Here is a 72,089-nt window from a genome sequence, read left to right on the forward strand (position 1 = left end):
TCCCTTTAACTGGGCAGCTGAATAATAATTTTATCCTCGCCTATCCTAGACAATTGTCGGTTTGGAGAAAAATTAAAATTTGATTGATGGTTCAAAACTTTTCTCGGATGTCCTTGACTGGACAATAATTCTTTTATTGGGATTCTAATGAACTGCCCCTGATTGAAGAACCACCGAATCTCAGTCAGTAATAAGCAAAACTAATTTCTCATTCAATCAAAACTCATATTCACATAGTAGATCCTTCTTAAATAGGTGAAAAATTAAGTTGCTGTCTTAAGTGATTAAGTGCAAGGGTAAACCGCAGCCACATGCACTAAACACAGTCAACCACAAGGTTCAACCAATAAGGTAGGTACAGATCGTTTAAATTAGAATGGTATGTAGGGAGGGATGTAGGAAAAGCTCTCAACACTTCAGGAACAGTCACACCACTTTACCCTAGTGGTATTAAATTGATCCCACAACTTTTATTGTTTAGATAACTGTTCAACATAACAGAAAATTAATAGTGGAGGGCAAGGTTTATTTATCCCGCTTGCCACACTATTTGACACAATCTTTACGTATACTGATATTTCATAAAAGTGTTGAGATAAAGAACGATTTGGGAGATCCTCTTATTTCTGTTTTATTGTTACCATACTTGGTGTTTTCCTTGATTGAGTAAGAGATTATATCAACTACAACTACAACTCTGAATTTCAGTAAGAAAAAAGACATAGTCCCTCAATTAGAGGATGTAACAATAGAAAACCACACAAAATTTCTCGGTGTTATCCTTGATAACAAACTAACATGGAAAGAGCACATCAACCACTTAAGCAAAAAAATCAGTACTGGAATATATGTCGTCAGAAGAATAAATATGAATCGAATTCTTGTCCTTCAAAAGAAAGCCATAAGAGCCCTCGCCAACCTTGTCCCACCACAGACTTGCAGACTAGCATTCACAAACCTAGGAATCCTCACAGTGGTGTCTCTCTACATACTTGAATCTATAAAGTATGTGAATGAAATAAACCCCCCAAGAAACCAAGACCTGCACCACTACAACACCCGTCATGGCTCCAAATTTGCACTACCAGTTCACCGAACAACTCTTTGGGAGAAAAAACCTTCATACACCGGCTGCAAGCTGAGGAACCATCTACCTGACTACCTGAGAGACCTGACTGGCAACAAGCTACACCAGGAGTTGAAGAAGTGGCTAATCGCAAGACCCTTCTACTCAATAAAGGAATTTTATGAAAATTAACATGTACAATTCACTATTGTATTGACACTGTTTTAATTCTTGACGAATTAACAATAAAGAATATTGTATTGTATTGTATTGTAAAATAGACAGAATAGGATTAATGGTTTAAATAAAGACGGTTAGAATAAATTTTCAAATTTGTATAATTGTTTGAAGTATGATTTCTCACATAGTTATATAATCTACCATTTTTACTTATACAGTACAGAATTTATGTAAGTATAAACTATTGGATGTGCACTAATTATTTATTTGTTGTAGAATAAACATTTATCATATTTCGACTAAACAACTTTTCAACAATTGAAAAGTTGTAGCTAAATGCACTTTCCCAGTTTATTCCCAGAAACGTTTAAACTTTAAACGTTTAAATTATTTTCAATGAATTTATTTATTTACATTCAATAATGCATAATTACCTAATAGAACTTAAATAATTAAATAAACCTGAGACCGTTTGACAAATTTATAAAATTTACTGAAATAGATGCACTGAATAATGTATATAAAAGTTCATATGCAACAATAATGCATTGGACTTTCCTCTGAGTATCTTTACAAAATTAGATTGCAGTAGTAGGAAACACTCTTTTTGAAACACCGTCATTACATAGAGATTTATTAACATTTTTTTCTTTTTAAATTAATTTAATTTTATGCGTTATGAAATAAACATGTTGAAAAGACAAAGTGTAATGAATCATTTGTCACAATCTACAAAAGATTTCTAAGATATAACCTCAGAGTAAGAAAACAAATTTTTTTGTTTTATTACTCTGAGATATAACCTACAAAATTAAATCCAAGAAATAAAGTTTTAGTATAAAAGATTTAAGTGTAATCTGTTTTGTAAATCTTTAAATCATGCATATGTCTAATGGCAAACATGAATAAAGGTACACAAATTAGTTCCTAAAAACTAAATGGATTCTATTTCCACTACAGTAAAAGCTAAGTTACAACTTAACTACTCGGCCGGTACAAAAACTATGTACAATGCTTAAACAATGCAACACTAATGCTAACTATATACAAATATCACATGGAACTTGGAACTTTGATGCAAATCAATTTGCTAGTTGACTCTTCAAAGTCTTGAGATCACCAATTTAGGCTGCTCTGTGTTGTTTTCTACTGCTTGGGTCGTACTGAAAATACAAAGAAACTTATTATTACTGAATAAATCAAATAGCAGATGTTGATGGTATGATAAAATGTGGAAGGAAAACCCAGTGAGGAAGAATATCCCTAAAGAACACACCACGAAGAGATAGAAATATGCATTAGCAAAAAACATGAGTATTTTTAATTTAGTTCAAATGAAGAACGACAGGATTAAAAGAAGAAGTTGGTTGCTGAGGTAAATGTTCTTCGGTTTAAATTACTGGAAGGGAAAAGAAAAGAAAGATTAGCAGATTATGTTTGGACATGCGAAGCCATTCTTGCAAAGACGTGCTTTAGCATCTTCTGAGCAGGTTTCAAGTGTTTAAAACCGTAAAAAGCTTTTAAGATTTATTTTAGCGAATTTCCCATATAGGGAATAAGCTATTACCGTAGGTCTCATGGTAAGACCTAGACCCGGGACCGATTTACTTTTTCGTTTTGAGGTCCCCAGAGGCCAAAAACACCATCCGTTCAAATTCATATATATATATATATTTATATATATATTTATATATATATATATATTTATATATGAATGAATGAATGAAAATCCTTTATTTTTTCAGGCAAAGTTAGGGCCACATGGCCCTTTCTTACACTTAACCTGACATTAAAAATATAACATAAATAATGTAACATAGGGATAACTTAATCTAATTAAACATAAAATATTTAACAATTCAAGTACCTACATATCTAAAAAAAACATAAAAATTTAACAAATAGAAAAACACATTCACACACTCTCGCATACACGCATCAGCAAACGCGCAAGGTAACAGTAGCCCTAGGACACGCCAGCCGAGACCATCTTCTCAAAATAGAGCTTTTTCAGTGCCGCCACAAACTGGGAACGTTTTTCAAGGGTCTTAATGTGTAGGGGTAGGCCGTTCCACAGACGACAAGCGGTAACAACAAAAGCCCTGCCATAAGCTGTGGTCACATGATGAGGTATACGCAATGTAATCGAAGAATAACGAGACATTCGTGAACTACCCTGAGACACAAATTTAAAATCGGATTTGAAATATTTTGGGGAGCCTGTTTTCAAAATTGAAAAAACCAATGACAAAATTTTAATGAATCTTTGATCATTTAATTTCAGGATGTGTGCCTCAAGGTAGTATGGCGTGATATGCTCCATACGTCGCAGACCATAGACAAATCTCAAACAATAATTCTGTGACTGCTGGAGCATACCCGCCTGAGTCGCAGTCAAGTCATTGATCAATGAGTTGCAGTAACTGAAGTGGGGTAGTACAAGTGATTTGATCAAATGTAGTTTAGTGTGTTGTGGTAAAAAATTCTGTAATCTTTTCAATGAATGTATGGAGGCAAAAACCTTTTTTCGTGTGTCCGTAACTGCTATGTCCCAAGTAAGTGAAGAGTTGAAAGATATACCAAGATTCTTGACATTGTCGTAGTATGGAAGTGCTTTGCCATTAACTGTGATTGGGTTTATGGAGTCTAAGTCAATTGAAGGTCGAAGTCGAGAATGGCTAATGACAATCGGTTTCGTCTTTTCGTGATTTAGTCTCAGTCCATGATTCTCAGTCCAAGTAACAATTCGGTTGACATCTTCATTGATCCTTCTGACACAGTCGTTTTCGTTGTTTGCAGTAAAATGGTCATAGATTTGTAAGTCGTCAGCGTACATGTGGTGTTTACAGTTGACCAAGGTCGAGTTTATGTCATTGACGTACAGTACGAAGATCAGAGGCCCAAGGATTGACCCTTGAGGCACACCGCATGTAACAGTCACCCAGTCTGATCTCGTGTCACCAATCTCCACACATTGCTGCCTATCTGACAGATAAGATCTCAGCCATTTAAGAGAATTCTGGGAAAACCCTATGGCCCGTAATTTCTGAACCAGCAGGTCATGATTAACACAGTCAAATGCTTTAGAAAAATCAAATAGAGTTAGAATCGTTCCTTGTCGACGCTCCATAGCAAGTTTTATGTCTTCAGTCACTCGAAGGAGTGCTGTCTCTGTACTGTGTGCTGTCCTAAAACCAGATTGATAGTCAGATAAAATGTTGTTTTCTGTGATGAATTCAGTGATTTGACAGTGAACGATTCTTTCTAGGCCTTTAGATAGAGCGGGCAAAATACTTATCGGCCTGAAATCCCCAACCAAGGTTGGGGCTGAGATCTTTTTTAGGGGACGGATAATGGCAGACTTCCAAGAAGAAGGGAAAGAATGGTGCCTTAAAGATGCATTAAAAATGAACGTGATAGTTGGAAGGATGGCATAGAGGATGTCTTTGATGAAACGAATAGGGATACCATCAGAACCGACAGCATTGCTTCGGATTCTGCGGATAGCCATCAAAACATCGGACTGAATAACTGGTTTAAAATTAAACTCAGCATATCTCAGGTGTGGGGTTGGAGAGTTAACTAGTTCATTTAAGTAACTGTCAACTTGATGCTGGTTGGTATTTTGACTGCAAGAAGAAAAGTAAACGTTTAATTCATTTAGAGGAATGTGTACCGGTTGAGAATCAAATTGTTTCCCTAGCCCAAGACTTTTAACCTTGCGCCATAAAACACTTGATGGTTGCTTTTGATTTTCAAAAAGTTTCTGAATGTATCTGAGTTTTGAATTTCGTAGAAGCTGTTTAACTCGATTACGATGATTCCGATATTGTTGTTTTAGTTCTAAATTGCTGGAGCGTCTAGCCTTTCTAAATAAGCTATCACGTTGAGCCATCAGACTTTTAATTTCAGGGGTCATCCACGGAACAGGTCTTCGTTTTGTCACACGTTTTGAAACGATGGGAGCATGCTTGTCAAAGAGATTCAATATGGATGAATTTAGCTCATGAACCATTTCATCGACAGAATTTAAATTTTCAATGAAGTGCCACGGAGTTTGTTGAACATCTAACATGAACTGAGCGACATTCATATTTTTAAAATCCCGATATTTAATAAACTTTGCTTTGGGCTTGGGAGATTTGATTGAGTACACACAGAAAATGAGGTCATGTTTAGATATTGCAGGGATTGGAAGCTGCCCATGATGAATGATATCGTGGTCATTGGACACAACTATTAAATCTAAGAGGGTGTCAGAATTGGCAACATGATGTGTGGGATCGAGTGGTAGTACAGTTAAGTTGCACGATTCAAACATGGTAGTCAGCTGTCTGTGTTCAAAGTTATGAGTCAACGATAGTAAGTCAGTGTTAAAATCACCCATGATCAAAACATGACTGTATTTGAACATCTCGTTAAGCAGAGCATTTTCAAAATCAAGCAGATGCCCCGATCTTGGTGGGCGGTAGCACACTCCTAGTAACAGCGCATCTGCTCCAGGCAAACTGATCTCAATAAATAGGAATTCTGGCCCAGCCGAGTATATATGTGTCCGTTAGCGCGATAACTCGAGCAAAATTGATCCGATTTTGATGAAATTTGGTACAAACGTGTAAACCTACATTTATTCGAACGAGTTTGCGAACCAGCATAATCGGACCATGGGATCAGGGGTTTATGGGGCGTTTTATGGGGTAAAAATGGGTTTTTCTCATTTTTGACCCTAAAAACTTTAAATTTCTAAATTTCTCTCTAGACCATTTTGAAGAGCTTAAAAAAACAAATAATTTAGTATATTGAAGTTTTTTTTAATGTTCATTGACTACGGAGAAAATTAAAGAAATTGTAAATTTTAAATTCCCATGTTATTCTTATGGAGAATAAATCAACTGTTCTAGTTTGCTTGTTTATGGATATATTTCAATCAAATTTGGCAATTTGGCTTATTTCATACTAAGCTATCAATATTTCAATTGAAAAAACACACCTCAACATCTTTCCCGTAGCAGCAAACCTAACTACTCACTAAAATTAATTTTATTTAAATAGGAAATAAATCTGAAAATTTATAGGGAATATTTTAATTCAGTAGAAATCAAGCCGGGTGAATGGAAATTCGCTTAGTATGCAGGTTTGCTGCAACGGGGGTATTTAACATAATATGACATGTGGAGTTGCCCCTGAACTGGTTAGGAACCTATTAAATGACCAAATCCACCACAGCTCCAATTTAACTTTTAACAAAATAATCTAAACAAGTGACACTGAGGCATCCCTATTGGACAAGGGTCAAGACATTACCGAGGACAAAGGTCAGGTAGACCACAAAAACTACAGAACTAGTTGTGGCTTGGATGTCACCTGTCGCAGCTGGTGAAAACTTACAAAATGTATTTGTCTTTCTTTTTTAAATACCGATCGGTAAATGTTTATTTGTTCGTATCCGTGTTTGTCACATGTTAATTGTGTTAGTTTTATTTAAATTACGTCCAATGGACTGAACACTTTGAACTGGAAAGCCTGATGATAGGGCAACTTCTTGCTGAAACCTGGGTCGCAGAAATCGACCTATTTTTGAACTGGAGACTGAAAGGTATTTAAACCATTATATTAGTTCTTAAGATAATCTAGGAGTGGATACAGCAAATGTAATTTTTGTTTATGTTGTTACTACAAACAATAAATAGTAACACTTGTAAAGCTGGGTTTTCCTATGCGAAGAGAGTAGTGCGGAGAAGCGATTTTCCATTTGTCCAGTGGCGGTCCGCTCCCCTTCAAGGAATAGTACCATTAAATTACCACTGCCCTCCATGCTCCACTTTTGCGCATGGGAAAACCCAGCTTTACTGTAAACTTTCTTTACCACCGGTACAGTGGTACAACCGTCTTTGGTTTATAAAAACTCTTAAATGGTCCTGCCAAAAGAAATGGTGATCTTAATCAGTAAAAAAAATTCCACAGGTTATCTATCATCTACACACGACCTAGGTTATCTTCATTTTACACTCACACTACATTCAAATTCTGCTTAAGATATGTTAATAATCAGCCCAGTTCAAGAGAACAGACAACTACAAGACCTGATCCACATATTTAATGATCTCACTCTTACCTTTGCTTGATCGCTGGGGATGCTTTCTTAGTCATGAACATCAACTTGAGAATTGTTCGGAAGGGAGCTTCGACCATGAGGTAGAGAGGTAATGCTAGAAGCGTTGCTGTCAGATAGTCTCCGCAAGCCATCCAGAACTGAACAACAAACCATTAAGCTGGTAACACTGGTGTTGTACATAAAACACTATCAGGGATGATTCAAATGAACCTTAATATTAGGAATTTTTAGGTTAACTGTCTCTTTTAAACTGCTTTTAGCCTGTGAACTTGGCCCCAGGCTAGTCTGTGGATGTAGGAAGCAAAGCAAGGGGTGAGTCAGTACGGTATAAGAATCAACTGTACTGATATAGGTATTTGTAGTGGGACTGAGACTTGGACCCATGATGTCACTGCCGTGAATTTGTAGTCTGCCGTGCTACCAACTTAACAAGTTGTAGATTCTCAAGGGGATGATAAAATAAGATTTTTACAAGTTAAATGAACAAAATTGATCCATCAATAATTATTTTTAATTTTTGTGCCAATAAATGATTCAACATGTTCAAAAGTATTTAAAATATTTGTTTGATGTCAAGGAAATTTAGCTATAAAGAGTTCTATGATAATGGTTAAACAATACCTCACATTGAATATAGTTCCTCTGTTTCTATTTTAATAGGTAAGGTATGTAGTATTTTTGGACACACATTAATCTTTTTTAGAAAGTAACTGATCTAAAATGTCCAGAGTCTAAAAGCCAAGCTGAGTTTTAGCTGCCAGACCTAAAATAGCTAACAAATAGATTTTTTTTTTAGTATCCCTCTTGTAGGTTCTGTAATTAGACAGTTGAAAGGGTAATCAATCAGTAAGTCTATAGCTAATTTGGTAGCGCCACTGAGTAGTGTTGTGAGTAAAATTTATCAGTATATTAAGTTCATTCATGTACTATCCCGGCTCACCCCTTGCTTTACGAGCGATACATCAACACACAGGTCTTAAGACCTGCAGATAGGCAAATGCAAGGTTAAAAGAAACCTTCAGAAATAAAAACCTCTTGAATAAAAATTCAACATTCTTAGTTAGACGGTTTTCCAAAATTATTAAGGGTATTGTATGTATTACAGACTGTAATCAGACTGTAAATTGCCCATCTTTCTTAAGAAGAAGTCAGCAAAGTAAACTATGCATAAACCAAACTTCAGAATTAAACAACGGTTTCCACTGAAACACTTCCGTGTCTTACCATCTTGGGGTAGTTCATGAACTCGGAGTGTCTCACAGAAGCTGCCTCAGCAAGTTGCAGTACAGGGTGTATCAGAACCACGCAGTATACAAGACGACACAGAGGAGTGTATATCTGCTGAGCCAACAACACCTTGAATAGTCCTGGAAGATAGAGGTTTTGGTCAGTGCAAGTTTGTGTGTTATAAATAAAATATAACAATTAACACTACACTCTTGTTCAAATTCGTTTGACTCACACACCCGAATCACCGAGTCTTGGTAAGGATTACCCAATTTAAAAAAATAATTTTATCTTGTGTTTTTTTTACGCCAATGATTATACTTTTTGAAAGGGAATGGTCTTAACACTTGTCTTGTTACTATCTAACATCAAACTTTCTGTTAGATAGCATCATAGTAGCATCTTTTTGTTAGATATGACATCTGATGGGTCTGGCATCTGGATCTCGCTTGGAATCGAACCAGCGACCTTGAGAATTGAAGGCAACCACTATAACTAATCTAGACATAATGTTAATCCTAATGCCCGGCTAATTCAAAACGTCGGTATGGTATAAAAGATTACGTTGTAAGAATTAAATCAAAGGTATATGATCTGAAATAGCTATAGGGTGTCCAGCCAACTAGGAAAACTGGGAATCGTACACAAACTTTGATGAATTTTTTATAAAACCAAGAAATTAGGAATAATCTCCAATTATGACTGAGAATCCATTCATTAACTGTGTGTCCTTTTTTTATCTTCTAGGATTCATCGTGTAGTCATGAGTAGGAGAAAAATTTATGACAGTTTACAGTCATTAAAGTACAAGTTAGGGTAATTTGTTTATGATGCAATTTCAGTGCACTTCTGGCTAATTCAAACAATTTGGTAATCAGAACAGGGTCGTCAAGGTCCAATCCCGTTCAGTTGGGATTAGTGGGACCTGTATCCTGTATCCTGTATCAACATAAATAATCAAGTCATTACGGTACTTAAAGTAATCTGTAAAAAACAATTCCAGTTCTGTGTACAACAGTAAAAGGGAGATTTTTCAGTCAAACTGTCTGGCAAGAGTGCGGTATCACACTAGAGGCTGCACAAATTTGTAAAAACATTTGATCCTTTGTACCCCAAACAAAATATATGTCAAACTATATCATGAATGTAAGAATCTACTAATTAACCATTGTGAAAAGTAAAAGAGACAAGACACATACCAAACCCTGTGGTGTAGTAAGTTAAAGCAGCCCATGCAACCCCTATACTGAACGTTATCCTATGGAACGCTGCATAGAAAGCGTTCTCATAACCGTTGTAAGGTCTATCCCTCTGGTAGAACAAGAACCCATAGAACTGGTGTGTGTAGCCTCCTCCAAACAACACGATGAATCCCAGCAAGATCGTCCTCTGGAATATAAGAATACATTAACTATAGTACAAGCTTTGACAATGAAGAGTAAACATGATATTTATACCCGTATTAAAGTTTTAGCCAGTATTAGAATTACAATGAAGTTAGTAGAATCAGGGCCTAAGTTTTAAATAGGGGTTTTAGGTTTGTTGGGGGCACAAGGAAGAGAAAGACTCCCCTGAACAGAAGGAGGGAGGGGGCGCAATTATCTCTTTGGCTCATCAGTGGCAGCCCTAGAGATATCTGAGATAGCCTACGCTGTGCGTGGTCCCTGAAAAGCATGGGGCCCCAGACTCCGCCTTGTTCACCTTCAAGTCGCTATGGGCCACATCTGGGGCTCATAGCGCTTCACATGCAAACCGCGTGCCTGAGTTGAATGGAACCACTAGTGGAATGTCCTATTGTCACTTTATGATTTCTGTCATAGACACTTACTTTAAAACCAAGCCAAACTTAACGGACAATAATCCAAAGCTGGTCTTATTTGACTTAAGTTAAAGTTAAAAGCATTGATGTGTAACCAAAACTCAAAACTGTAGTACCTTAGAGAACTTGTAGTTAGCTTTAGACAGTTTGATGCACAGGTATCCAGTGAGAGCTCCGATGATGTAAGGCCCAGCTCGATTGTGACTCTTGACGTAAATGTTGATGAAATGGTCGTTTTTGAAAGGATTAACCAGCAAACTGTAACACAAAACTTGTCTTAATAGGTTAAAATAACTAAGACTCCCCCTTTTAGCGAATTTCCCTATAGGGAAGTAGCTATTACCGTAGGTCTCATGGTAAGACCTAGGCCCGGGACCGATTTACTTTTTCATTTTGATGTCCCCAGAGGCCAAAAACACCATTCGTTAAATTTTTATATATCTATATATAGAGATATATATATATATATATATGTGTCCATCCGCACGATAACTTGAGTAATTTTTGTCCGATTTTGATAAAATTTGGTTTGAAGGTGTAAGGCGGGATAAACTCGAACGAGTTCGCGAACCAGCATGATCGGACTATGGGAACGGGGGTTTACGGGGGGTTTTATGGGGTAAAAATAGGTTTTTCCCATTTTTGACCCAAAAAAAGTTAAATTTTGCAAAATCTTTTCAAACCATTTTGTAGAGCTTAAAAAAACAAATAATTTCGTATATTGAAGTGTTACTATGCGCCTAATGGTTACGGAGAAAATTCCAAAAAAATGTAAATTTTAAATTCCCATGTTATTCTTATGGAGAATGAGTAAACTGTTGTAGTTTGCTTGTTTATGAACATATTTTGATCAAATTTGGAAAATGTTTTTATTTCTTACTAACTATTAACATTTTACAAAAAAAGTTTTACCCTCCCTGATGCAGCAAACCTAAGTACCTGTTAAAATAATTCTATTTAAATAGGAAATAAATGTTAAATTTTTAAGTAGACATTTTAGTGTAAATCCAATCAGACATATGGAAATTCGCTTAGTCTGCAGGTTTGCTGCGGCGGGGGTATTTTGTCCTTGGCTCTACCCCAGTATCGTTTTTAACATTCCTAAGCTAAGCATAGAGGACTGCAATATTATCACTTAGATAAAATCTATTGGTGATTGGCAGGATTTGAACCCAGGTCCTCAGGGCCTGAAGTCCTGCACTCTACCCCTAGACCAGCTAACTCAGTGCTTTCTTTCCCTTGAAAAGAATTTTCTCAACAAAAAGGCATAATAATTTTTTTGGGGGTAATTTAAAACCTTCCCGTACTTTTTTAAAGTATTTTCTTAAAATCTAGCTGACTATTTTTTGTTATAGTTACAATGTAGCATTAATATACTTTCTGACATACAAGAAAACTGTCTTGCATAAACAGAATTATTTCATTACACCAAGTATTGGTTGGCGTTCAGAAAATGTATATTCATTTTTACACTGCTTTCACCCCAAATATTTAATCCAAACTTCAACTAATAACAATTTCAAACCTAAAAAATGCTAACCTGCTTGCATACAGCCTGAGTATGCCATAGTATTTGCCCGCATATGTAGCATAGAAAGGAACTGCAATGGATACAGTCAATAGAACACCAAACACTACGTAACCAAGCTTTGGCCACTTCCATAGAATGTATGTTGCAAACATGCCGATGATGAAGAACTGCATATCACAGGCCAAGTACCATGAGAGAAGCAAGCACTGAAAGAAAACATTTTTCTTTAAATACTTAAACAAATAATCCAAATTCTTGCTTATGAAACCTCTTGAGTCTCATTGATATTTTATTCATTCATGCTTTCCTATTTGACCATATTTTCCCATCAATTGCCTGCCAGTTCAAATCTGCATATCCCGTCAACTACCACCTAAGCCCTCCACAATTTAATTTAGGTGGGCCTCTCCCACCAGCTCTACCACATACAGGTCATCTCCTGACCATTACTTTGCTGGCAGAGTACCATTTAATACCAAATAATCAAGGATGCCTGGGTCTATTTGCAATCAACAGACTATTGACTTTTCTCAAGATCAAAATAGCGTCTTTCTGATTACTCTGCGAGAACTATAACCACTCAACTCCCAGCTGTATACCTAATCCATAAGCTTTACGATTGTGTTGCAGCACCATTTTTGTAATGAAAGGTTAAAAAATTAAAATCTATGCTCAACTATCACTCTGAAAGATTTAGAAATACGCTCATGGTATACCCTATATCTTGTAGTTAACACTGCAATGTTTGATCCATACAGTACCTGATTGTCAGCGTGGTAGTAGTTGTTGATGAAGAGTAGATTGACCCACCAGTTGTCTTGACATCTCTGAGCCTCCAGTCCTACTCTCTTGTCCCAAAGTGGACCTTCAGACATTGTGGGTAAAATCCAGCCCATGATCCCCATCATCACGAGATAGGGCGGGACTATCCTGAAATGTCAACAATAGATTTTGTTAACCGTTGCTGTCAGTAACTATTTCTAGGTTTTCTTAATTAGTCTTTGGCACAGCAGCTTGGATAGATTTCACATCGGTCATCCATGTCGCTTGATGACCAATGGTTCTGGGCAACACAGTTTTCAGATTGAAACACTCTTCACTAAATTTTTACACAGAAAATCTTGTTAATTGTTTTTGGTTTATGCAACGGTGAAACATAAGGAACTTAAAAACGTAAATAATTCAAAGCTGTTGGGAAGAATTCGTCATGAAAAGTGCTGAGCAAAAAAAATGGGTCTTACCGCTTACCCATGATAAAGGTTGTTGACAAACTATGGGAGTAAGTATGTGTCAGAATGCTGATACCGTTTATTAAAATTATATGAGTATTGCCTTCATGCAAAAAAGGCATAATTTGTGATGAGTTTTATTTAACATCACCTTCTTTAATTTAATTCCACAAGTACTTGCTACTCTAGGATAAAGTCTGCTCCATTATATGTAGCATTCAACACAAGCCAAGCATAGCTAGAACAACACAACTAGTCAAATCACAACTATTGCTGATGGGTGGTTACACTCAGTAAATGTCATTTACCCCTATTGGCCATTTCCCCACATCTAAACAACAAACAGACTGTTTGGAAAGGGATGAAAGTGTGTCCCCCCTACACAAGTAGCTCGCCACTAGTCAAATATTCGGAAATGCTGCTTGTGCAGACCTGCCTTTGGGTGATGAACAGGAGGATTATAATAATTATAAATCTCTTTGTGGTATTAACCCTGACTTTATCTTACTACTATTTGATTTTAGCTATCTGTAAACTCAAGCATCACACGCTTCTTACCTGACCCAGCGGAGAAAGATAATCAATAGGAAGTTGATTGACTTCTTCTTATCAAGGTGATTGTAAATGCCTAAAAAGGCAAGGAATCCAGATGCCAAGAAGAAAACATCTACCAAATGAGTGGCGTTCATTAAAGCATTGGTTGAAAAATCATGTTCAAGTTTCTAAAACAAATGCAGCAAAATTATTAATAAACACTCCTTAAATATTTTGAACACAATAATTTATTTTACTGGAATGAACATTGCAGGCAGAATATATATCAAGTAAATTTCTAAAGCCCATCGAACTTATGATACTAACTTACCCATTCCCAGTCCTCGTGATATTGCAGTGCTAGACCGTGAGAATACAGAGCTCGATGTCCAAACAATATGGCAGCAATACTTATCACCTTGCCACCATTGATGATGTCTAGTCTCGGGTCTGCACCCTTCTCAGTCAACTCGTTCATGTTCTTTCTGATGGAAAAGGCTAAAAGCATCTTCTCAGACATACCTGGAAAGTTAAGTTAAATAAATTAAATGAAAATAAGCTGTGCTGTGGCTCATACCAAACTTTGGGTTTAACACTTTAATGCTATTACCTGTCAAATCAAAAACATATTAGACCCAGGATGCTGTATCAGAGTTGTTTCTAGCTAAAAAGTGCTTCCAGTGTGCCTTCATTTCTTGTTTTCAGTCACTTAAAGTCATTTAAATTACATGGTTTTGTTGTTATATAGATAATATTATTGACAATTTAATTTTAATCAGTTTTAGTTGGCTGAATAAAGAATAATGTGTTCCATTGTTAATTTAAGAGGTTATCAATTATCAATTATCAATCATTGAGATGGGGATGCCACCTAGGTGCGTATTTTAACCCAAATATAAGTGAAGGATGAGTGATGACCTGTGTAGCTTTGTTACTGACTAAGATCAGCGGTTTCATTAGTCAGGATCATTTATTTAAAGCCCAATGATCAGGAACAGCTGGGTCCAGTTTCGAACCATCAAAAAGCTACTGACTTTTCTCAGGATCGAACCGGCGGCCTTTTGATTACTAGGCGAGTACTATAACCACTCAGCTACCCAGCCAGTTTCTACATGAGGGCAACATTTTAACAAAAACGATTTGGCACATTGTTGGCTCTGGTGATAACACAATGGACTACTATAGCTTAGTTAATTCTTGCAATGTATTGACCCCTTGCTTTCCTTAACATACTTCATGCACACGCTGCAGACCTATATAAAAAGGACAAATTGCAAAGATGAACGAGGCTGCCAACTTCATTTTTCCAATGTCTTTAAAAAATATGAAACTTGTTATGTCTTTATAGGTTTCGGTTTTATTGTGGTAAGCAAACTGTATACTAACTTCAACAAAATTATCAGCAACTTGCAATAATGTATTTATATTTCAAGCTTAAAGATAGCATTTTGTTCATCACTCACCTGCTAAATGGGACTCAAACTTTTGATCTCTGACATAAGGCATTACGTAGTCATACACTGTGGCAATGATTGAGATCAACACACACATAAGTAGCACCATCCTGCAACAAGCGTATCATTCTGATGTAAATATTGAAGCTTAAATCATAAAATTATAATTTTGATCATTTGATGAATGGATCAGAATTGACGGAATTGCGAGAGAAAGATTTATGAGTAGTCGAGTGGTTGGTACCTTAAAATCTGGAGATTTCTCATTCGATACTAACATTCGGCTCATTCCTCATTCGGCTCTAACAAAATTATTAATGGTGTCTAACAAAATGTAACATGGACCAGGATATGGATTACTTGCAAAAACTAAAAAATGCCAGTGGTGCTAAAACAAAATATTGACCTTTGAAATCATACAATTCAAATTTTAATTCTTGTTCTCTACTTAATAATCCTATGGATTAGGATTCAAGAGATTATAAGTAGAGACTACAAAACCACAGCTTCTTTCACAATGGTTTATTGAGTGTGGTCAGGAAAAAATTCCATGTTGAGTGGCATATGAAGAGAACGTCTTCATTCACATACTCAATTTACTTATAATAAACCTTGACCCTCAAAGAGGAAGAGGCCTTGAAAATACCAAAGATAAGATCAATTCCACTAGCTATTAGGGCTAGAGCACATAACTGATTGACTTAAATTATAAGCCTCAGCCAATGTATGCAGAAATGAGTATTGTATCAGCTCTTTGAGCAATTCAGGGAATTAGAAGGATGTTTCCAATTTTGTGGAACTTTGTAATTGTGGGATTCTCGTTTTCTTGAATGACTGCTACCCTATTCCAGTCAATTTATGTATTTCTTGTTTTGGTGATGTATTTTTCAATTAAGGATTTTTTCACTCAATAGTTAAAGGAAGCTCCCTACTAAGGAGCTAAGGACATTTCCTACATCGAAACAGTCAAATATGTTATGATAGTTTCTTTGGCAAAGATCATTGAGAGTAACAATCAAATTTTATTCAAAGATTCTTTGAAAAAAAAATTGTACAAGCAGTTAACCTATGTAGGCCTAACTAGTAAATAAATATTGTACAATTTTGAATAATGGACCCACGTCATATTTTATGAGGAATATTTCTGTGAAATATTAGTCTAATACAGAACTGAAATTAGTTACAAATTAGATATTGATTATACTGTTTTCAATAGTTTACACTTATGACAAAAGCTAAGAATGAAACTAAAAGTTAGATAAAATACCCCCACCGCAGCAAACCTGCAGACTAAGCGAATTTCCATTTGCCTGATTGGATTTACACTAAAATGTCTCCTTAAAAATGTCACATTTATTCCCTATTTAAATAACATTAGTTTAACGAGTACTTAGGTTTGCTGCAACAGGGAGGGTAAAAAGGTGTGTGTTTGTAAAATGTTAGAATTATAGTATGAAATGAATGCATTTTTCCAAATTTGATCAAAATATGTTCATAAACATGCAAACTACAACAGTTGACTTATTCTCCGTAAGAATAACATGGGAATTTTAAAATTACATTTTTTTTTAATTTTCTCTGTAACAATTAGGCGCAAAATGACGCTTCAATACACTAAATTATTTATTCTTTTAAGCTCTACAAAATGGTTTTGGAAAGAAATTGCTAAATTTTAAGTTTTTACAGTCAACAATGGGAAACCCAATATACTAAATTGTTTGTTTTTTTAAGCTCTACAAAAAAGTTTAGAAAGAAATTTTGAAATTATGTGTTTTTAGGGTAAAAAATGGGAAAAACCTATTTTTACCCCATAAAACTCCCCATAAACCCCCGTTCCCATAGTCCGATCATGCTGGTTCGCGAACTCATTCAAGTTTATCCCGCCTTACACCTTCAAACCAAATTTTATCAAAATCGGACAAAAATTACTCAAGTTATCGTGCGGATGGACATATATATATATATATATATATATATCTATATATAGATATATAAAAATTTGAACGAATGGTGTTTTTGACCTCTGGGAACATCAAAATGAAAAAGTAAATCGGTCCCGGGCCTAGGTCTTACCATGAGACCTATGGTAATAGCTACTTCCCTATGGGGAAATTCGCTAAAAATCATTCATTTGACTTATAATTTTTCTTGGGGAATAAAATACTATTCAATAATGTTTGATTTTCAAATCATAATAATACCTATTTCAATAATATACAAATTAAACTTAACATTTTATTTTATGTTGTGACTGAAATTCAAGTTTAAGAGGATTAATGAATTAATAATACAATATTAATGATACCTCAACTAATGGTAGGAAGACGAGTAGCCACAGGTTGTAGTGATTAATGATCCATACCTCTACCACAACTCTACACTTAACAATCAATTTTACAGTTGTCATCTCAAATGCTGTGAGTACATTTAAAATTCAAGTACTTCTTACTGTTTTGCTAATTACTTTTGGGTAAATGTTCTTTATTAAATTGTTCTAACACTTACTGCATTCAAGCAATATTTTATTTGCATATTTACATAATATTTGGAATGGTAATATTTTTTCATTATTTAAATAAAAATAGTTAATTCTACCATTAATTTCTTTGTAATAGTAGTGTGTATTGTATGTAAGGGTTACTTTTGGGTACCATCTTTTTTGGTACAGAATATTTACCATCTTATATTTAACATACGTTTTAAGTGTTATTAGACAAAATTTAATTTACTTTCCCCATTTCTTCTGAAGTAATGTGTAAAAAGGTTCGGGGCTGGAACCTAGCGTCCTAGGATGTGCATGTTGGTACCTACAAAAACTTAAAAAACCTCTCTATCTGCAGGTCCTCTACCCTGACCTGTTCACAGTACCTGATGGTGAAATATCCCCCGGATGCTGGCACCTCCACCTCCCCAGCCTTGTGGCAGTAGAGGGGATCCACCGTGACACGTCCTCGCAGACCATTCCTGTGGAGAGCCATCTCTAGGGAAATGTTCAATGACTGCTCCAAGTCCTCCGGAGAACATGAGGCTGGGATACACAAGGCCCAGTGGAACAGATCTCTCCGGGTGAACCCTGGATCTCCGGTGAACTGAAACAAGGGAAAAAAGTTCAATTTCATTTCAAACTATTCAAATACAAAAAGTGTGCTGGTGTTCGATTGTGATACCAAAACAGCTGCAACAATAGTTATAATTTTTGACCTGTATTGGCAAAGGTAAAGCCTATTTTTAAGTAATGTTTTAGTAATCAATACCTCTTGTTCAGGAACATATTTAAGGTTACATCTAGATAAAATTAGAGTTTTGTCTGTACTTTGCTCAGAATTATATACTTTTAGGTTTTTTTTACGTTTTATACATTAAAGAAGCAGAAACGAGTCTTATCTCTATTTCTGTCTGTCTGTCTGTCTGTCTGTCTTTCTAGCCCAGCATCTATAGGGGGTTGAGTATGCACTGAAAGTGTAACTCTTTTTGACTTTTGATTGTTGTTGGGGGCATCTTGGAGATGACAAAAACTGATGTTGTCGCCCTCCCAGCAGGTGCACAACTTGGGGGGGAGGGGGGGAAGGTGCTCTGAGACGCGTTCTAGAAAATCGCTTATATCTCGTGAACTAGACACGATAGAAACAAGCTCTAAACGGCATTGTATTACCAACTTCATCTGCTTTAAAAAAAGTATCCAGGAAAAGTCCAGTATTAATGATATTAGTTGAGTTATTTAACAATTTATTTAAAATTTTGAATAAAAACCCCAAAAAACGTTAAATTATCCATTAAAACCCCTTTAAAACAACACAAAGTACAGTTTTTCATCGTGCATTATATGTTTTACACGCTAAAGTGACTTTATATGGTAATTATATCGAAATATTACAAGGTTATGCGAGGTTTCCAATGTTGTCGCCATTCCATCAGGTGCACAACTTGGTGGGAGGGGGGGAAGTAGCGCTGAGGCGCGTTCTAGAACATCGCTCATATCTCGTGAACTAGACACGATAGAAACATGTTTTATCAAACGGCATTGTATTATAAACCGCATCTGCTTTAAATATTATACAATGAAAAATCCCAAATCAATGACAAAAATTGAGTTATTTAACATTTTATTTGAAATTACAAATTTAAAGTCAAAATACCGTTTATCTACCTATATAACTCTCATAAAACAATGAATAGTACTGTGTTTGGATTGCATTCTATGTTCAACACACGAATTACAAAAAATTAAGTGTACTGTACTTTCTTTAAAATATTATGTACGGAGTTCTCGGGTTAGCGAGAAAATAATTATAAGCTGTTTTTAACACTAGGCTATTTTAAATATAAAATTTTAACAAAAATCTTTATTAAAAGAATATTAAAATAGACTTGGAAATGCTGTACTTCATTTTAAAACTTAACTACCATATAAACTACACATAAGAAAACAATGGATACTATTTCAGCCATCTTGTTTGAAACGGTCTTAATGATAAGGATTTCTACAATTTTTAAAACATTTGCAGTAGGATCTGCAGGATGACTTGTTTGAAAAGCAGCTACAAGTTGATCTAGAACAAGTCTTGCATTTACATGACTTTAGCAAATTTGTAGGAGCCGGGGGCAGTGTCATAGGAAGGGGGCGCAATTTTCCTGAGCTGTTTTTGAAAAATCCGTACTGGAATAGATCTAAAGGCTCTATTTCTGCTGTCAAGGACTTTTTTCAAAATTATAGTTGGGCACTACACCGTAACAGGTGTAATTTGAAGCTGTCCGGTGTGCAAGGCATTTTTTTTAATGTCCTTGACGGCAGATGGATTAGTTGTGATTGCTATATAGCGGCTGTCATTGCAGGTGCATCCTTTTCTTCTTAATCCTGCAGCTCCTACTGCAAATGATTTAATAACTGTAAAAATCCTTATCATTAAGACCGTTTCAAACAAGATGACTGAAATAGTATCCATTGTTTTCTTATGTGTAGTTTATATGGTAGTAAGTTTTAAAATGAAGTACAGCATTTCCAAGTCTATTTTAATATTATTTTAATAAAAACTGTATACATTTCAAACTTAAGCATTTTCTTTGGTAGTTGTACCTAGATTTTTGTTTAAATTTTATATTTAAAATAGCCTAGTGTTAAAAACAGCTTATAATTATTTTCTCGCTAACCCGAGAACTCCGTACATAATATTTTAAGGAAAGTACAGTACACTTAATTTTTTGTAATTCGTGTGTTTAACATAGAATGCACTCCAAACACAGTACTATTCATTGTTTTATGAGAGTTTTATAGGTAGATAAACGGTATTTTGACTTTAAATTTGTAATTTCAAATAAAATGTTAAATAACTCAATTTTTATCATTGATTTGGGATTTTTCATTGTATAATATTTAAAGCGTATATATAAAACTATTATAAGACCAGTTCTGTTATACGGCTCAGAAAATTGGGTGTTAAGTAAAAAAACAGAAAAACGTTTGATAGTATTTGAGAACAAAATATTGAGAAAAATATATGGTCCAACCTTTGAAGATGGAGAGTGGAGGATAAAACACAATGCAGAGTTGAGGCAATTATATATGGACCCAGACATAGTGGCCGAGGTGAGAGGTAGGAGAATGAGATGGGCTGGCCATCTACTAAGGAAAGAGGACGACTCCTTAGTCAAGAACGTCCTTTTGAACAATCCGGAGGGCAGAAGACCACCAGGAAGGCCCAAGTTGAGATGGCGAGACCAGGTTAGAAATCTAAGAAGACTGGGAAGAAGGGAAGATGAGGCAATGGATAGAAAAATCTGGAGGCAGTGTGTTGGCGAGGCAAAGTACCACCTTGGGTACCAAGAGCCACGGCAGTAAGTAAGTAAGTAAGTATAATATTTAAAGCAGATGCGGTTTATAATACAATGCCGTTTAATAAAACATGTTTCTATCGTGTCTAGTTCACGAGATATGAGCGATGTTCTAGAACGCGCCTCAGCGCTACTTCCACCTCCTCCCACCAAGTTGTGTACCTGATGGAATGGCGACAACATCGGTTTTTGTCATCTCCAAGGTGCCCCCAACAACAATCAAAAGTCAAAATGCGTTACACTTTCGGTACATACCCAATTTTTACAGGTCTGTACTACACGCTGATTTCTGCCGCGCAGCGGCGTCACCCGCGTCACCGTGCCGCTTCATCGGAAACCTCGCATAACCTTGTAATATTTCGATATAATTACCATATAAAGTCACTTTAGCGTGTAAAACATATAATGCACGATGAAAAACTGTACTTTGTGTTGTTTTAAAGGGGTTTTAATGGATAATTTAACGTTTTTTGGGGTTTTTATTCAAAATTTTAAATAAATTGTTAAATAACTCAACTAATATCATTAATACTGGACTTTTCCTGGATACTTTTTTTAAAGCAGATGAAGTTGGTAATACAATGCCGTTTAGAGCTTGTTTCTATCGTGTCTAGTTCACGAGATATAAGCGATTTTCTAGAACGCGTCTCAGAGCACCTTCCCAACTCCCCCCCAAGTTGTCCACCTGCTGGGAGGGCGACAACATCGGTTTTTGTCATCTCCAAGATGCCCCTAACAACAATCAAAAGTCAAAAAGAGTTACACTTTCAGTGCATACTCAACCCCCTATAGATGCTGGACTATTCCCTTTGTCTGTAACACTCAAGATGGCATTTTACGCAATCTTCTCCGTGAAAACCAGAGTACCTATCAAGATCCAAGTCATTTTAATGTATTCACTGGATTGGCGAGAGTGTCTTTAGTGATTTAAATATAGCCTCACTACTTTGTAAATAAAATTACGGACGTTCAAAAATGCAGTTTTGTGCGATTTTTGTCAAATTTTCGTTCAATTTTTATCACATAATCGTCTATGAAATAACGAACAGCTGTACGGATCAAGATTATTTTTTCTAGCTGTCAATGATATGTTTACAAATGTTGTTTACAAATACCGCAACCATTTCGAATCACGTTTTGAAAGCAAATCCCAACCAAGTGAGATTAAAAACGTTTTTCTTACATAACGGATTTAATTAATATAGTCAATAATAGTGTCATAATAGTAGTCAAGTGCAATAATATAGTCTAATAGTGTAACCGTAAATGAAATTAAATAACTAGACATCGTCCAAATCGGAACCAGAAATTCTTTGAGTATAAAATGTTTCTTGAGTTTTGACAACCAGAAAGAAGACCTTGAATCAGTGTTGTATAGGGCTGGACACTGAAATGATCGTCGCCAATAGCTTACAAAAAAAAAAAAGGTTTACACTCATTGACGGCGCTTCAATGGCGGTTGTGTAAAGTGTAAAGTAAAAAATCACAACTGCAGTGGGTGATTGTAACAGAGGTTTAACAGAGGAAGTGCTAAACTCGCTTTTCCAATGTGTCACTTTCTATTTCTACTCACCGTGTGATGCAATCGCTGGACCAGGGACCATACAGCCAATAGGCCCATAGCTCATATCTTGGGTACGTAAGCCTACATATTTATTCATAACAACCTTTTGACGACGATCCTTGATACCGGTACTTTTCCATAGAATACATGGCCTACCTACTTAAGAAATATAATTACAAATGACCAAAACCCCAACATTGTGTGATTTTCGTCACATTTCCTTCTAATGTTAATAGATATACTAATCATTGTTTAGAGATTGCGTAATCTATTAAATAACAAAAAGTTGTTTGGGTAAGGTTGTTTTTTTTTCAAACTGACACCGATAAGTTTACGCTATAACTTTTTACGAGAAAATCCAAAAGCAAGAGATCAATAACCTCGGGACTAGATATTAATGTATTTAATTGGTCGGATGTACTATAGTTCTTAGGTAGGTTCTTACGTAGGTGTACTGGTTCTTTTCCTTAGAACCGTTGGTAGCTGCTAGAATCATTTTTACGTAGGTACCAACACATCACTGTAGTTTACAAATTAGTTATCGTTGGTGTTGCACCTTATTTATTAGAGCCGTCCGTATTCAATTTAAGTGATGTCTTAACTCTGTATAAGTTTTGCTTTTTCTGTCTGGATTCCAAATCTTAGCTTACCCGGCATGCTAAGAAAATGATAACCTATTTGAGTAAAACATTTGTTGGGCAAACCATCATGAATTGTTTACGCCTTTATATTGTTTATGTATCAATAGTTCGTGGCCTTTTTTGGATTGTTGTGTGTATGTCTGTCGGTAACGCATTAATGTCCTTATTTCTCAGTGTTTCACGGAATGGACAAGAGCACCTTTGATACTGAAAATGTCAACCGGAATAAAGTGTTAAATGGTGAGGTTGAGGTAGTACAGTACTTTAAATACGTTTAAGTTAACCGATGTGGAAAGTAACTTTCAATTATAGGCCTACTTTAGGGCTACGCTTCATGGATCTATAAAACATTTTTTAGTTTAATCATTGGACATATGGACCATAACGATCCGGGTGACATTTAATTGCGAAGCATTTATTTTGGCTTGAACTGTCAGATACTGTATTTGCGAAGGTTTATATATAATAGTTTTGCCAGCATATCTGCAAATATGCAAACTAACTGCTGTTCTTAATCTTAATATAAGAAGGTTTCAACTGACTACTATAGGCCTAAGATCCCCGTGAGTAGAACGGGCACACAGCTAGTTTAACAACTAAATATTAAACAGTTTATGAAGTGATAAACAAATATTTGACAAAAAACCTATAACCCTGTAGTGAAAACTATTTTAAATAGCTGTATCTGAAATAAAGATAGTAAATACTTTATTTCCTCATAACACAGTTTACGAGTGGCTTGTAATTAATTAACAATCAACAATTAATTTATACTGCTCATATACAGGGTCCGGTGAAAAAACCTCCCCGGTTTGAGCAAGACACCATGTGAGTTGTAGTGGGGATAGAGATGTGGAGGGGGTAATGTTACGTAGCGGTGTAATGTTTCATTGTTGCCATGGCTTGGCTCGGTGTGCATCGGGCGTTTGTTGTGGAGGAGTTTAATAAAAATGGTGGTTCTGTGATTTCTACTCAACGAGCGTTTCGGATTCGATTCGAACTTGGCCGACGTGATAGTGTACCTGATGCGAAACCGATTAGACTGTGGGTGTCAAACTTTAGACAAACAGGGTCAGCACTAAAAAGAAAACCAAACTGGACGACCTGGTACTGCAATAACACCGGAGAATGTGGCGTGAGTGAGAACATCCATCCAACAGTCTCCAAAGCGATCAGCGGTTAAACATGCAGCTGCTCTGGGATTGTCAGAAAGGAGTGTAAGGTGAATTCTGCACAAAGAACTTAATTTGCATCCCTACAAAATAATGGTTGGCCAAAAGTTGTCTGAAGAAGATTATGAAACTCGCAGGGCTGCATGTGATTACATTTTGCAAAACATTCCCCCAGATGCTGTCTTCCTTTCTTCTGGTGAAGCGTACTTCCACTTGTGTGGTACTGTTAACAAACATAATTTCCGCTACTGGGCTGAAGAAAATCCTAGGGAACTCCACAACAGCCACTACACAGCCCAAAAGTCACAGTTTGGTGCGCTGTTGCAGAATTTGGTGTGTGTGGGGACCTTCCGTTTTTGAAGAAGATGGACAAACAGTAACGGTCAAAGCCGATCGCTACTGTCACATGATAGAGACATTTCTCCGACCGAAGACCAACCAGTTTGTTTTAGACCATGAGGAAGATGAAGTTTGGTTACAACAGGACGGAGCCACAGCTCACACACCTCAGCGGTCTATCGAAATATTAAGAGAAGTGTTCCCTGGACGTCTTGTTTCTTTAAGAGGAGACATTTTTTGGCCCCCAATGTCACCCGACTTACCACCTTGTGATTTCTTTCTGTGGGGCTACCTAAAGGCTGAAGTGTACAAACATCGTCCCAGAACTATACAAGGACTAAAGGACTAAAAGACGCCATTAGGCAGGAAGTGGCAGACATTCCAAGGGAAGTTACACGAAGAACTATGGACAACTTCAGGTAAAGACTTCGTGAATGTCTTAACAATGAGGGACATCATTTATCGGACATAATTTTCAAAACCAAGTAAAGTGTACTAAGTGGTGTAAGTAAAATGGCATCATATAGGCTATTTACAAAAATATAAGTAATTGTTCTGTATGTTTCTTATTCTTTTTGCAAATGCCTATTGAAATCAGGGAGGTTTTTTTTGCCGGACCCTGGATTAAATTATATTTACAATCCAAGGTGCAAACAAATAGAATTTTTTTCTATTTTTACCTTTTTATGATAACCAAATTACAAATGGCATCTTAGTTCAGAATTGAATATTTGGGATCGAACAAGCAACCTTCATTTTTAATGTCAAGCCCTAATCTTGTTTAATATGAAAGTAAATTTGAATTCATCACTAACTAAGTGAATGAGGAATATTAGAGTAGCTTCTCTGGGCTTGAATGTGGTAGTGGGGGATGAACAACTTGTCCTTCCAGTATTGGAAGTCAAGGTCAGGGACCTGCAGCATGTGTCATTGAAGTTCTGGACCTAGCATAGCTTAAACTGAACTGGTTGTCACAAGTTCATGGTCAAGGAACAACTTGTCACAACCAGTTGGAGAAGTCAAGGTCAGGGGCCTGCAGCATGTGTCATTGATGTTCTGGACCTTGCATATAGCCTAAACTGTACTGGTTGCCTCAGGATCAAGGTAAAAAAAAACGACTTGTGACAACCAGTTGGAGAAGTCAAGGTCAGGGGCCTGCAGCATGTGTCATTGATGTTCTAGACCTTGCATAGCCTAAACTGGACTGGTTGACTCAGGTTGAAGGTCAAAAAACATTTTATGACAACCAGTTGGAGAAGTCAAGGTCAGGGGCCTACAACATGTGTCATTGATGTTCTGGACCTTGCATAGCCTAAACTGAACTGGTTGTCACAAGTTCAAGGTCAAGGAACAACTTTGTCAAAACCAGTTGAGAAGTCAAGGTCAGAGGCCTGTAGCATGTGTCATTGATGTTCTGGACCTTGCATAGCCTAAACTGAACTGGTTGTCTCAGGTTCAAGGTCAAGGAACGACTTGTCACAACTCACAACCAGTTTGAGAAGTCAAGGTCAGGGGCCTGCAGCATGTGCCATTGGTGTTTTGTCTGGACCTAGCAAGTCAAGTAATTGTAGTCAATTCCAGTTGTGTAATATTTCCTATCCCTTTCACTTAGTTGCTACAATTTTGCTTCTAAAGAGGGTTAAGCATGTAACTGGTTTCAGTTTTATTTTGTCCACTCAAACCTATTCCTCAATGTTTTTGTACTTACGGGACATTCTGCATATGTGTGTCTATGTGGGAGAGTTGTAGCCTTACTCCTGATCTAAAATCTATATTGCTCTACCCCTAGAACTTTAACATTTTTTAGACGAAGGTTTGAGAAATAAAATTATTTGGCCTCTAAAGGCATGTTTATTATTTTTACTAGCTATTGATTGTCATAAAAAAAATCTAATACCAAACTCAAATTCATAATAAATTGGCTACCAATTTAGGTCAACTCTGAAAACTTAACAAAATCTAAATATTTTATTTTTTTGCTTTTCCAAGACGTTTTTTGAACCAAATATAGCGACCAATTCCAATGACTCATAGCCTCCTATAATACAAGGCCGTGGTGTTGGTGTGTGGCAACGTCACACCGGCCGGCATATTGCAATGGTAACAAACATGTAAACATAAACATTGCACAGAAGCTATAAATTATGAATCAGTGCAACAGCTGTTTCGGTAGGCCGAGGCTGCAGCGATGCCACTTATGTCTCGCCACAGCCTTGTATTCGAATTCGAGTAGAGAGGGGGCCATGCTCATAAACATTAAAAATAGGCTATATAAACAGTCTATTGGAAGGTCAAGAATTCAATGCATAGAGTAGGTACAGCTTTCTTCGATAGAGTCAGGTTTCACTGAAATATATCGGCACATGCTGTGAAACGAGTTTCCCCGTCTAGTTCAAGGTCGTTTTGACTGCAGGACTTGCGTAGTACAAAGGCAACGTGTCAATGAACCTATCACACATGTTCTGATGCTATCAAATTTAGCTACCAATCCAGTGACTGTTTTTGGATATGTAAAACACAGTGTACAGCACTTGTCTCTCACATGTTGACCAAGGACCAGTCCTGTATTTGGTTTCCAGCGGGACAGGTTGACCAGTCTTGACCTTGCAATTCACACCTCCTCTAGTATCCTTCCGTTGTAAATGTTACATTCTATTTTTGATATCTTATAAAAGTCGTATATAATAAACTTTCTGTCATTTCAGCATTTTGTGGGGATTAAGGACGGAATGCTTAGGAACCTTATTGACGAATAACTTTGAAACTACACAAATTAAAACAAATGAAACATAGATTTTTCAGAACTACTTTCTCTCCAGAAAAGCCTATAAAAAGAACAACTCTGTTATTGCCTAAGACCCTACAAATGTAAGCAGGGCCTATATAGTTATGGAAGTTGCAATTTATGTGTTTAATTGTGTACTTTTAAACTGTTTTGTCAGTAAGGTAAGCATGCTAAAATTTAGCCTAAACCTAGGAAATAACCAGCAGTGTCTGTTATTTTCTATTGTTGTTTTTACATATACTTTTTACCGTCTCAAAAAAAGATCAAATTTTATAATTTTACCCTCACTTCTTGTTTAACTTATTTAAACCTTTAATTTAAATGGGAGAATTGAACGATATTGCCGAGCATTCGTACGAATTTTTATTTTTAATAAAAAAACTTATTTTCTTAAAAAAAGGAAGCGTACAAAATGTCAAAATTAAGTTAAATCAGGTTATTATTAAAAAGATTTTTTCGTATTAGTTGTTATGTCATTTGAGAAAACCATTCTGCGTGTTGTTAACCTTTCCCACACGGAAACGCAAGTCCCATTCGGGCGAACGTAACAAATTGGTTCTAGTATGTAAAACAGACGATCCAGATTTGCTTCTAGTCCTGATTTCTTGTCCTCCTTGACTATAACACGCATGATGAATCGTTCACGCTATGTGTAGTTCTATCAATCATGACTTGGCGTTAGAAGATGAATGACTAAAACCTTGAGCGGACGTTACAGTCTTTGTAACCTGTAGGAAACAGTATCTCAAGACAGATAACGGAATATTACTACAAACTTATTTCCTTCAAATTCAAACAATGGTGATTTTTTAAAACTATATTTTCATAAAATCAGCGGGCCAAGCAATCAGTCCAACTCCATCTAATTCCCCTCCCCCTTCTGATTAAACGAAGTACTTTAACTTTAGTACCTAGCCTCAATCTAGACGTTTTTGCAAAACTGAATCATCGTCGAATCGTTAAACAAATGCAGTTAAAAAACCTACCGTTACTTCCTGTTGTTTAATTTGCACAAAACAATCATTTACATTAAGAGTGGGAAGCTTCAATAATCTGGAGGTTCCAAACTAGAAACTTGTTTCACCATCGGGTTGAGAGTTGAGGTCAGACTCTTGAATCAAAGCCAAACTCTTTTGTATGCAATGATATCTAACTAAATTTAATAAGTAACCTTCTGTATCTCGAAGTTGTTATGAATTATGTGTCAATTTAGATACAAATGTTTTCCATAAGGACGCGTCCTATTTATTTATGTCTTAGCGTCTGGTTTTTATATGCTGTGTAAAGTGTATTTTAAATGTGCGGTCGTAGGTAAAGAAGTGTAAGCAATTCGCCTAAATAGTAGTAGAAGTTTTTAAGGCACTCGCTAAGGCTCGAACCTTAAATTTCTACTCGTGTTGTTAACATTATATCTACGCGATCGTTGCGTAAATAATTTAAAATCAAAATAAATTGAGAATGGCTTATCTAAAGTGTGTTTGAGGTTATAAATTATACGGGAACCCTTCTGCACTCAATCTAATCGCAATATTTCTTTGATAAATTTACTGAATTTCTGAAAATGATTACTGAACTTGTAAAATTAAAAATGTAAGACTTAAACCTTTTTAAGTTTGATTAACTTTTAGGTGAATTTAAAAATATATAGCCTATGGGTCCTATCACACACATGCACGCTTAACACACACAGACGCGAGATTATATTACCTAATTGATCGAAGTCAAAGGAATTTCGATCAGACCATTACCAACCGCAAACAATTATAAGAATACCAAATCAGTTCCTTCTTCCTAAACAGAGTTTTCGGCACATGACATTTCAGTTTCAAGTTTCAAGGCATTGTCGCCATTTATAAATTTCGCCGAGGACAAAGGCACGTGACGTACGGCGATTCCGCATCGCGGAGAGTTATAAAAAGTAGTTCCAGCTTTCGGTCCTTTTGTGTTCCAAACAAACCCCATTCAAGGTTACAGATAAATAACAATTTCAGAGAGGGTGTTTTGGTGACTCACTAGATGACCTGTCGAGATGACTGGTCCGTTGTTTACAAACGGAATGGATGAACATTTACGATTATTTGTCAGTTAGTGATCGATGTTTTCTGATATGCGTTATACGACTGGGTTGTCTCTTAATGTCTGATTCTGATAGTGAGCGATTCCCGTCCAGTCATGCTTGAGTGTGTTGATGTTTATTGTCCATTATCTTAGGATTTTACAGTTTTTATTAACCTTTTTCTTTGGTCATAATAATAATCGTTGGTAAAAACAACAGTTAAAATGGACCAATGACTCGTTCTATTAGGTAATTTATAATTTTAAAGATAAATAAAATAACCTAAAGAGGGTACATGAACGTTCCAAACCCTTCCGGACGTATGCATACCTTCAACTTGTCTTCAGGTGTTCGATAAGAATGATAAACCTATACTGTAAATGAATAAATTGAATCTGTCGTATGAGATACGAGCACGAAATAAAACTTAACGAGTTAACTTGTTCTAAGAAAAAGCATAGATTAGATACATTTCTTGATAAAAACTATTGGTGAAGACGTCTGGCAGATTACTTAAACTATAATTTTAGGTTGGATGGAAGTATTACCAGACATAATTTAAGACTGAAGACGGACAAATGTACACAACCTATCATATATACGTACAATCAGTCTTGATAGCAAGAATTTTGAAACATAAATCTACTCTCTTTTGGATTTGTCGTCTAAACAGATGCCCTTCATGTATTTTAAGGTAGGCCTATTTATGTCCGATGTACGTACTAGGTCAAACTATTTTAACTATCTATTTGTAAATTATTCCTTGTTTGTGTTAAAACCAAAGAGTTTAGCGCAAACTGTAAAATCTACCCTGAAATAACAGGTAAACATTTATCATCACTGAAAGACAAGATAGCAAGACACAACGTACCCTTGTGTGTAATATACTAGTTGACCTCTCAATCCTAGACTTGCTGGTTTGAATTCCAACAACTTTTCGCGGAAACTAACATTTACTTACCGCAGTAACTAATACCTGCTTTCCAACATCAGCGAATAAGGCATGACATTGCTGGCGAACGTGCAAAGGCTACATGATTAAACTGGAGCAAAAAAGTTTTGCATCAGAAAGAACAATGTCCAGGAAGACATCCAACGGACGGGGCTTCATAGCAGTTTTAATAGTCTAAGTGGAGTATTTGCAGCAAATTAATTCAAATCTAAGTTTGTATGTAAATCAAACACTATTATCTGATCTCTCCCTTTAAATTATCTACTCGAAAACAACAAACAAAACTATAGACATTTAAGTCGTAGGCATTTTTTACTGATCTATATGTGCCCATTTAATCGTGATTTTACAAAGAATGTGACATTTGGAGATTTTTTTTCGCTGGAATTGCTTCGGGGATTGAGTAAAATTTTACCCACCATTAGAACCCATTTTCACTCATGTCATCAATTTGATCGGGTAGAGATAAACTTCGGCAAGGGACAGTTTAAAGGGTTAACTAATTGTTTTTCAAACCTTGACTTTGTAACTTGTCGTTCGTTGTCTTTGGTTATGTAACCCTTAAAATTTAAACACATTCTAAATGTCGTTTCACCTTGACAACGACAAACCTTGAGGTTTTACTACCTCTTTTCTTTAATTAAGAAGGCCTTAAAACTTGGATCAATTCAAACAAAAATTTGAATTTTATTAGATTCCAAATTTTTTTTCATACTTGACTTTGCTGATTTTACGGACTCTTCTCTTTTTTTAGAAATTTTTATATTCCTGAATTGACACACAACTGTATTCGTTAACATTGACTTTGGTTTTTACTGATCCCCCTCTTAATACAATGTTACCGAATTCTAAATTTGTACTGACCGGCAACGTAATTTGGACAAAGTTTGATTTTATTCCAGATAGGAAGCTTACGAAGTATCCAAATGAATATGTTGCTCACCGTTAATTCCTAATGTTGCCGGTTATTTTCTGAGTGGAGTAAATTCTAGACTCGAGTGCCATTTGTGATTGGGCTGCCAATTAATGATACTCTCTATCAAAAGACCGACATTAGATAATACCAGGATCTGCACCATTACCTTACGAAAAATTCGTAATACATGCAAATTGTGCAGAAACCCCACAAATGTACACAATAATTTTACTGTTAACAGCTTTAGTTAGGAGAGTTCCAAACTTGAATAAAATCTAAATTGTATTCACTCACCTTGACTTTGTCCCAGACATTTTCAGTGGGCGCCGTCCTATGGTGGGTGACGTTGGAAGGGGTGTAGAACCAAGGGAACGCCTCGGGGTCAGGACCGTAGTGCAGGGTGGCCAAACAGTGCTGACCTCTGATACGTAGTTCTGGCACTTCTACAGTGATACACTGGTCGTAGTGTCCCAGCGAGTAGATGTCTCCTGACAACATGCCTGCGGCCGTCTGGCTAGAGGCGTCCAGCACTGTGAAAAAACAGAGATGTGATTATAGTCATATACTAAGGGGCTAAAATACAGCATGTAATACACGGCCGAGGCGTTGGTGTGTGGCAACGTCGCACCGGCCGGTCTATAACAAACGTGTAAACGTACACATTGCAGAAGCTCCAATATGAAGTGCAACAGTTGTTTCGGTAGGCCGTGGCTGCGGTGTTGCCACATTTGTCTCGCGGCATTGTATTAGAAGAGTATAATTAAAGCGTGGTAAACTATCTGTTCATGCTACTTCCTGAGAAGAAAAGAATCAGAAGGATTTTTGTCGTATGTGTGGAATTGGAAGTTTAAAAAATAAGAAGCTGGGATAAAAGAAATACGTGAAAAGAAAAAAAGTAACGATGGAAAATTAAGATGAAATATCGAACAAAGGTAATTTGGGTTCACCCGAATTGCACACTTTGTAGAGAAGCAGCTTCATGGACTTTTTCTGTGAAATCTTTATGGCGATTTAGAAAAGTTGAAAATAATTTCAACAACTAGCAATAATTTTTTTATTGCGTTCGTACAATTATTGGTGAATTGTTTCCTACACATTTGGTGGAAGTCCTTTAAATTCAATCTTTTTAGGCTTAGGTGATCGATTTTTAATCTGGGAGATTCATTCTTTCGCTGGTTTTTTCCCGCTCCTGCACACCTGAGTAAGGTTCGCAATTTCGGTGCATCAAGTGATTCTAGTGCTTCGGTGCTAGCCAAAAGTAGAGGCATGTTGGTGGAGAAATAGAAGATTGAAAATTTACGACGAAAAGATAAAAGAGAAACAAGAAAATGTTCTAGAAAGTGGCGTTGTGAAAAAGTGTCTGACTTAAATCAAAGTTAGAGAATGACAGTATTTTCTGCAAACAACCTCTTTGTAAAAAACAAATTTTAACAGCTCCAAACCTGCTCTCTCTCAACCTATTCTCAATGAAATCTCTAAAACTATAACAGAGGAAACATAGGAAAATGTAAAAAATAATTCCTAGAAGATATTTGAGTTTTTAAAAGCCGAACAATCCTAGAAAGATACCTACCTATGAGAAAATAAGGAATATCCCGAACACATTATCGAACACTTAAGAAGACAGAGAAGTTACAGACCAATATTAATATAGGCTTTGAGACGAATGTTAACACTTGCAGTACTCGGTTTAGGAACAGTAATAAATAATTAATTCTCATTAAACACTGAAACAAATTGTTAGAGATGTCAACAGATACTGAGCTGATTTATGTTGGAAGTTTTGCGCTTTGTTCCAAGACAAATGAACAAAATACATTTATCTGGTGTTATAAAGTGTCGAGTTTAAAATACGACAGTGGAAATACGATCTTGGTTCTTATGCAAACTATTAGATTGTTTTTGAAAAGACGGGCTGAGTGTAACATTTTTCATCGGGGAATTAACTGATTGTTTAAGTTTATGTTTTGTCGTATGAATGGCAATATCTCGGTAACGTAAGGTCATGGTTTTGAGTTCCGTAAAGGTCAAGGGTCAAGTGGACGGGAGGTCACAGAAGATGTCGCTTGGTCACCACAACACGCCTACGTTCTCAAGAGAGGTTTGTTCTTAGAGTTTGATCAACAAGTCAAACTATGCTTAAACGAATAAGTCGCACATATGTGTTCCTTGCCCAAATAAATTTTCCTTTGCTAGAGATCCCTCATTTGCCTGGTAATAAAATAAAACTATATAATTACTTATATAATTTCCTTCAAAGTTTTGTATTTCATTAAAATTACTTTATGTACATTTTAATAAGAAACTCTTACAAAGGTTTATTTTTAATTTTTGTAAAATAAATTATTTAATTTATTCTTGGTTAGTTTTTATTTTCTTAATCGAAATGGAATATGCAAATTTGTACGCAATCTTGTTTCAAATTCGACCTTTTATTGGAGCCAAGGTTTATGTCCTAGTCTAGCAGTCCCGATAGTAAACCTTCGCCAAGTAAAGTACAGCATAACTTTTGCAATTCCAAGTGAAATGAACCAACGTCTATATGTATTACCATACGAATTTTTAAATTAAAAACTTATGCACTCATAAACACAACAAATTAGTTGGTTATCTTGCAAACACAACATCTAAATAACTTCATAATTTACTATTCAAACTTGTTTGTAAATGAAAGCAGAATTGTCTACATACTTATAATTTAATAAATTGAATACTCAATGAAACTAAAGTCAGGTATGGAATATTGGGGTTTTATATTCAAATACAACCAAATCTATTTCATTTGTCTTATTCATTTGTATAATTGATTTAGAATATGTACTATTCTTACTTAACACTTTAAATGTTAAGTAAATAGATAGTTTAAAAAACACACTTTTTGAATAATCATCCTTATTATTCTTGTAGATCAGCCAAATAAATTTTAAATGCGTTTCTGAACGGTGTATGTAGTTGTCGTGTTGATTTTTACTATGTAAACATTGTTGTTTATACTATGACACTATTTTAATATCATAATTTCTAATCACTTTAAAAGATTCGACTCAAAGATTATGGCAATACTCAAGATGTACATAACAGACCGATATAATCAAAATTTCTTTTAAATATGTCATCATTTTTCAAAAGCTGATCTTGCTTTTTTGTGTTTTATACAAAAAGCCTTACTTATAGCCGCATTAGGTTGTCCGTAATAAAGATTATAAAAAAAAATTCTATTTCTTCTCCTTGGTGATGTTCTATGAATTTCTTATGTTTCCATAGTTTGCAAATCGGCTCTTTCAATGATTAACACAGTGTTCATTCAGTTTTCTTTTTAGTATACAAAATTATCCAGGGTCTCCCACTTTTTTCCATTGTAATATTTACGCCAACCCAAATTAAAATTGTAAATATTTCATTTCATCCAAGTCAGTAAATGTTTGTGGTAAACTGTTAAATTAGCAAACTTATTGACTGTTTAAAATCAACATACCGTATGCTCTTCTTCTCACTTTTAATTTCTGACAACAGCTGGAGTTTCATAACAAATTTTGTTTCCCATGTTAATCTTATGGAGAAATATGAAACTTTAAAGGGCCCCAGGGCCTCACTCTCTAATTATTTCCCTAAAAAAAAGTTTCCTGCACAACTTCACGTTACGCTCTTTCCAATGACACCAAAAACATGTCAATCGGTACAGTAGTTTCGGAGGAGTAATTGTCACAAAAAACCTGCTTGCGTATAGTAAGTATATATAATATATATATAGTATAGTAAGTAAATAGTAATCTATATTATAGTAATATCTATATAGTAAGTAAATAGTAATAGTAGTAAATAGTAAGTATATATATATAAGTATATAGATATAAAACGTCTACTTGCACTATTCAAAGTCAAAGGTTATATCAAGCATGAATCTAGCAGCTGTTCGACAATATTATCTGCATAACAGCAAAATTCCAGAGAATCTCCGTTACAAAACGATACTCAACATATCTTACACAGTCTAGGTTCCTACAGAAGCAGACACCGTCGCACGTGAGTCTAAACAAGCCTTGAGGCAGTTTTAGCTCAGATCCTGTTATACAGGACTTTCGCATTGATTATAATCGTTAAACTTGAGTTTTTGATGTTTCTGGATTCCAAAGATAGGCAAATTCCCACAAAGATTGAGTCTTATGATTCAAAGTCGGGCTCAAAGAAGAATGCTGCTTGTGGGATATTATCGACAAAATAATTAATTGTAGATATTTGGTAATTTCAACATTACTGGTTGATAAACACTCAGAGTAAAGAAAAATCAAGCACTATAGTAAAACTGTTGTCAAAATGTATATTTACACTAACTTTAAAATGCATATGTAAAAGAAAGAAATCATGCTATTCTAAATTAAATGAAAATCCCCAAAAAACACTACAAGAAACCGTTGACACGGTTAAATTTATATCTCCATTAATGCTGAACATGAAACAGTTCGTACAGTAATTTTTATCCCTAAAAACACGTGTATTGAAGTGTTACTTATCTTATACCATCGGCTGTAAGCTGCAAAAAATTTATACTTGAAAATATAAACAAACTAGCTGAGTACCCGTCCTTCGTACAGGTTGGCATATAAGTATAAAATGCTTATTGCAGTTATACTCGATCTTTGCGCTTGCAATGTGAGAAGACACGGTTTGAGAAAATTCTCTTCCTCAAATTTACGGTATGCTATAGTATAACACATTTACCATAGCCATTATATTCTACCACTTCACCTACACAATAGAGAAAGAGATTATTAAAAATTCGCAAAATATAACAAATTATTCGTGAAATTAAAAAATAAACATAACTGTAAACAATCCTACTTTTACAGTTTTAATTGTGTATCACAGTTTTTTGTTGCTGCTCTGTTCAAATTAGCTGTTTCATAAATAATGAAAAAAATAATAATGCTGCACCCTGTTGGTAAATCTTATAACTTATTAATGCTTTTGCATATCATAGAACCAACTCTTAACAGCTGGCTAAATTCTTTAATTTTCTTTAAATATGAATACTCATAAGGTTAACATGGGGAACTGCAGAGCCCCTGGGGCGGAGCCCGAAAGGATGTTTGAAATAAGAATATGCCTATATGTTAATCGGGAATGTGAGCTATCATCATGCCAAATTTCAGCCCAATCTGACCAGTATTTTTCACGTTTACTTGTCACAAACATACATACATCCATCCAAACTTTCTCATTTATAATATTAGTAGGAAGTAGGATAAAACATACACATTGTGGGTTGTCTTTATTTCTTGCAATGGAAACGAGAGTATATTCAATTCTCTAAATCCAATCGCGGTGTATTTAAAAAAAAATGGAAATACAGTCTGGCAACTCAATTTAATAATAGTACAAATAATGTTGAACATTCACTTCTTAGGTACGAAAATATTAGGAATCGAAATTGTCCTTTAAACAAATAAATCCCCTTAGTAAATTTGCTTTTTATAAATACTAGTAAACACGAAACTTAACGTTGGGAATTGCTGTTGGGGGTCTTTATGCTAATTATTATTGATGTTGAAACTGATATCAGCGAAACACTTAGTAGTCCAGAGTTCAAGGTTGTGTTTATCTAAACAACGTGAGATCAATAGTAGAGGTCCGGATAATGGATGGTGTCAGTTTAAATAACAGGTTAGTTTTTATGAGGTTCTAATGTAAGGTCAGCTAATGTTATAGCGTCATAATTATCTCACGTATCTTTGTAGCAGACACGAAATGATTGTATCTATATATTTAATTACATAAGGCTATTCTTTGCGACAAAATTGTGGGCGTCTGGAATGGAAGAGGGTTTAAAATAAAGGTCTATTTCTATGATGGCGGAAAAAATAGTGGAATTTCCAAAATGTTAACAATTAGATACAACCATTGACTATTGGGTAAAATATTCCCCATAAGAATGGCATTGGAAGCCATACACAGCTGATTTTTGTTTACCTTAAAATGTGATTGCGCTATATCCCCAAGCCAGTATTCAATACACGCAGTTGGTTTACTTTTTAGCCAGTTAACTCTGCAATATACTGTATACTATATTAAAACCAGGGATAACGTGATCTATAATTGAGACTTTTTGAAAACAAAAAACCAAACAAAAAATGATCGTGTCAACGGTGGAAAAGAATTTCGTGATTTACTTCGACAACAGGGAAATGGTAACCATAAAATATTACTCAATGTGGCTAATAAAACTGTTTTGTATGGTTCTTTTTTACTTCTAAAGTTTCATCACGATCGCATGGTCGTTTAGTAACGTATAAAGGTCTGACGGAAGACAGACAAACATTGGATTTCATGTATATGCATAGATAACAACAACCAAAGCAAACAGAGAGACCTTTACACAAATATATGCAGTACATGGATATCCATCTTGACAATTAATAATTTGAGTCTTAGTTTGTTTAAATATCACGATAAGTTGTTTTTCATTTAGAGCTTTTTAGAAACTGAAGTCCCTACATGCCACTAATAAATATTTATACATATATCATTAAAAGTATAGGTTAACTATGCGGATTGATTTACAGAAACTTTTAAATATGTATGACCTGAATTTGTAATGCATTGGCGTACCGTAAGTCTAACCCTTGACTTTGGATACACTTCTCTGATAATGCAAAATCTGAATGTCTACTAAATGTCCCTCTCTTGTTTCATGGTAGCCTAAATGTCACAGTGTGTGCTAAATTCTTAGATCACAGTAACAGATAGGAAATGGTCTACAAATTGTTGTAATCAGATAAAATATTTAAAATATCGATTGGAGAATTTGATAAAGGTAGGACACATTAAAATGCACTTAACATAATCTTGTAATCAAGCTTATAATTGAATTGTTTTCAGCTAATCCACAAAGATGATCTATATATTTAATACGATACAGGTTGTCACTGTAACATACCCTTTTTATCCGTTCTATCTAACCAATCTTTATAATTGAGGTGTCATTTTGACGCTTATTATCTAGCGGAGATAGGAATGGAAACTAAACAATAATTCCCTTTGGGAGTTCCCGACTTGTGCACAACTACCTGTCACGACATATTTAAACATCCAACTTGCGCTAGGCACTTACAAGTATCTCATCCGACTTGCACCAGCCATTCATCGACAAAATCTAAAAAGCGCCGGATGTAATGACATAATAATCTCCCTAGTGAAAATACCGTGAAAATTGATAGGTAAACACTGTTGTTTTAAAGTGATCTAACATAGCTTGGCGTTATAGTGGGAAAAGTTGTTGTGACAAAAGATTATGTCAAGCTATGATGAATAGGTTAGGTTAGATTAGGATATGTTATGTTAGGTAGATTCTTATATTATCAAAACCTCCCCTGAGGCAGCAGACCTCCAGCCTTAGGCAACAATATCGTTTTAGAACACTTGATTACCCAATTAGTCAGCCTGACTGGACGGTGCGCAAGTCGGACTTGGTGAAATTTGTCAAGCCCACGTTGGTGACCCAGGATGTCACGCAAGTCGCATAAGCCCTTCCCTTTAGGACTTCGCCCGATTCATTTCTAGAGTTTACGTTCACAGATCCAGTGAACTAACTGTTTTTAAAATTTCTAAATGTGAATTGTAATTTATCAGCTACTTTTAATGCATTTTTAGCAGATTTTAAACTAGAGACGAAATAATGTACGAAAATGGATTTTATTTTATTTGTAATTATCATTGTAGCCTGGTTGAGGTTGGTTAATCACTCTTTGTCTTTATAGTATTGATCAACAATTAACAAATTTAATTTACTGTAAAATAGGAGTTTTATTTACATAATATCTTAAACAAATACAATCATTGAAAAATGAAAGATAATTTAATTATTTGATATCCATTGGAAGCCAGTTTTGAACCATATTAAATGCACAATTCGAGCAAAGGCCCCCTCCTAATGTGAAGGAATAAGTTCAACCTATGACCAAACTTAATTTCCACTTTATATTTTTACCTGCTTTTTGCCAGAAAAGCCAAACTTTGCTGATTTCGTAAATAGATAAATATAGGTTCAGCGTAGCTTGAATGATTCTTTCCAGTGATTTTCTTAATTGACGTCGACCATCGTCGTTGACGTTATTACTAGAGTAGAACTCCTTCACCTCAAGCCTGGGGAATTCTGTAGTTGACGTTACGGGAATTCACTTAATGGGTTAGCGTGTCTGACTTTTTGTCAAAGTGTTCACATTCAGTAAGAATTTTTGGGCGAGTTGGCCTCAATAAGAATCAATGACAAATTATCAGTGATGGAAAATTCAAAATCTAAGTAACATTTAACATAACTCTTGGTTAAGCTGAAGACAATGATTACCTTGTATTTTTAGTGTAGTTTCAAGAACTTGTTATAGTTAAGTTACATTTTTATATTGCTTTTATAGTAAATACTCTGAAGATGCCTCAAAAAGGCGAAATTCGCATCAATCAACCTAGTATCAACAACCTAGAGCCTAGTAGTATAAGCAACCTAGTAGTTTTCTCTGGTTTACTTAGAGGAGGTTCTATTGATTAGGGTACTTATTATTTCTTGTTGTTGAAAAAAATGTTACTAAATATATCAACGAATTTCCAAACTATTGTTTGTCTCTAGGTATCCCTGAGCTGCATGACTTATCATTTTTGATCAATAAAATATTAAGGGGTTTCTACCCTGTATACTGAATATTTATAGGGGCAATATATTGCATAGTGTACTCGTATATTCATATAGTAATATGTAAAGTGTAAAATTTTATGGTAGCTAGGTCAAATATTGTATAATGACCGGTGTATTGCATGAAATATTCAAATATTGTAAACCTTCTTGCATGAAGAAAACGATTTTTATTCTTTAATTGACTAATCACTTAGCTCGCTTAGCTTTTTTTAAGAGAGTGGAGGCCTAATTTTACCTTTCATACACATGGGAACTTATCCTTTTAGCTAATTATGGGGCGGTATTGGGGTAGGTGCCTTGTTTTCACTTAACACAATTTCCTTTGAACTCCTCTTGGTTGAGTTAAAACTCGGGAATAATTAGAAGGTCGTTAAATATCTATAAGTAGGTGTTTGTTTGCTGATTTTAAAGTGTTATTTTTCTGTTTTGTATTTACAACAGTGTAAAAGATTGTGCTTAGTAGTTCAACAACGAAATGTTTGTTTTACAAGGAATTATACAACGATCGTTTTAAGCTTCTTGTTTGTGAAGCCAAGAAGTGGCTAGTTAAGGTTATATCTCTCTATGTTATTTATTTAACACTCCTTGGAATCGTATGACATTGTTTTGTACTATTTATGACACTGATGATATGTTTGTAATTGTAATTTAATAATCTGTTGGTAGAGATTTATAATTCTTTCTGAAGACATTTCATAAATATATGCTTTTTGGTTTACGCTGAACTATTGCGTTGTTTACTATTTGTTTATCATCATTTGACCAAACGTAAAACTGTTATGGCTGAATACAACACTCGATTGGCAAACTATTGTATAAGATAGTAAAGCAAAAATCATAAAATTTATTCTTGATTGCAGAGAAATGCTTAGTCGACATCAGCGCAATCAAATGTAAACAAATAACACACATCATAGCTTCAGATTTGACAATATGAAAAGTAACGAAAGCTTGTGCTTTAAAAGATATCTGCTACTATATTAAACAAACAAATGTCAAGGATATTGCAAAAATGTAGCTATGTAGCTACCGTTTGGCTCACAGACAAGTTTAGAAGAGGAACGATAAGACAAATTTACTATAAGGAAAGCCAACAAGGATAAATCAGAAACTTGATGATAGGTCCGGAGTCATTTCCGTTCCTCATGTCGTCAAATGTTAGATTTTTCTATCATACTATAATTTTTTCTCAAAGCTCACTAAATATTTTTAAATAAAATGTCATGTGTAACTGGTAAAATTTAATTTTCAAGCTGTCTTTGGGTATATTTCATCGTTATATTTGATTTATTTACATTTTATAAATTCGTAAACATTGACACTGAAAAAAAGACTTTGGTTTGAAAAATAACAATCACAAATTGAAACTCATCCTGTATTGCGTCGAAGGTGTTGTTAAATTAGCCTATGCCAATCTGACAATGACTCTGTTTTATTCAGGGCTAAAGACACCGCCCTTGTCAATCGAGATGTTTTTGTTCTCAAATTTTGACAAAAAATACTCAGGGTTGCTTGAAAAAGACACGTGAAGTCTGAAAGGACAACGCCTAGTCTGGGCATCCTACAGCAAGTCCGTTGACAACTCATCGATTAGTAAAAAGTCAAGGTTGTCAATTCCAATTATACTCCAGGATAAAAAGCAGTAAGAACTTTGTTGTGAATAAAGGTTGTATACGCAGGTTACAAAGTTGTTGTTGACGTATATTATGATAAACTAGTTGATGTACCCGTGCTTTGCAACGGGAAGCGAAATATGTTTCACAATCATTGACATAGATTTAGGATAAACAATCTATGATAAAGTTTTAGATTAAATAATCCTACCACATAGTTTTGTAAAATATATTTAATTTCTTTGAATCAGCTGTCTGAAATTGTGAAATGAGCATTTGGCAGTTCCTCTTGTTTACATTGAAATGTGATATCAAAGATAAACATGATGATTTTTCTCATTCTGGAGACCAATCAATATTTTCTTCTGAAAATCTCACCTCAAAACTTTGGACATGCAAGGGGCGAAGCCCGAGGGGGCATTCAACGAAGTGAATAGGTATTTGACGTTTCTAGGTATGTGGACCATCTTTGTGTTTAATTTTGTCTATATTGGTTTAGTATTTTAGTCGTGACAGCCGCCCAAACACAGACAGACAGACAGACATTCCCTCAATTTTATTAAATAGCATAGATAGATAGAGATGTGCTTCCTAGTTCAATACATCAGTTAAATAAAAAGTCAAGACCCCCATCTAAAAACTTTTTAGTAGATATACAGAAATATCCTGTTGATGGGCGTGCAAACTTAGTAGGAAGTTTCAGAAGACATCAAGGGAAGAAGTTGGAATGTACAAAATATTTTTGTTTAAATAGCAACGGGTTCATATGCTCTGAGAGAAGCTGTTCTGTAAACTGACCTGGGGAAGAAAGTGTAATACCCAAAGTTAAAACGATTTTAATTATAGACATACAGGGTAAAAAGGAGGAATGTCCATCGTACTCGGACTGTAACATATTTATTTTGGGAGCGTTTGAAAACACTTAAACACTGTTTTCCCGAATTCGCGTTATTGCTCAGGTGTATTCTTATGATTTAAAAACTTTGAGTGTCCTCCAAAAAAGGGTATTTTGGGAGCAACTAATTTTTTTTTAGATGTAAACCCCCTTCAAGTACACCTAATGTTTAAGTATTTACAAAAACTTAAAGAATGATGTAAACTATCTCTTCTCTATCCAAAGTCTTAGCTCACTTATTAGTTACTACCCGTAACTTACTATTTGTTACGGATTTTACCAATAATAACGTAAACAAACCACAACATAACGCAAATATTGTCTATAATTCAAGGACTCACTCTGAACGGCCCACAGGGTGGAGTTAGCCAAAGCCTCAAGGTACATTCTGCTGTGAAGGTTGCACTCTGCGTTAGTCTCTGAGGTAGGGGCGAAGTCTGCCAACCCTTCTGACAAGGCTTGGGAAACCCAGCGCACCCTAGTGCCATCTGTAACACCACAGAGTATAGTTAGCCAAAGCCTCAAGGTACATTCTGCTGTGAAGGTTGCACTCTGCGTTAGTCTCTGAGGTAGGGGCGAAGTCTGCCAACCCTTCTGACAGGGCTTGGGAAACCCAGCGCACCCTCGTGCTGCCATCTGTAACACCACAGAGTATAGTTAGCCAAAGCCTCAAGGTACATTCTGCTGTGAAGGTTGCAATCTGCGTTAGTCTCTGAGGTAGGGGCGAAGTCTGCCAACCCTTCTGACAAGGCTTGGGAAACCCAGCGCACCCTCGTGCTGCCATCTGTAACACCACAGAGTATAGTTAGCCAAAGCCTCAAGGTACATTCTGCTGTGAAGGTTGCAATCTGCGTTAGTCTCTGAGGTAGGGGCGAAGTCTGCCAACCCTTCTGACAAGGCTTGGGAAACCCAGCGCACCCTAGTGCCATCTGTAACACCACAGAGTATAGTTATCCAAAGCCTCAAGGTACATTCTGCTGTGAAGGTTGCACTCTGCGTTAGTCTCTGAGGTAGGGGCGAAGTCTGCCAACCCTTCTGACAGGGCTTGGGAAACCCAGCGCACCCTCGTGCTGCCATCTGTAACACCACAGAGTATAGTTAGCCAAAGCCTCAAGGTACATTCTGCTGTGAAGGTTGCACTCTGCGTTAGTCTCTGAGGTAGGGGCGAAGTCTGCCAACCCTTCTGACAGGGCTTGGGAAACCCAGCGCACCCTCGTGCTGCCATCTGTAACACCACAGAGTATAGTTATCCAAAGCCTCAAGGTACATTCTGCTGTGAAGGTTGCACTCTGCGTTAGTCTCTGAGGTAGGGGCGAAGTCTGCCAACCCTTCTGACAGGGCTTGGGAAACCCAGCGCACCCTCGTGCTGCCATCTGTAAGTAACACCACAGAGTATAGTTAGCCAAAGCCTCAAGGTAAATTCTGCTGTGAAGGTTGCATTCTGCGTTAGTCTCTGAGGTAGGAGCGAAGTCTGCCAACCCTTCCGACAGGGCTTGGGAAACCCAGCGCACCCTCGTGCTGCCATCTGTAAGTAACACCACAGAGTATAGTTAGCCAAAGCCTCAAGGTACATTCTGCTGTGAAGGTTGCACTCTGCGTTAGTCTCTGAGGTAGGAGCGAAGTCTGCCAACCATTCTGAGTTCTTGACTCCGACTCATTATAGCTTTTCGTATCAGGCAGTTAACGATAATAGTGTAAGAGTATTTATTTATAAATGCAGGGTGAAATAGACCAACGACCTTCAAACCCTCCGGTCGGATCGGTCTGGATCGCCAACTTATCAAGGGTACAAAAGTAATTACTAAAGAGTCTGACAAGCCAGAGCTATCATTTTCCTAACTTATTCGGGGACTTTCCATCTTCAAAACGTCCAGCCATTTTCTAATTGTTCAAGGTTGCTATTGCTGTTCGTTATAGTTTTTTGCACTTCTTCTCGGCGAAGTGGCTCTCGTTCTCCTTGAACTTTCCGGGAAGATCAAGAGACATTTGCTCTCTGAACAGCATGAACCTTTTAAGTATCTTGAGCAGCCCTATAAACATTTTACGACTGTGTTCAATGTTATTTTTTCAAAGTAAATCAACGTATCCCCAACGTATTTTAAAGATATCCAGTATCTTTCGAGGTACAGCTGTAAAAATACTGTCTAGTGGATAATTAATTACCAATGTGGGGAAAGTAATTCTCGCCTTTGATATAGCATTTAGATTTTTAGATAGGATGTGATACAACTTTTCAACTTATCTTATATACCTACAACTTTTGGTTGTAAAGATGAAGGTTTTAGAAAACATACAACTTTAAGTGTACTTTGATTCACCAGGATCACACGGCTAAAAGTCTGATGATTTGTGTGATTTGAACTCGAACCCATCTATATAGCTGTCTGGGCCCAAAATTTCATGACAGTTTGAAAACTGAACATGGATTTACTTAATTACTTTCAAGTTTCTTTTAATAATTATTTTTAACCGGTACCGACGAAAACCTACTTGCCTCACCTATAGAAACTTAAACAAATATTAGGATTAAACTAAATCTTCTATCATACGTATTTCTTTAATTTTATTTTTTAGCTAAAAGGTCATATTTAAAAAGTACATACTGCATTATTGCATTGTTCGTAATGCCTCAAAGACAAATTTTGAACCCTATTAAAAATGTGCAATTGGCGCAAGAAATACCTTCAGTATCAAAAAGTCAATGATAATACAAACACAGTCAAACGAGTTCTTATAGAAAGAATGACAGAAATTTGATTTTCCCTCGTTCTACGAAAGTTTTTTCAGTATGAAACATATAGTTATCCTTTTACCTTATTTTGTCACTTTTAGGTATAGGCGTCAAAAAATTGTATATAATTAGGTCGTTTTATTTGATCTAAAATGTGTTAAACCCGTAAAAAACTAGAAAATAAGATAAAGAATAAACGCATCGTGCGTAGCTAGTCTATGATTATTCAGCTAGTCCAATAAGGTGGTAAATTTATCGGAGAGGTATATAGTTTTATCCACATCCAAAGCTTAAACACAACGAGTATGAACATTGATTTATCGGGTCAATTATATTCAAACGGCATATCAAGTAGATTAATCTATTACAAACGTTGTCGATAATCTATCAAAACGCAAAGGCAGACTCAATAACATACGCAGACACAATATAACGAGTTTTTATAATTTAAAATACTTATGTAATATGTCAATACTACGTACATGCGAAGACTTTTTGCCCCTTGGTACGATTACGTAAGATTCTCCTCCCGTCTTCCTGGTTCAGTTCAGTAAAACAACTTGTCCCCTGAGGGCGAAGCCATGGGGAGACATGCGTCGGTGGAACGACCTCCACGAGAATTATTGTCAGAAAAATATGTATATTTATAGAATGAAAATCAAAGGGGATTAATTAAACAGGGGATATTTGTGTCACATAGGTAAGCTTAATCCAAATTAATGACAAAAATATTAATGGAAGTTAAGGATCTACAATGCACATATTATGCGGTTGTGAATTAAAAATATGTTTTTTGTACAAAAAAGAGGAAAACGTTATTCTTAGGAATTATTTCCTTACACTTCACTGAATCTTTCATTTTAAGGTATGGATAAAAATAGAAAACTATGTGAGAACTCATTATGAAAAATAGTCTTGCAAACATTTTAGCCATTAAAATCGTACTAAAGTGTAAGTCGAGATTCTCAGCAATTTGTACATGAGATTGTTGTTTATTTCAACTTAATTACGAGTTGTTATGAACAACCTGGTTGAGAATGCTTATTAGCAACACCAGTCCTAACTTTAGATAATCATACACGTATTTTTGTCCTTGAAGTGTACTTCTAGAGAAATCTTAAAATCTATACCATTGGTTCACGCGGTGAATTTTCTACCCTGAACGCCTTTCTTCCTAGTGTTTTAATATAATTTTCTCGGATTCGAGTTCATAATTTTTGTAATAATTCCATATTATTCTTTCTTCATGCAACTAACAATGTATAATGCAATAGCTGTACATTTGCATCGCTGACTTTACACTCTTAGTTGTTTTAAACATTTCAACTTTTTGAAACCCTGACGATGTGGTGGTTTTTTTTTTACTATTTAGTGGCATTTTCCTCGTAATTTCTACAAAATAACACTAATTTCATTCGTGACATTACGTATTTAATCAAGCGACTGTAATTGACGAAGAAAAATGTTTTTAAATAAATGATCAAATCTAACATCCTTAAAAATAGACATCTTAGAAGAGTTTTCAAACGACAAAAATGTAATATATAGGAAATATAAAAAAATCATAATCAATGTCTTTGATATATTTAACATACAACCAATTTTAACCCAAAATTACTTAGGACAATTTCTTAGGTGCAGAATGTGATTACTGTAGACCACAACTGAAACCTGCTATACAAGACACAAGACCATTGCCACTGGACCTGCGAAATAATGATGGACTGTCTTTGCGGTCAGTACAGTGGTAATCCTTAGTAGTAACCCAGTAACCCAGTAGTAACCATCCTTATTGACTTAAAGGTTTCAAATTGATTATTCTGAAGTATAGAAATATAAGTGATAGTGACATAATTTGTGGATTTTAATCAATAATAATATTGTTCCGTAATTTAACACCAGTGGCATTACGTAAAGGTTTAAGCAGGGACCGTAAACCCTGGTATTGTTGCTATGTATAGTGAACATTTGTTTAGATAAATTTATTAATTGATAGCCCGAACAAATGGTGTTAGGTCCGGAATTGATTCTGTGACTGAACCAACAACCATCTGATTTGATGGTGAACACTACAACATTGCTAACCAAAAATTACTTTTTTGTAATTAATAAACGGTATCAGCATTCTGACACATACTTTCTCCCATAAGTTTGTTAACAACCTTTATTATGTGTAAGCGGTGAGAGTAAATATACGGAAATGGGATTTGTACAATTTTGTTCAGAATTTAAAGGACTATAACATACAAAACTTTTATCAAAATTGTTCGGGCCATTTTTGGGAAAATCTGATTTTTCTGTTATTTTATGGGGGTTTTATGGGAAAATGACATAATTTACAATAAATTTTGAACCGTAATTTTTACAGAAATGTGATTTGTACCATTTTGTTCAGAATATAAAGGACTATAACATACAAAAGTTTTATCAAAATCGTTCGAGCCATTTTTGAGAAAATCCTATTTTTCAGTTATTTTATGGGGTTTTATGGGAAAATCCCCATAAAAATACAAATTTCTAAAAAATTAAAAAAACTATCAAAATTGTAACGACCATAACATACTATGTTAAATCAAAACAGGATTTTTTCTAAAATCCTATTTTTTGTTATTTTATGGGGGTTTTATGGGAAAATAACATATTTGACCATAACTTTTGAACCGTAATTTTTACAGAAATGGGATTTGTACCATTTTATTCAGAATTTAAAGGGTTACAACATACTAAATTTTTATCAAAATCGTTCGGGCCATTTTTGAGAAAATCCAATTTTTCCGGTTTTTTATGGGTTTTTATGGGAAAATCCCCATTAAAAATCAAAATTTCAAAAAAATGAAAAAAACGCCTGGAGATACCATGGATTAGAACCTACATACCAAATTTCATCGAAATCGGACCACAGGTGTAGTCTCTAGCTCTGTACACATCCAGACACACAGACACACACACACACACACACACACACACACACACACACACACACACACACACACAGAGACATCACTTCGAAAACCACTTTTTTGGGTCCAGGGGGACCCAAAACGAATATATCCACTCAAAACTCAAACTCGAAAATTTTGACGAAAACAATACTTTCTCCATATACTATGGTATAGGGGGAGAAAGTAAAAATTAACATATGGAATGAGCAAAGCACTTTAACTTCACAAGACAATAATAGACCAAACGAACGCCTCCAGTTGAGTTTTCTCGAGTTGTAATGCATAATAAAGAGTTCAATGAACAAAGACTCAGCAATACAGATCAAGGTCCTCGTGAAAAAGCGTGACTAAAGAGTTATGTGACAACGCATGGTTACGGCACAACTAGTTGCTCCCGGTGAACTTTTTTGACTTGTATTATTTTCTAGCTCACTTTCCATTCACTCATGCTTTCATTGATAGCTGAGCGGGAATTGTGATGCTCAAAAAAATGTGAATTGTTTCAGTTCGTAGTATAATCAGATACAATGTTAAAACTAATAATATTGTCAAATGTAGGTCTTCGAGTGGTGACCACGTTATGAATGAGCCGACGTTTCGAATGCAAACAGCTGACCATCTTCGGGGCAGAGCTGGATTTGAAAAACTGTTGTGACCGTGGAAGCCGAGAATAACAGCCTTGTTTATATGAGTTCTTATTTTTGTGTGTGTATTCACGCCAGTGGATTTTTTAAAGATTTTTTTGCGGAGAGCCCCTCACGTCGATTTAAGAAAAATGTTATATCTTATATCTAAACTATATTTTATAGTTTTTTAGCTATAAAACTAACTTTTTAATTATAAGGTAAACTTTTTAATCATAAAATTATTTTACAATGTTTAATTATAAAACTAAACTGTCATAACCTAACCCAACCAACCAAACTTAATGATAATATAAAAAAGATATTTAGATAAAAATTGAATGAAGGTTTATTAATTAAAAAAAAAAAAAATAGTTCTGTTCATCAATAAAATTATAAATGCCTCAAATTCTAACAAAAGATGTAGGCTACAGCTAAGCAGTATACACATTCAAGCAAAATGTTTTAAAAAAAAGCCTCTAGGACACCAGTCCGAGACGCTATCAACTACGCCACGAACGCCGATCCTAATACATCGTCTCGTTATGGTAATGGTGTTCCCTCAAGAGAAAAGTGACTCCATCGCTAAAGAGGTTCTCATCCGTTGCTGGCTAGGAAAACGACAAAATAACTATAATGTAATTTGACAATGCCTATTCCTATGTACAACTTGGTCAATGGCAATAAACATTCTTATTCTAACTCACTCACCCCTACCTTCAGCACTGCCAATAACCAGTAGCTGTATGTTTTAGTTTGGCTAGTAGAGACCCGCCCACGCGCACAGAAGTTTTGGCCAAACTGTACCATCTGTCAACTTAGCCGTGACAAAATTTCTCAGTCCTGGCAACTGACATGGCTCAATCTAGGCCTAGGCCTACTTAAATTCATTATTTAACACTGTTAAGCTCTATTCATTGTAATAACTGTTCAATTTCCAAATGAAGTTATGAAAGTCTTCTATTTTGAATTGTGTGATTTACTTACTCAAAACGCAAATGACACACAGAACATTTCAGAAATAAAAAGTACAATATATTTTGAAATTAATTAAAAGTGTAAAAAAAAAACATTGTCTTTACCAGTAATAATAATAATAATGGTGCAGAATGTAATACCAAACACCAAGAAGCATAATGCTGTTTTTTCTACAATCGAACACATGAATAATTTAGTTATTTTTTAAAAGAGCCAATTCCGTTGCCTGTTTTTCGATTTTCAAATTTAAAAGTGTCATTTTTTTTGGTGCTCCTCTTCCAAATGCCTTAATTTAGCCTCATGCTCGTCTTCCAAAAATTGAATTTGTTTTGAGTACAAAGTCTTTTGAAGCTCAAAAACTTCTTTTTTGACGTTACTGATAGCTTCAACCTTCTTCCCAGCTACCGAGGCATCCAATACGGATTTCTTCTTTCTAAAAAAAAAAAAATAGAAAAATTAACCTTATTACATTGAATATTATTGGTACGGTAATTTAATTCCACAATAATTGGGCGATTGACAAAAATTGTAATATTGTGGAAAGTTTGCCATTGTTTAACTTACAATCCAGAGTTGGTACTTTCAAATTAGTTAAGTTCCTGATAATGACAAACAAAATAGGCTACTATTTACAAAATATTTGACCTTTTTATCAACTCATAAAAAAAGTATGTTATATCGGACGAATAACTTATTCTTTATGATAATGGTAGGCTAATATTGTTTATGGTAATGCAGTTTTTCTGCGGAACTATACCTCAAAATGAAATAAAATTTATGTTACAGTCGAGTTAAGTGGCTTAAATTTTGTACTAAAATACAAGTGAAATAAGCAATTGATTTTAATAATGCCACTGCAGATCGCTTGCGGAGCTAAATAAGTTAAGTTAGGTTGCTGTACATTGTTATATTTTAGTAGGTATATTTAGTTACTGTAATCAGATAAGCTTATCATATATAATAACCTACATTAACCTAACCTATCCTAACCCCGCAGAGCGCTGTATTGTGGTATTCCTAATATCGTGGCCTCCGCATAATCAATAACTACCAACTTAGGCCAACCTTTGAACTGCCAATGGCGTAGAGGATGTCTTGCGAAGATCTCGCATGTTGAAGGGTTTAATATTAGCCCTAAACTGCTCCATCGGCTTGTCAGTTTCTTCCTCTTCTTCAACATATTCTTCAGTAGGCCTATCTTTCACAATTGGTAATGCAGGTTTTGGCAGCCCTATCCCTACTAGCCCGCCAAAAACCTTTTTGGTGGTAACATCAGCATTAGAACACTGATGCTGCTCCATCGAACTTTCATTTTCATCTTCATTCAGCATTTCTAACTCCAGCATGACTGGCAAGTGTTCAATGTCCATTTCGGTCTGTTCGGATGCTTTGTCCAAGGGGTTAGCATCAGAGTCGAACTGGGAACTTCCCCCAAACACGACTAGATCCCCTAATAATTCCTTAACTTTTAAGTCGGTGTCAGTTATCTCAACCTTTATTGGGGGTCCACCTCCAGTACCCATCGTGTATGATTTCTCATCGGCAAATTTTCTTTTAGTGGTTTTTTTAAGGTTTTCATACTTGTTTTTTAATGCTTTTGAGTCTCTGAAATAAACACCACTGGCTTCATTAAATTCAGCTTGTATGCGGTCCCATACAATGTCTTTGTCCCTATTGGACACATGGTCAGTCTTCTTGCACTCCAAAATGTCCCGATGACTTTTTACTAAATCCAAAAGTAATCTGATTTCACATTCTTTAAAATTTTTGCTTCTATCCCTATTCTTTTCCATCCTAGTTCAAAATCCACAAACTTTTAACTAGCCTAGAATAAGTTAAACACTGATCAATTTCCTAAACTAAATTTAGAAATAAATACTGGATTTTTAAAAAGAAACTAAGATAATAGTAAGTAAAATAAAGAACTAGCAATTAACAAATTAAAAGAACTTAACGCCTGATGATAAAAAATAAACAGAACCTATTGTAACACTAGGCTTGTAGATTAGAATACGTACCAAGAACTCGAATGACGCCACGATATCGATAGCACAGGATGTCCATGGTCTATTGTTGGCTGCCATTTGCTTTGCCTTCTGAATTTGATAATTACAAAATAATAATTCTTCTTGTTATAAAAGAAAACCAACTTGATAACATAACCTTAAACAATGATGTTATTCTAGCTGCATTCACACTTTGATCGTCTGCTCTACTGAGTTGTAGCGTAGCATAGCGAGCGTTTTAAGAAACACTAGCCCAAAGCCCACCGAAGATTGCTTACAAATACACATTCAGGATTGCCAACCGCTTGAATTGCCGTTTATCTTAAACGAAGCCAGTAAAATGTTGGAGAAACCGAACACACATTTTAAACGGAGTTTAAAAATAAACTAGTTTATTATAAACGAAGTTTAAGCCATTTTGGGGAAACCGGGCCTAAGTTGTTCCAATTAATTGATGATAATGTCCCAATAAATTTAACCCGATCATTACTTTGGTTGTAATCGATTTTAAAGTGGTTTTACGCCGGTTACCAAACACGTAGTAGTGTTAAAGTATTGGTAATACTAATATTTGTTTAACAAAAATCGATAATAAGTTTGTGGAATCAATTTAAAACATAGCCTTACAGAAGTGAAATGGACTGTCCTAAAAAAGGTGAGAAATAACAACTTTCTTAGACAATTTTTATATTAAAAAATGTAATACAGAGGAACGCTGACAAGTAAAAAGTAATTTTTTGGTTCTAAAACGCTGCTTTTTATCATCAACGATTTCAAGTGTTATATACTGTATTTATCTTGCTCTTCTCATCACGTACAAAAATTAGGAGTAGATTTGCGAATTCATTGAAATTACGTTATTAATTATACGATATTTTAGTAAAACATATTCTTAGATTCCTAATTATTTCAGGAAACAACAGAACAAATTGACAATCATGATCTTTAAAATGTCGATTTTAACGATTTTCACATTCGGTTTTCACATAACATTGGTCTTTTGATAGTCAATTGTTCATATTATAATTTTTTAGACTCTTAAATAACTACACAGCGACTAAATCAGCGGGTTTGAAATAATAAATTTAAAACTTATCACAATGATAAACGTTTTGAATTCAGGTATTCATGAAAGAATTCAAATAAAAATGTAAAACTTGGCTAAGTGTTTTGTTGCTTTGAATCAAAGAAATAAAACCAAAGCCTAGAATCATTAAACTACATTACTGTTCACAAGGACAAATTAGGATTATAAAAGTCTACGCTTAAAATCGAATAAATTTTAGAATCAGGTAATCTCCGCAGTCGTAAGGACTTCCTTCATAAAAATGTCTGTGCATCCATTTAGGTTCCCGGGCAAAAACTAGTAGTCCTCGACGAGGGGACGATCTTTGCAAAATAACGTACGTCACAAACAGTTACATAACCTGAGAGATCGAATGTATAAAGTCGTTGACTTTGATAGTGCGGGTAGTCTTACCTGTTGAACAATGTAAGCCTTTTAGTGAGTTCCATGTCAGTAGCTATTTATTTCAGTAGATTTGATTTATAGAATTTTTTTTATATAGGAGAGTATTAGAGATCGACAAAATGAGATAAGTTGAGTGGGAATACCAGGGAAGGCTAATACTTTTTCCCGGGGAAAGTAATGTAAATAGAAATATAATAGTTTTTTAAGGCATCGGTATTTAGTAAGGAAATTGACTTATATCATAGTATAACTCTCATTCTATTGTAAAATTGAGACCTGTTTTAATGAAAGTTACACATTAGTGAGTTGTAGAGCAATTAAGTTGAATGAATGTTTTTCTCTTATATTATTGAAATAAATTAGTATTTCCCTTAGAAGTAAGGTATTATTGTACATACAATCAATCCTTTACTATTAACTTTAGTTCTAAATGGTAAATAATTTCTTAATCAGCATTGTACTCGTTATTAAATTTACGGAAAGTAAATAAAAGAAACGTCTTATAACACTTTAAACATATATTTAATCTTATACTGTTACTCACAGACGGTAAATATACAAATAAGATGGTAAGTGGTGATCGATTTCGATTGGACACTCGATTGAAATGATTCGCCTATTGGGTCTGATGATGATTGGTTATCAAATCGAAATCGATCACCACTTACCATCTTTTGTATATTTACCGTCTTGTGAGTAACAGTATAAGCGTAAATGTTATAAGTGCTATAAAACGTTTCTTTTATTTACTTTACGTTCTAAATGGTAAATTACATAAGATAACATATCTTTTGGTTGGGGAACAAACAATTTTTTACTGATCGATTTTTCATGTACTTTAACACATTTACTCACATTCTAAAGGAGATTTTTTTACCTAGATAGCATCAAGTTGATAGCCCCGTGTGTAAAATAATGGCATAAGTATCCACAATCGACCCTTTTTTGGTTCGTGCCAGAAATTATCACATTTGCAAGTGAGTACCGTAAACACTATACATGATTGTTATATTTAATTTTTCTTAAATAACAATGTACGAATGGTAAAGCACAACACACCCTACAAACCAGGCAGGTACTTACAATTGTCAGTTAATTTAAATATCAGGAATCCATGCTTAGACGTAGCAATAAACACACAATATCAGTTTCTGTCACTTTTAAACGGATTTGCCAAACAATTTTGTAATTTCCACAATCTATTAAACGATCATTAACGATACACTGTTTTTAAAATGGAAAAACGTGTGATAATATACGATGTAGCACCCTATAACGACCAAAACGCCGCTTTTCGGACAAATTGATCGTTAAATAAGACATAAACGTTATAAACCTATAATTACGTGAACGTGCGGCTGTTCAAACGGACTTGCTAATCGTTGGTCACTTCCCTGTAGTCGACGGTGGGCCGAGACACGTAGTCTGGACCTGTTGACCTTGCGGGTTTTTATTGCTCACCTATCAACTTTCAGAGTTCCCTTTATGTTTCTGTGATTATATATTATCAGATTGAACATACAATCTAATAGAATTATGACCTCTCCTGATTTGATGAAGTCATTTTTGAGAATTTTTTCATGTACGAATTATTTAGAGTGCTATTTTAATTTACTATGTGTCTGTAGTTAAAAATAAATGTGATTGTAAGCTAGGGTTCATCCTTTGTTATTATAACTAGAGTAAAACATAAATAAAATAAAAAAAGAACAATCCCCTTTAAAAAGGGGGAAATGTTTTTTACATAAACTCGATTAAATAAATAAGCATGAGGTATTTATGTAAAATTCGATTTATAATTTTAAATAGAAAGAAAAGTAAACTGTCATTACATAATCATACATAAACAAATTTTGAATATTAAAACAACTATTGGAATTGATTAAATGACTAGATAATGTTATCATACTAATATTATAAATGTGAAAGTTTGTGTTTTTGTTTGTTTGTTTGTTTGAAGTTCAATCACGCATTAACTACTGATCGGATTGTGCTGAAATTTGGTATGATGATAGCTCACCTTCCCGATTAACATATAGGCATATTCTTACCTCAAAAATCCTTTTGGGCTCCGCCCCAGCGGCTCTAGAGTTTCCCATTTTAACCTTATGAATATTCATATTTAAAAGGTATTAAATAATTTTGCCAGCTGTTTCAACTAATCAATTTGTTTCTATGATGTTCAATAGCATTAAAAGGTTATACGGTTTACCAACAGGGTGCAGCACCATTGGTTCTTTTTACATTTATGACTACAGCTAATTTGAACCAAGCAGCAACAAAACCTGAGTGTGTGAACTTTACTTCTCTCTATTGTTTAGGTGAAGTGGTAGAACATTATGGCTATGGTAGATGTTCTATACTATAGTATACCGTAGATACCAAATTTTACCAAATTTTCTCAAAACGTGTCCTCTCTCATTGCAAATGCAAAGCACGAGTATTTAACTGCAATAAGCATTGTATATCAACCCCGTACGAAGGACGGGTACTCAGCTAGTACTTTTACTAATTATTACTTACTATTATTATTCTTACTAATTTTATTACTTTACTATTGATTAGTTATCAGCACAGGCAAAGTAAAAACATTAAAAAAGACACGAAATAGAATATCTCATCACTAGGGGGCTAAAGTGACTCTTTTACGATTGAGGCGAAACTGAGGTCGGAAAATGAGCGAGGGTTAAAAATCACTTTTTGTCCGTGTGGTGAACTATATCTTTCGTCATATTGCATCATAAATTAACAAACAAAGCTAGAAAACGAAATGATATTTATGTAAAGATAACCTCTCAAAACGACTTCCAGCTTGTTTTCAATTCTACTAATGCAAATAAGCAGCTTATTAGTAAGTGATTCAATTATTTCGTCTTTAACGATTGTAGACATTATACCATCGATATGTCGAGCAATCGACAACAATTTGCTAAAACCTTACCTAACAAATTAATCGATAAATAATTTCGATCTATACGATTGCCACAATCGAAATTTACAACTGTTTACTACAGCAGATTTTTACTCCCTAGAGACTAAAAATGATTTTTACTCTCTAGAGACTAAAAATGATTTTACTCCTAGAGAGTAAAAATTCTACTTTAGACCCGCAACTCATGCATTAAAAACGGCTATTTTTGCTGCAGTATGACGAAAACATAATTATCTGTAAAATAGTTATGATTGAATAAATTTCTTTTATGTTGTATTTCCCAACTTTTTCTCATTTATCTAAACAATAAATCATATCTAAATCCACAAATGTATAAATCTCTCTTAGGTTCAGGTACCTAGTTGACTTACTTAGTCTAATTAAATATTTTGTCACGAAAACATATACTCAACCAAAATAGTTTTATAAAACATCACTTTTAATTTAAAAGCCAATTCAAATGAAACCATAATGGTGCTTTTAAGTACTACAGACTTACTATTGAGGCTAGGAACACGGTGCACTTGAAATAATTACAAACTCAATGTTATGTAACATTCTAGTGAAAAACGTAAGGTAGGTTCTAGAAAAACCAGTGGAATTGTTCAATGAAAACTACTTCATTTGCTGCAAACTAATATTGAATACATAGGTGCGAGTTATAAGGAGTAGGACGTGGTGTAAAACTAGCGAAATTCTTTAGTTTCATAGTTCAAACTTGAGTTTTCTATTCGTAAACGACATTGAAAAATTATTAAGCCATAATGTACATCTATAATATTAAAACGAAACAGTGTTTTTTTATTTCACGATTCTGAATCAACCACTCGACGGATTTTCATGATTTTTGTGTTGAAAGAAAGATAATTTTGAGAACTAGGGAATGTCGAAGCCATAATTTTAGTTTACGGTCCCAGTTTTTTAGAAATTAAGTTTTAATTTTTAAAAAGTCTAACAGTCGACGCTAAGATTCTAAACTAGCTTTTGGCATAAAATAATGTGCTTAACATAACAGCTGTAAACATTCAGCTTTTGTGTCACAAATTCAGCATTTGGATAAAAATGTAAAGACATACTTAGGATTGACTAATTTATACTATGTGTAATGCTAATCATTGATACGTTCAATTCTTCTGTAAGAGGATGACAGATTAATTAAATATACATAGTAAAATACTAGGATGTTCAAATTATTTTTTAAAGCAATCTTTGTAATCTTCGATTTGTTTTAGAGCAATATAATTTGTTTTAACTAACAGCTGGTTAAATATAAACTATGGAACTATGAGGTTATTTTATTTAGTCTTATTTTGTCAATGATTATAGGAAATAAGTAAGATTAGTAGAGATAATTAGACCACAGTTTAAAATAGTTTAGACCAAAATTAATTAAACCACAGTACAAATCGAGGCTCTGTACACGAGTCTTAATAAAAAAGGATAGATGCAAATTATTTTACTGCTCCACTTTTCAAGGAAAGATTAGAAAAATAATAATGTTTACATGTTTTAACTCTTCATGGTAGCTTTTTGTTTACAATTAATGTTTGTCTGTTTTAACTTTGTTTGGATTAGGCCCGGGAATATTGATGTCATAAAAAGAAGAGCAAGAATAATCAGGAATCACGATTTTAAATTACCACCACAACCTCAGCCGGGTTTTATACAAAAAAAAAAAAAAAAAAAAAAAAAACAGATGGATGACATAGATTGAACACAACGTCAACATTGACCTAGGATACTGCAATTAGACAAACCATCCTTTTATGAAATCGTGTTCAGTTGTGGTTACGTTGAGTGAAAATATCACTTTGATTTCAACTATGAATATATTGTAGTTTAAATTAACTAATATGGTAAATTACTATGTACATTTATTCATTGAGGGTGGGTAATTATCAAGGATAGAACTGATAACGGTATGGATAATAAACATTGACAATTACGTTATTAGCTTTACTAGCGTGTTTACTTTTTATATTCCTGCTACATGTGACAAGTTCTTTTTTTTTCAAATGAATGTTATTTGAACCAAACAGCTGTTTCAAAACAAACTGTTATTATTTTTACTTTTCTTTGTTTACATTTATTTATTTAGCAATTAATGCAGTGAAATTGATATAAAGGATAGGTGTGGACGATTCGTTTAATGATGTTAGGACACCAAAGTTAAATTATGTGTACTGTGAATTGTATTGGATATTATCGTTTTATTTTAGGTCGTTTCATTCAGATCTACTGGAAATTGTGTATAGTAGTTGTATTGTGGTGATAATAATTATGGAAGAGGCAGGTACCTATGCTATGGAAGGTGCTATCGTTGACTAGGTCTATACACTTCTCAATTGACTATTACCATTGACTATAGTCAATGCTATCTCTAGTGTAGGCCTACTTAATCAGTGTGCGTCTGTGCGAATCGGCTGCAAATCTCCCTTCAACGCTTTTCACATCGTAAAAATTGCAGAATTGCTGTTTTATTGTAAAATTATCGGATTTAAAATGCATATCGTATAGGCCTATGATGGAATGAAAAATATATTTGGTCACACAACATTTGTTTACAAGATGATTTTTCACATTAAAACTGCAAGAAACTTTGTCTTTATATGTGTAAACTAGCTGATCTGAATTGTACACGGTTTTAACTGACTACTGAATTCCCGTACGTAGGACGGGCTAACACCTCGTAATGGTTTAAAAATCTTGTTCGTATTCACACGTATACTTCCAAATAATAAAACTTAATGTATTTCGTTCAAGCAGAGTGGTGAAAACATTTATCACACAGAAATAATTGCACTAGTGATTAACCTCATAATATCCAACATTTACAAACTGTATTAACCCTAATCCCCCTTCTTTTTACCAAATAACCCGTTGAAGATTCTTGCGTTGAAACGGGACCCCCTGTATGGTAAAAATAAAAATTTTAGGATCGTTAGGTTCTAGTGAATGAAATTTTTTAATCTAGAAATTACAGTACCGTAACCTTATCCTCACGGTTAAATTTTGATTACAGTGTATCCACATTATTTCGGATGAGATTTTGTGTTTCCTGGCAAACACTTAATCCATCACTCTCCAAAACTTTGAAAGGAAACTGATCTAAATCTACTTACTAGTCGGGGAAAATAGTTTAGACACTCGAGTTTGGAGCTCTACAGAAAAGTAACCAAACTAACTTAGAAAAACACGTAGTAGGATAAATTTTTGTTGTTTTATTCTACGTATTCCTGTGAAAACAAAATTTTTTTAACTCGTTTAGGAAATATTTTTTATGACAGTCGGAAGGTAAAAACTCCTAAATTTTTAAGAGTATCAAAAACCATCTTATGACTTTGAAAATTCGCACAATGTAAACTAAACGTCAGAACTTTATCAAACTTTAATACAATACAGACACATATGTAATGAATTAATTTGTGTAGTTTCAGAATTTTAACTCTACCCAAAAAGTTTTTGTTGTAACTTTTGTAAATTAACTTTTTCTCAAAAACGGCAAACGCTAGAAAAAATTTGAAAAGCTTATTTTGAAGGTGATTGGTTTTGTATTTGAAATATTAGTAGTAGTTTCCAAAACGGTCATTCACTGGTTATACTCAAAGTTGTAATCCAGTAAATTAATAATTAGGCCTATTTAAATTGTTGGTTAGTGTCAATCTGAAATTGTAACTTAACATGTTTACCGTGCATACCATATAATATATTACTAGTTATAATATATAATATATTTCAGTTTCCGATAATAACAAAGAATTATAAGAACAAAAGAACTTTGTTCGCACGAGACGGTGAAGTGGGAGTTTTAAGATGAACTGGTTGGAATACTTAGTTTCGTTTGGGGTGAAAATTTATTGTTAACTTTTTTACCAGTGACTTTAAAAAATCAGAACATGATCCAAAGTTACTTGTTAAACAGTTTTGTAAGATAATAGGCAAATCAAAAAGCTTAAAGTGATGTGTTTTATTTGAAACGGGTATTCTCTGATGCATTCGCCCTAGTAAGATTTGTATGCTTATGTAGCACTAAACTTATACAAGCTGTTCAAACATTTCCATTAACAAAGGTTAATAGCACCCAAAGAGGGACGGTTTGTAGTTGTATAAGTTGTATACGATATTGGGATCCTGAAATGTTTGTAAATAAGCTATTAAGGTACAACACCCCATTGCCTTCGTAACAAGACATAATTTTTCACAGATTAAAATACATACCATTTTATGTATTGGCTATTTTGATTTTATTTATAGATCTGTAATTCTATTACTATATCCATTCAACGAAGTTTTGCAACATAGATAAACGAATGATCTATAAGAAATTTAATAATATTCTCTCAATTTTAAGTCATAAAACTCAGTTTTTTAATAATTTAAGCTTATTTAAGGATATTCTTAGAAAAGATACATAAGCATACTGTGATTTATCAAAATAAATTTTGAAAGCTTTTACAAGTAATTAATAAAAATTGAAAGCAAAATGTCTAAATATGGTAAAGATTCTCGTGATCACTATGACTTCTTTAATAGTCCTTCCCCAATCGTTAATGATAAAACTATCTTAATTATGCATAGGGTGTTAATCTTTCTTCTATGTTAACACAATTTCTAATGATTTGTTAAGTCAACGCGAGTCCTAATGATTGATTAAATCATGGTTTAATCGTTTTTCCATTCAAATTCCAAACGTTTGAGACTTTGGTACTTAAGTAAATTTTAATCCTAAAACACATATTTGCTTTCTAAAGTTCATATTTTTGTTTTGATCACATTATTTATTGATTATATGTTTAAATAATTGGTAAACTGATATTTACACTAAACCAAGTCAGAATATCTCATTTAAGCTTGTGAGTCTAATTTATAAACATTATTGCTGATGGCAAGATTAAAACACACCCGTTATAAACAAATAAGTTTCTGTAAGTATATTTCAGCACTTAACAAGGCAAAACGATGTTTAAGTTATAAAATCAAAAAAGTATTATTTGGGATGTTTTTGTTTTAAAGTATTCAACAAAAGAAACTTATTGGTTCATCCTGCAATGACAATTGATTGAAACCTCTAAAGACGTCTTGTACAATACAATTTTACACAGCACGTATCTATTAATAATAAGAATTCAGTTTTGGCTTGTATAAGTTATAAAACCACGTTAAATGATAGTCTGGACCTATTTCAAACCAAAAAAACACTTGAGGTCAAAAATACTCAAAGATCACCGTACTAGGTACGAATATAGTAGGCCTATAGTTCAAAAAATCAAACTGTCTTGCAGGATTCTACAGAATGTTTTTTAATTACTTTTGGGTTATCTAATGATTCTTAGCTGTTATTTAACTATTGAATTGGAAGAATTTGTCATTCGTCTTAAATTCAATCAAAGGATTGTTCAATCTTTACAATTAGGTTGGCCATTATTCAATCAACGAATTTTTGAATCTTTCACACTTTGTTGAAATAGTGAAGATTTCAATAACATATAAATAAAAACGTTTTGAGGGAAGATTGTTGGGAAATTCCGCAATGGCCTTTGATTTCACCGACTCTTATATTTAGAGCTTATCCGGTTGACATTTATTTAAAGGTGGTGTTTAATGATCTAAAATAAAACTAAAAATCCCAAATAAGCACACACATAAAATCCGAGACAATTACGTCGTTTTAATTTGTTTATCTTACAATATGACACATTTGCTTTAAATTGCTTAAACCATAAGCTCTACACTTCTAGTTTAAATAGTCCGTCCTAAAAATATCACTTATTCAAAACTGCCATAAACAGACAATTTTATATAAAACATGCCAAAAAACACAAATTTAACTGGAAATGCATAAACAATATCTTTGAATGATTATAAAATTGTAATACCCCCGCCGCAGCAAACCTGCCGACTAAGCGAATTTCCATTTGTTTGAATTGATTTTCAGTTAAATATATTTTAATAAAATTAGGTTTAACGAGTACCTAGGTTTGCTGCTACAAGGAAACTAATAAAGTGTGTTTTTGAGTAAAATATTGATAGCTTAGTACAAAATAAATAAATTTGCCAAGTTTGATCAAAATATATCCATAAACAAGCAAACTACAACATTTAACAATATTCTCCATAAGAATAACATAGGAATTTTAAATTTACAATTTTTTTAATTTTCTCCGTTACTAATAATTGAACAAAAATACTTTTATATACTAAATTATTTGTTTTTTTAAGCTCTTTAAAAAGGTCTAAAGAGAAACCGGGAAATTTTGTGTTTTGAGGGTCAAAAGTGAGAAAAACCAATTTTTACCCCATAAAATCCCCCGTAAAGCCCCGTTCCCATGGTCCGATCGTGCTGGTTCGCGAACTCATTCAAGTTTATCCCGCTTTACACCTTTAAACCCAATTTCATCAAAATCGGACAAAAATTACTCAAGTTATCGCGTTCACGGACGTATATATATATATATATATATATATATATATATATATATAAGTCTATATATATATATATATATATATACATATATAAAAATTTGAACGAATGGTGTTTTTGGCCTCTGGGGACATCAAAATGAAAAAGTAAATTTGTTCCGGGTCTAGGTCTTACCGTGCCACCTACGGTAATAGCTACTTCCCTATAGGGAAATTCGCTAAAATCAAATATAAAGGACAATATTAAAAATTAATTTAAGTGCCTGCCACAAACCGCCTTAGAAATAGTAATCATAACTTTTTGTACTTAAAAAACAAAAGAAAAAGTACTGTAAATTTTGTTTTACAATTTTTTATTCAATTGGTCCTCTTCGATAAGTTTTATAAACTTGTCGAGACCATGCATAAGTAATATCATGAATAAATATATTTGAATACATTTAATAAATTTACTACAAAACCATGTAAATTACTGATTTTTGTTACGTTAATACTAACAATTTAACAAGCCTAATTAGATCTACACATATTAAAAAGGAGTAAAAATTCCAAAAAATATTTTTATATTTGGAAAAATTCTAAACAAAAATAAAATCTGTAAAACTCAATAAATAAAACTTAGTTTAGTTCTTACCTGTTGTAGCAACAACAGCAGCCAGCACGGAGCAGAATACTGCCAGCACAACCCTCGACCTCTCGCACATGGCACAGGACTGAGCTCTGCCTCTGAACCCTGAGGAACACAACATCACTTGTTACGCGTCAGACACAACGGCCTTGGAGACAACATCATATCCGCGGTAAAAACTCCTCCCTGGGATAAATTATGGCGGGAAACTACCATGTCTTTGTTGATAATCATACTGATATTATAAATGTGAAAGTTTGTGTGTTTGTTTGGGGTTCAATCACGCATTCGGTTGGATTAGGATTAAATTTGGCACGATGATAGCTCACATTCCCGATTAAAATATAGACCTACTCTTTTATCAAAGTCCTTTTGGGCTCCTCTCCAGTGGCTCTGTAGTTACCCATGTTAACCTTATGAGTATCGATTATTTAAAAGGAATTAAAGAATTTTGTCAGCTGTTTCAACTAAACAAGTTGATTCTATGATATTCAATCTATATATAAATTGGCAAGCATGTTTATTTAAAACCTTTTTTTATAGCTCGTGTGCATCACAGGGGAAATTTACCCATACTGTTGGACATATATTTTTCTGTAGATGTGCAGAATCCCTTTAGGCTCAAAAATAGGCATAAAAATGAAATTAAGTTAAAATAATTAACATTAACCTTATGAATTGCCATGCTGGTGACGACATAACACAATATAAACAGAAAATTAAAACAAACGGTAAAAACTCCAAAAACATGTTTTTTTTACATCGTAGGGTGAAAATAGAGAAGTCTGTACATTAGATATTTTTTCCGAGTTTTCGACCACTGGACGACCTCTAGTAGCATTGAAAAGTTACAAGGTTTACCAACAGGGGCTATTAATTTTACAACACTAATTTTATGACAACAGCTAATTTGAACTAAGCAGCAACAAGAAGCTGGGATACACAATGTGAACTGTCAAAGTGTTACAGTTAAGTGTCAATTGTTTACAGTTATATTTATGTTTATAATTTAATAAAGAATTTGTGATACCGTGCTAATATTTGATAATTATACGCCATACTTATACGCCAACCCTGTACATAGGACGGGTACTCTGCTAGTAAACAATAACTGTTGGAATAGAATAGAACAGTAATTGCTGTAGACAATATTATTAAATGTTACCAATTGAGATTGGGACGCCATTTGAGTGTATTTTAATCCAATGAGTGAAGGATGAGTGTAATGAGATGTCTTTTTTAGCTTTGTTACTGTCTAAGATCAGCTGTTTAATTACCCAGGACCATTTAATAAAAGTCCAATGAACAAGGTCTGCTGGGTCAAGTTTAAAAATATCAAAAAGCTACAAACCTTTCTCAGGATCGAACCGTAGACCTTTTGTTTACCAGGCGAAGTCGTCACCACTTCATAACCACTAAGCTATCTCAGTTTTTTATAAAGCTAGCTAGACTTACGTATAGGTTTGATTGTGTTAGAGTTGATTAGTGTATTTTTAAGTGAAGATTTGGATTAGAGGTTCAATGATTAGAGATTTTGACTAAATAAGCCTATTCTGGATTATTATTATCGGACTAATACAGAATCTGAAGTCTGATTGGAAAATTTTGTATTCATATCTCCAGCCAAGCAATCAGAACATGAGGTAAGGCAAAATTAATAAATATGTCTTTTAATAAATAACACATTTGAACTCTATAATACTACACACACATTCTCTATGTTTGAGTTTAGATGTTTAACCGATATTACTAGTTCCATTTATGCATGCCAAAATAAGTAATGGCAAAGAAAGCATAGAACATAAAATATTTTTTGTAACAACAGATAACAAAATTGTACAATATTGTTTTACAATAGATTTTTGTAAATATTCATGTAGATTTAAAACAATTACATTTGATACACAAAAGAGTAATATTTCTAGCGATTGTAAGCGGACCTAATGATATTCTGTAAGTCCAGTAAAATAATGAGCCGTCAAACATACGGTACAATTCTAAAATTAGGGTAGGTAACGAAAATTAACCATTAGTATGACAGTAATGAAGTGTCAAAATGCAAATATTGATCTTGTAGACAACGAATGTTGAATTTGTAATCTCATTCAATTACACTTGCTAACTAATTATACTGTATTTAAAATAGTTGTAAGGTAGTTTAAAAAACGTTCTTATGGGTTTTTTTTTTATCCAAACGGTTATAAAAATATTTTTTTTTCTAAAAATTAAATGCACAATCTTTTTTCGTAACACTCAACTAACCTATGAATTATTTGTTTGTTGCAATTAATAACAATAAGGTTGGAAGTATTAATTTATCGATGTAGAAAGCTAAAATATTTCAATACATTATGTATTCATTATGGATTTAGCAAAAATTATATTGGCGTAGCCTATTTGTGGATTCATGGGAGCATATCTATTGGATACGTATATTATGATAAACATTTGTATTTTGTCAATAAAAGCTTTACAAGCTTTCCAAAACATTATTTCCACTCATAAATGTTTTATCTTATGGGGTTTTCTTTTAATTCAAACGGTTATCAAAATATTTTTTTTCTTTCTGAAAATTAAATGCACAATCTTTTTACGTAACACTCAACTAACCTATGAATTATTTGTTTGTTGCAATTAATAACAAAGTATTAATTTATCGATGTATAAAGCTTAAATAATTCAATACATTATGTATTCATTATGGATTTAGCAAAAGTTGTATTGGTGTAGCCTATTTGTGGATTCATGGGAGTATATCTATTGTACACGTATATTATGATAAATTTGTATATTGTCAAAAAAGCTTTCCATGCTTTCCAAAACGTTATTTTCCACTCATAAATGTTTTATCTGAGCTTGGTTCTTTCCTAATTTAACAATAAGTGTAATAATTTAAATTTATTGACATTTGAAAAGTGACAGAATATTCAATCTAGCCCTAAATAGAGATGACATATTAAATATGAAAGTTATGTATTATCAAACAAAGACTTAAAATAACCGCTAGCTATTTACAAGTATTATTTTGCCTCAGTTCTCAGGTTTACCGCTCGATTTTAGTATAAATGTAAGCTTTAGAGTTTGCTATGAAAAGTTATTACACCCCATCAGATGAAGTTGGAAATTTTGTTTATGCTCGACTCTTAATTTGATTTAGCATACACATTACGCTTCATGTAAGTTAAGAATACGTTATTCTGGTTCTGTAATTAGCATATTTAATATTCCAAATATACATCAAATTATCGCTTATTAATTTGTTTTCATACGATTTACCTGTAACTTCTAGAAAGTTGACTCTCGTCTGAATAACACAAAGATGGACAACAGATATTCCCATAATGAAAAGCACTGTAATTACTGTAACACTACCCCCTTGTACGAAAACAGTGTAGCGTTAGGCAATACAAGAAGTCATTAGAACTATTTACAAGGATATGCTCAAGACCTGCTCTTCTTAAACGGAAAATCCTCACTTGAAAACAGGCGAGAGCTTAAGGTCATCACGTGAGAAATCTGTAAACAGCTGTATTTACTAGTAACCTTTGTCGTGGTAGATCTTAAAATCAGGAGTTTTATCTCAGCTAACTTCAATTATCATTAGGGTTTCTCCAACAACTTTGAGGATTGATTTTGAAAAAGATAAATTTGTAAAAGATAAACTTTACATAGTTTTTTTTACATTAGTATCATTAATAGGCAAGCATGTTCCTTGAAAACCTTTTTTGTCAGCTCGTGTGCATTGCACGAAAAGTGTAGGCAATACTGTTGGAAAGATGTTTTTCCTACAGTCACCCGACAAAGTTGGCTTCCCTGTACTGTTTATAGTACAGAAAGCTGCTAATTGCTGCATATTTATACTTTGCCGTACGGTTTATACTTTGCCGCACGGTTTATACTTTGCCGCACATCAGGATTCCAACCAAACAACACATAACAGCGTGGTTTTATTATGCACGTAATCCGTGTACGCTTGGAAATAGGTTGGCAACACTTAAAGATAATAATACTATGAACAGCTGATTGACTATTATAACTACGATTTAACCTGTTATTTCGTGTTTATAGTTTTGGTATTTCTGAACTTTCTGGACTTTTCTTTTAAACGTTTTTAAAACATTCCTACGGTCTTAATAAACAAGAAAATACCTTTAAAGCATTTTTTTAGGCGCGGAAACCACTTCAAATTACAAAAACATACGGAACTATATTCTCAAAAGACGGAGCACATTTCTTGCCGAGGAAAAATAGCGGAGTGATACGGACCACGGGTACTACTTTCTCCAGGGCACCATTTGTGTAATTGTGTTGCTAGCTGAACCTAAAAACGTGTTGTATAGTGTTTGAAAGACTAATTATTTATGTTTTATAGTGACTGTAGGAAAAATATAATGTGTAACACGAGTGAAAAAGGCCTTTGCTGCACTCGAGATCATTCCGCACTCGCCTGCGGCTCGTGCGTAAACATTGCTCTCGTGTGCAGCAAAGTGCCACTTTCACCAGAAGAAGTTAATTTTGAAAATTTGGATTATAATACAATACTCTTATTTTATTTGTTTGATTACTAAAGAAATATTACAGTACAGCTATTTCGATTCTGGACAAAATCGTCTAAGAAATTAATTAAAAAAAATCAATCATTTCATGTAGTTTTTTGTTTGTACGGTTTGGACCAAAAACAATCATTTATATACAATAATTTGATCTGATGAGTTAAAGATGTATTAATAGCGTTAAATTTTAAAATATAGGCTTTGAGACGATTTTTGGAAGAGCTGCTGTTGCTTATATAACACTATTATGTCAATAACAAGTTCTTTTGCTGGGTTAGTTTTTTAAATCATTCTTTTATAAAATTTTTAAAATAAGTATTTATACACAACGATTTAATGTATGTATTGAAAAAATATTAACTTTATCTAAAAAGGTAAATTAGTAAAAATATCCTTCTATTTATTTAAATAATAAAAAATATATAAAAATTTTTAGATGTTTGTAAAGCATACACACACTCAAAACCCTTTCCGAAAATAGTGTATCTAAAAAAAAACTTGAGGAGCATCACGGAAAGTTTGACACTTTGTAAGTGCTGGGTCGGACGTGAGCATCACGGAAAGTTTGCCACTTTGTAAGTGCTGGGTCGGACGTGAGCATCACGGAAAGTTTGCCAGTTTGTAAGTGCTGGGTGGGACGTGAGCATCACGGAAAGTTTGCCAGTTTGTAAGTGCTGGGTGGGACGTGAGCATCACGGAAAGTTTGCCAGTTTGTAAGTGCTGGGTGGGACGTGAGCATCACGGAAAGTTTGCCAGTTTGTAAGTGCTGGGTCGGACGTGAGCATCACGGAAAGTTTGCCAGTTTGTAAGTGCTGAGTCGGACGTGAGCATCACGGAAAGTTTGCCAGTTTGTAAGTGCTGAGTCGGACGTGAGCATCACGGAAAGTTTGCCAGTTTGTAAGTGCTGAGTCGGACGTGAGCATCACGGAAAGTTTGCCAGTTTGTAAGTGCTGGGTCGGACGTGAGCATCACGGAAAGTTTGCCAGTTTGTAAGTGCTGCGTCGGACGTTGTTCTTCGAGGACGAAGACGGGTTGGGATGTTTGTTATCGAGCGTTAGTTATATTTAGGTTCAGTTAACAGAAACCTTTTAATCGGATAGTGATAACTGCAACAGTGAAAGGATAGCAAGAATATCAAAGATGAGATAGTTGATTGTTTATTCGTGCTTGTTATTATATTTATGTCATAAGTTAAATCTGGCAAATTCTGGCAGTAGCTAAACTAGATGGGAATATTTCCTTATATCGAAGGAACATGTTGGCCTTAGTCAGTAACATGACTACAAGATCGCGCTCATCCTACTACTCATCCTTCACTCATCTCCATTCATACTTGGCTTAGAATACCTACCTTCGTATGCTCAAAATTTCAGTTAAAAGTATTTAAGTATTACATGAAATTACTGTTTTGAAAACTTTTTCCACCAAATATTATTACGTAAATTTTTCCAACTCCTCTAAACCGAATGTTTATTTTTAATGTAATTTTAGTGGTAACATGATGTGTAGACGGATATTTATTTTTTATAGTAAGTGGAAAGATTTACTACTTATTGTAACATTATACCAGTTGGTACACGATGTGCAGTTATATTTTCAAGTAAACATTTTAATTTCTGCAGGAAATTAGAATTTTTTCATAAAAAAAAGAGTGAGTATTTAAGTTATTTTTTCAATACACTTTCTATCTATTCAACTTTAAATAAGTAAGATAAATAATGTTAAAATCTATAACAATTAGTAAATCTAATTTTTCTGATGTTTTATTTACCTTTTTAAATATTGGCAATTACAACAAATATAATTTTGTTTGGTTTAATGACTGTAATCGTCAATATGTAAAGTAATAATCATTCCTTATTATAAAAACATTTGTAAATATATTTGTAAAAAAGGGAAAATTTTACAAAATTAATTTAAACTTTTGATTCTCAGAACTTTTTTGGAAACATAAAAATATATGCTTTAAATATAAATTATTAACAATCAAAAAATTCGTAACTCAATTTGCTTTTCGATTAATTAAAATGATACAAATTGTCAACTTATCCAGGTAGAGTTGTTAACAATTAAAAAAATTACACAAATAGTTTACCATTTTCCGATTTTACAAACCGATTCTTTTAAATTTAAGTTTCAATACTTAAGAGTGATTTACTTAAGTTTCACTAATCAATCAGTACTCATTTTATAGATTAAAACTTTGAAATACTTACTTTTAAATATTTTACCTTTTAGAGTTCATACAATGAGTTTTACAGAAATATTACCAAACAGCTGACAAATGTTAACTAATTCTACTTTACGCACCCACCACTGACATCTTAGACTGAACACTGAACAAGCTGACTCAAAACACGCAAACCCAACCAAGCCTGGGGCTTCAAGGAATCATCGGAGTCCTTGGACACTAAATAACAGTTTCGTGAGATTTTACCTGACTCAACTAGTTTTCCCTAGATTTTGGCTAATGATCGCCGAGTTCAGTAACAGAATAGTGTCAATAGTGAAAACCTCAAACACTTTATGATGAGAATGCAGTGAAAATTACAGCCTTTAGTTCGATATGTAGACATACTAAAAAAACCTCAAGATTAGGATATAAAGCTCCTACGTAAAACTTTTTGGAATTTTTAGTATACTAAATAATTTCATTAAACTGAGCATCTGATAAATTGTGCTGCAGTACCTAAGATATAGATCTTTCTAATACGATCAATAGTTCTAGTTGTAAAAAAACCATACTAAACTTATTGAACTTATAAAGGTTCCGGGGGGGGGGGGGGGGGTAGAGAGCTTTGCCCATAACTAAACCAGTAGATCGGACACACACCCGAAACAGATCATATGGTTATGTTTAAAATATAGATAAAACATCTTAAAATACACAAAAAATTGGAGTTCAAAATGTAGATCACATCAGAGCACTCAAATAATTCCGCAAAGATTGGCTTACTAGATTCCTAGTAGTTTTAAACAGCTGATAAATGTTTTTGAAGTTTCAACTAGATTACATAAGTAAACCAGTAAAATACTACACCTATTTGATCAGTGGCAGTACCATAATACCCATTAATACCTTGTATACTCTTTAATCAATGGGCTTCTCCCGAATGTGTTTTACTTTGTAGTGTATTTAGGTCGTATATTGGCTTCTTTATAAGCATATGCCATGATTTTTTGTTAAAATTTACGTTTTGTAACCATCAAAACCCGTATGAATAATGTTAAAAATTCATAAAATAAAAAGTTAGATTTAAATTGTATTGAAGTTATCAAAATGAAATTTGTTTCTACAAAAACATTCCCACTGTTTTCAGAAGTAACTTTGGTAAGTTTGGCAAAAATATGTTCAGCTGATACTGTGTGATGAGGCTACAAAGCTTTCATAAAGCCCGATCTCAACAAGCTCTGCACAACTAAAATAATATGGCCACTACAAGAGAGTAAAATAACATCTAGACAGGGAAGCAGGAAGTACGATTCACAAAACAAAGTAATTAGGTAACGGAATTTCTACCAGCTACAGCGTCAACCACTTGATACAACTAAGGATGTTTTGCTTCGCAATCGACACTTAATTAATAGTCAATGACAAGCGATTTGAAACCGACCGTCACCTGGACCCAAATGATTGAAGGGGTGAAGATTAAAATACAGAAAACATCATTAAGTTTGAGGCAAGTCGCATTTAATTTGAATATCTTGTTTGTCGCAAGATTTATGATTTACCCTTCACGATTAAAATTTTAGGCTGCTAATAGCTATTGTTTGGAAATGCAAGTCTTGTTATTCAAAAATAGATTTAAAGTGTTACTCATTTAAAGATCATAAAATGTTTGGATTCTTTTTATTTTCACTTTGAATGATTTTATGCATTACGTTAAGTATACAATGATTGGTTATAGAAGTTCCTTTAATGAAGACATTGTCGTATATTTGAGCTATATGCGATAAAGTATACTGAAATAAATTGATACCATTAACAAACATGTGTGTGTGTAGTATAGAGTAAATTATAGTAAACCAAATTTTCTTAAAACGTAAGTGTCTTCCCCCATTCAAACGCAAAGCACGCGAATATAACTGCAATAAGCATTTTATACTTATACGCCAACCCCGTACAAAGGACGGGTACTCTGCTAGTACTAAACATATTCCTGAACATGTACCATCCTTCCATTCATTTATCATGTTTAAGCATT

At 34.3% G+C, this 72,089-nt stretch overlaps 1 protein-coding gene across 1 annotated transcript; it reads right to left on the minus strand.

The window, feature by feature from the left end:
• Nucleotides 1-1,415: 1,415 nt before the first annotated feature.
• LOC128984707 (nose resistant to fluoxetine protein 6-like) lies at nt 1,416-43,236 on the minus strand. The gene is made up of 13 exons (XM_054404048.1): nt 42,942-43,236; nt 31,704-31,939; nt 18,024-18,244; nt 15,165-15,265; nt 14,033-14,223; nt 13,726-13,889; nt 12,700-12,868; nt 11,948-12,144; nt 10,524-10,665; nt 9,788-9,977; nt 8,586-8,728; nt 7,362-7,498; nt 1,416-2,409 (listed from the first exon to the last, which is right to left on the minus strand). Exons 1-13 carry the CDS (start codon nt 43,234-43,236, stop codon nt 2,349-2,351), a joined length of 2,247 nt encoding a protein of 748 aa, XP_054260023.1. The 3' UTR covers nt 1,416-2,348.
• Nucleotides 43,237-72,089: the final 28,853 nt, after the last annotated feature.

The sequence above is a fragment of the Macrosteles quadrilineatus genome, unplaced genomic scaffold (assembly GCF_028750875.1).
Source record: "Macrosteles quadrilineatus isolate MER2022 unplaced genomic scaffold, UCM_ALF_1.0 Scaffold_2__2_contigs__length_208266976, whole genome shotgun sequence".
NCBI lineage: Eukaryota > Metazoa > Arthropoda > Insecta > Hemiptera > Cicadellidae > Macrosteles > Macrosteles quadrilineatus.

Coding starts and splice junctions, on each gene's coding strand:
- LOC128984707 (XM_054404048.1), bottom strand. CDS start 43,236: ATGGCAGCACGAGGGTGCGCTGGGTTTCCCAAGCCCTGTCAGAAGGGT. Junction 18,245..31,703: donor ATGTCTGGGACAAAGTCAAG/GTGAGTGAATAC, acceptor CCCTTGTTTCAG/TTCACCGGAGATCCAGGGTT. Junction 10,666..11,947: donor CTCAGGCTGTATGCAAGCAG/GTTAGCATTTTT, acceptor TTTGTGTTACAG/TTTGCTGGTTAATCCTTTCA.